We start from the raw sequence: 72,089 nt of genomic DNA, 5'->3' as shown, positions 1-72,089 counted from the left end.
GTTTTTTTGGTCACTTAAAAAGGGCACTAGAACTTTTCATTTCCGTTAGAATGAGCCCTCTTGCGACATTCTAGGACCACTTGGTCGATACGATGACCCCTGGGGAAAAGAAAAAAAAAACAAAAAACAAACAAATAAACACGCACTCGTGATTTGTCTTCTTGCAAAAAATACAAAATTCCACATTTTTGTAGATAGGAGCTTGAAACTTCTACAGTAGGGTTCCCTGATACGCTGAATCTGATGGTGTCGTTTTCGTTAAGATCCTACGACTTTTAGGGGGTGTTTCCCCCTATTTTCCTAAATAAGGCAAATTTTCTCAGGCTCGTAACTTTTGATGGGTAAGACTAAACTTGATGAAACTTATATATTTAAAATCAGCAATAAAATGAGATTCTTTTGATGTAGCTATTGATATCAAAATTCAATTTTTTAGAGTTTTGGTTACTATTGAGCCGGATCGCTCCTTACTACAGTTCGTTACCACGAACTGTTAGATAAGCACTATTGGACATACTTGGGTACGTAAGGAAAAATTTATTACGCAAAGGATGGTTTCACAATGCAGGGGGAGGGAGGATCGGGTTAGAAAAGACTAAAAACTGGTAAATTTATGAGATAAATTGGGAAAAATCGGGTAAGTCACAAAAGGGCTCCCTTAAACCATGTCTGAGCCTTCAGTTGGTCATATAGATTTTATTTAACATGTTTTCTATTGAAATAAGGGATTTGTTTACAATTTTTTGCAGAGTGTAATCATTTTAAAAGCGATTCTCTCGGTCAGTGAAGATTTTATTCCTACAGCAACTGGTCTTTTACAGTTGTTTTATCGATCTGTTTACATTATGCTACGAAAAACTGGATGAAGCAGTTAAAATTATGTTGTAAATAAATATTTGCTTAGGATAACTAGTTTCGAATAAAACTGATTTATAATGGTTTTTCTTAGGAGGCAAAAACTTAAGTTGCTTCACTAATCATACCTTTGGTTTTATAAATATTTTCAATAAAATCCCTGAAGACTCGAGCAACGCTAATCGACATTTTTCCTCCAAGAAAAAACAAGATTTAAGCTAATTTAGTGGCTAACTTTGATGAAAGAAGTATCATTGACATCAAAATGTCATTCTCACAACCGTCGGCTCTATCCTTAGAAAAAAACTGTGGAAATATTTGGCTTCCGTCAACTTATATAGGAACCTCATCTATTTTTCGACATAGAAACTGATGTTACTAGACAAAAATTCTAGTTTTCTTAGTTTTTTTCGGCTTACAAAAAAAGTTTTTTTGTGGCAAGATTTCTGGCATCAGCAGTAATGATAATATTTCGCTTGTCTTAGCAATTCTCTTTTTTCCATTGGGAAGTAGAAACCCCTCTCAAAGTTGGTTGAGTATAGACTCCTTGGGAATTCTAGTGCTGGGATTATGTTTTATATTGTAAATTGGTCCCTAAAATGGTAAATTGGTCACTTAAATGATAAATTTTCTTCTTATACAAATTGTCTTCTAGACAAGTTTTTTAGTGAACTTGGTTAGTACGATCGAGGTTGCAACAAGTTACAAACAAAACAATATCAAGGATCAAAAATACGTTCTGAGGAGATATTTAAGCACCTAATTTTAGAATAAGTGCGTTTCTAAAAATCTAATACTCATGGCATACATTCAAATATTGAGCACACTCTAAAAACTTACGCGATACGCGGTATACATTCAAATATTGAGCACACTCAAAAAATGTTCTTTAGTAATCGCGTTCAAAAATTTAACATTAATATACTTCCTTTCAGAGTTTACGAAGAGAAACCAGGCTTTCGAGCCCCTTTTCGTCCCCTCCAAGGTCTCGAAATGTGTACGCACTATATTTTCTTCGTATTTTATTGATAATTCGTCTATTTTTTTTATCTTCCATCCACCCCATCCCTCATATCCCTCTCTGTGAGTTCAATTCATGAATATGTGTTTATTTCCTTGTATAGATATCACAATTGGTTCTCCTTTATCTTTTATTGACCAGAAGCCAGAAACTTCAAGTTTTAATTTAATACAAAGAATATTTGAAATACTGGGTAAAACCTTGTGATTTTTATTTCTTGATCATCCTTTTTTTAAATTTTCATTTAATTCCTTCAACATCCATTCCAATTCTAGAAATTAATTTCTCATTTTGTCCTAGTTCAGTAGTGTCTGATGAAGTGTTAAGGAAAGATTTGAACAGATTTTTGTATCAAACAGTTCGTGGTAACGAACTGTAGTAAGGAGTGACCCGGCACGATAGTAACCGAAACTCTAGAAAATAGAATTTTGATACCAATAGTGATATCAAAAGACCTGTATTTTAATGCTGATTTTAAATATATAAGTTTTAGCAAGTTTAGTCTTACCCATCAAAAGTTACGAGCCTGAGAAAATTTGCCTTGTTTCAGAAAACAGGGAGAAATACCCCCTAAAAGTCATAGAATCTTAACAAAAATCACACTATCAGATTCAGCGTATCAGAGAACACCACTGTAGAAGTTTAAAGCTCCTATCCACACAAATGAGGAAATTTGTATTTTTTGCCAGAAGACAGATCACGGATGCGTGTTTTTTTTTTCCAGGGGTGATCGTATCGACCCTGAGGTTCTAGAAAGCCGCGGAAGGGCTCATTCTAACAGAAATTTAAAGTTCGAAAAATTGGAGGGCACCTAGGCCCCCTCCCACGCTAATTTTTTTCTGAAGTCACCGGATCAAAATTTCGAGATAGCCATTTTGTTCAGAATAGTCTAAAAACCTAATAACTATGTCTTTGGAGACGACTTAAGCCCCCAAAGTCCGCGCGGGTGGGGCTGCAAGTTACAAACTTTGACCATTATTTACGTATAGTAATGGTTATTGGGAAGTGTACAGACCTTTTCAGGGGGGACTTTTTTGCGTTGGGATGGGTTTTTCAGAGAGTCACGTGGGGGGATCTTTCCATGGAGGAATTTATCATGAGAGAAGAGAATTTCCATAAAGGGGAGCAAGATTTTCTAGTATTATTTAAAAAACAATGAGGAAATAAATAAAAAAGTTTTTTTCAACTGGAAGTAAGGAGGAGCATTAAAGCTTAAAACGAACAGAAAATATTACTTATATAAGAGGGTTCGTATCCTCAACTATACCTTGCTTTTTACGCTAAAATATTTTTAGTAATTTCAACAATTTATTCTACGGCCTTTGTGATTCCGGGATCATTCTTAAAAGAATTGCGACAAAATTCAAGCTTTAGTGTAAAGAGCGAGGTATTGACGAGGGGGCGAACCCTCTCATATACATAATAAAAACATAGAAATATAGAAGTTCGTCACGTAAGTTAATTCGTAAGTTACTTATATTTATTACTAATAAAAACGTTCGTAAAAAATAATTAAGAGGTTTTTGTCGCATTTTCAAGTAACCAAAAATTGGAGGGCGACTATACCTCCTTCCCCACCTCTTTTTCTTATCAAAATCGTCCGATCCAAATTATGAGAAAGCCATTTAGCCAAAAAAAAAAAAAAAAGTATGCAAATTTCGTTTTAATTATTCATGTGCGGTGAAGAAAAATCAAAACATGTATTGATTCAAAAACGTTCAGAAATTAAATAAAAAACAAGTTTTTTTAACGGAAAGTAAGGAGCGATATTAAAACTTAAAACGAATAGAAATTATTCAGTATATGGAAGGGGTTGTCCCTTCTTCAATGCCTCGCTCTTTACGCTAAAGATTTTTATTGTTTTAAAAAGTATCACTATGAAAAAGAGTCAAACTTTAGCGTAAAGAGCGAGGGGTTGAGGAGGGTACAACACCTTTCATATATGGAATAATTTCTGTTCGTTTTAAGTTTTCATGTCACTCCTTACTTGCAGTTAAAAACTTGTTTTATTTTTATTTAATTCAACTAGAAGACTGGTTTGATGTTAATATTTGATATTTATACCTGATTGTTGCGTTTGATTGTAGTACTTATTAGTTTCATTTATTTTAGTTTTTTCTTTCTTTTTTTCTTCTTTTTTTTTCTTGTTGTGATAGTTCGTAGATTATTAGCAGTTAAATAATCATCATCCATTCCAATTTAGCTTTGTGAAACGAATCTTCATAAATAGAAAAAAAAAAATTCCATGTGTCCTGGAAATTCTGTAGGAGCTAGACATGTGATTACAAACTTCAACAAATTTACATTTCTTTTTTGTGTGGTATTTGACAAAAATGTAAACAAAATAAGATCATAGGCATAACATTCTTGACAAATATACATTAAAAAAGCCTGTCAAGCGTTCAATATCTTCCAAAACTTGAAGATATTTTCCAGAATATGTTATGAAAGTCTGTTTCCTCACTTATTTTAAAATTGATAATGATTTTCCTTAGATTTTCCTTCCAAATTTGAAGTTTGGACAAGACTAAAATATAAACTAAATTTTTAGAAATTATCGTATCACAAAAGATAAACTTTTTTATAATGACTTTTGCGTAAATTGGATTGTGTGAAGAAAAGCTCCAGGCAAGGGACAATCACAGGTGCAGCAAGAAATTCGATGAAAAAGGAGGAGGTTTAATCCGTAGATCTCAGTCTTCATAATTTTTTTCCAGACCCTTTAAAAAGTCTTAGCCAAATGACATAGCTTACGAGGCTTGTAAGTACTTTCTGAACTGTTCACCATATCTTAAACAGTGTAAATAACAGAGCTAAAGTCCAGGCAAACCGTTGTCTTTTCTCGAGGGACGATCCGGTTTAGGATACGAAAAAAAGATGTGATAAAAAAAGTCTTCATACCTCAAATGGTGAAAGGCACCATTGAAATAGTCAGCAAACTCTAGCTACCTTTGTAAAAGTCCTTATGGCATGAATATACTTTGACAGGGCCCTTTATCCTCCCAAGTACCCCAGTAGACAGCAATTAGCTTTTTCAGAAATAACATTCACTTCTAGGTAGTGGATTGCTCAGAAAATGTCTTTTGGTTAATTTCCTTATAAACTTAGAAATGTGGAATAGATTTTACTCAGGAATGACGCTTGAGTCTTTTTAAGAAAAGCGGAGGAAGAGGTAGGGAAAAATTCTCTCATAGGAATTGGAGTGCAGATAATATCATATTTTAACACACTGTGAAGAAAACGCTCCATTTCTGGCATATATTTTACGAATAGTTTAATCTCAAGGGGGGTTGAGCTTGGCATCTTTGATTTATTTCAATGAAAAATAAAGAAAAAGGAGACTGCGGACCAACGGAAGTTAGTACAGGCATATAAAGCACCTTTTCCATCATCTCTTTACTACACCTTAATCTATTTGCCACCTGTTGATTAAGTAAATGAAGGAAAAGGACTTAATTTTGCCACCAATCAGGCAGATGTCCCCAACTTGTGGTTTTCCAGCTTTTTCCATCTGTGACTTCTTGACTGAGCAAAGGTTATGAAACAGCTGGCTCGTGCCAGGCGCGTGGCGCCTATCACCGATAAACATGTAGTTCCTTGAGCAGATACAAGTTGCCCGGAAAAGACGATTTGTTTGTGCACAATTCTCACCTGCTCCTCCTGATTACTTTGAATTGCCTTCTCTTTTTTTTACAAATGTAGCCCTTTAATCTTTTGCTATTAGAAAATAACTGCAGCTGGGAATCACTGGGTGGTGATTTGTTTGCACGCACTTGTTTTGAAGAAAAATATATTCGAAACTCCCTTTTCGTCCCATTGTGAACCGAGCATTTAAAAAAATAGTTGGTGGTAACGAACTGTAAGAAAGGACCAACACGGGCTAATAGTAACCGAGACTCTAAAAAAGACAGTGTTGATAACAATTAATATATTAAAACTTGGCATTTTACGCTAATTTCAAATACGTAGCTACTCATTTTTAGCTACGAGTCTGGTAAAATTTGCCTGATTTTCGAAAAAGGGAGAAAATATCTCTAAGAAGCATATTGTCTTGATGGAAATCGCATTATCACATTCATTATATCAAAGAACCCTACAGCAGAGGTTTCGAACTCCTACCTATTGGAATTGAACCAATGGTTCAAGAAAATCAGGAGAGGGCTCATTCGAACGTAAATTAGACGTTACAGTTCATTTTTAAGTAGTCAAATAGATTTTGGCACTGGAAAGGGGTGTTTTCTGCTATTTTGGGGCAAAAAACTAATCAGCACACAAATTAAAAATTCTGAGATAGCCAATCGATTTTAAATTATCAAAAACCTAGAAATTGAGCTTCTAAGAACAAATTGAAGCTTATTGAGCCCTGACATACAATAAGCAATCAATGAATTCACTAGATTTTAATAAGCGCTATTGAACGCAATCCAGTAATTGCAATTGTCTTTTGAACGCAAAAATTACAAAAATTGATTGTAATATGCTCATTGAACGTGGGCCTTGTGAATATAACATACATATTGATTTGCTTTGTATTCAACGGAGCTCACTACAATTAAAATTGGAATACTTGTTTGAGAGAGTAATTTCATGGCTTGATGCTAATTTTCTTACCCTAAATTATTCAAAATCCAATTTTTTGATATTTTCGCATGTTTCTCAGATTTATCCCAAGTTATCAGAAATTTATCAGCCAAATGGGATAATTCACAGATCTAAAGATCGATATGTTCGTTTTTTGGGCATTCTTGTTGATGAAAACTTGTCTTTCAAGCGTCACATTGATTTAATTAAAATGAAGATATGCAGGAGTCTCGGTATTTTAAGGAAACTCAAACATATTTTCCCTGGATCAATTTTGGAAATCCTTTTTCACTCCTTGATCCGATCTTACGTTTCCTACTGTCCAATAGTATGGATGCCAGCCTTTCTTTCACTGTTAAAACCACTTTCTAAGGTTTATAATAAAGCTAGAAACCTCATTAAGGAAACTAACCGTTCAAGATTTATCCCATTACTTGATCTCGAGTCACTGTATATTCTTTCGTGTGCATGTTTTACTTTTTCTCAGCTTCATGGTGACCTCCCCCGTCCCCTAAATGTTCAGCCATCTTTCACCTCTGATCAGAATAATTATAAGCTTCGCAATACCGAAAATCATATTCAAGTTCCTTTTACTCCTTGTGTAAGGTCAGATTTTAATCCTTTAATTGCGAGTTATGTTGTATGGAATAAGTTGCCCGAATCAGCTCGAAGGTGCCACTCGTTCGGTAGAAATTAGAAATTATTCGCTTCTTAGAAATTATTTTATCTATTTTTATATGTGTATATGCGTGTATGTATACATATATATTTCCTTATTATTTTATTGGAGTCTATTTTATCTACAGATCTATATAATTAATTTAGTCTATTCAATCTATTAGTCTATTTAGTTTTGTTTTCTATAGTTTTTTTATTTTATTTATATTTTCCTTTCTTCTCCTTTTTGCTCTTCTCTCTGTGAGTAAGTGATTATTTTTTTTCTCTGAGTAAGTGGCTCGTTCATTTTCCCTTTTTTACAGGCCAAAGAGCCTTTGGGGAAATAGTAAAATTTAATATTGTATGTGTGTTTCGTGATGAATAAATCTTATCTTATCTTAAAAGCAATTAATTGCAATAACTTATTGAATAAGCGTAATTATTGCGCTCTCTTGAACGCTTTTAGAGCATAAAAATTATTTTTTTACAAAAAAAATAGAACCGGACAATTGAAAATTGTGACTCATTTTTTTTTTGCCGGTTACGAAAACCCAGTTGTTTGTAAAAGAAATATGTTTGATGGGTTAAAGATGAATACAAAAAAAAAAAAAAATGTGATCCTCAAGACTCCCATTTCTAATTGTAATTTCTAATTAACTAAAAAATTGGAGGGCAACTAGGCTTCCTCTCCCGCTCTTTTTTTCTCAAAATCATTCGATCAAAATTATGAGAAAGCCATTTAACCAAAAAAAATAAATATGCAAATTTCGTTTTAATTATTCCTCTGCGGAGAGCCAAAATCAAAACATGCATTGATTCAAAAACGTTCAGAAATTGAATAAAAAAAACAAGTTTTTTCAACTGAAAGTAAGGAGCGACATTAAAACTTAAAATGAACAGAAATTACTTCGTATATGAAAGGGGCCTCTTCCTCATCAACACCCCGCTCTTTACACTAAAGTTTTTTACTGTTTTAAAAAGAAGAGTTGAGAGAAAGAATTTTGATCCGTTGACTTTAGGAAAACAGTTAGCGTGGGAGGGGGCCTAGGTGCCCTCCAATTTTTGAATTATGAGTCATAAGCGATGGGAGGGCAACTATCCCCCCACACCCTCTTTTCCCCACACGTATCGGATGGAAATTTTGAGATTGCCGTTTTGTTCAAAATATTTGAAAGTTAAATAACTATGTTTCCAGTTTTGACCCCCCCTCCAGCCCTTTGGGAAAGGCCTATATATTAAGCTAGTTACCCATTGTTAACATGTAAAGTTTTTATGGAAGGTGTCGTTGCATAAGTTTTGGAGGTGGCCCATTCGATCAGAAATAGAAATTTCTTTTGTCCATTTTAAGAGTCGAAAGTGATTAGAGGGGAGCCAGCCTCCCCCCACGTGCACTTTTTTGCCAAATGCATTAGATAAAAATTTTGAAATAGTTATTTTGTTCAAAATAGCCCAAAACTTAAACAGCTATAACTTAGGAGTGGAAAAATCCCCATAGATCCCGGGGCAAAGGTTGTAGCTTATGCAAGTTGTTGACCTATAAGGTATTCTTGGAGGGGTTGCCGTATTCACTTTGGAAGGGACTCGTTCGATTGGAAACTGAAACTTCTAACTCTGTTTATAAGAGTCAAAAGTGATCAAAGGCAACCAGCCCCCCTCCCCTCTCCATTTTCTAAAGGACTTCCGGTCAAAATTTTGAGATAACCATTTTTTTCAAAATAGTCAAGGCCAAATGAAAGATGTTTATTGTTGCTTTGATACTTTCTTTACTTTGATACTAGTTTTAATACTTTAATGTAGCTTTGATGTTTAAAAAAATATTAATTTTTGGCCGAACCTTTTGGTCGATTTTTTGGCAGAAGTCCTAGCCGTCTCAACCTTTCCCTTATTATAGTCCTAAAAAGTGAGATAGAACCCCGTTTTCGTACAGTTTAAGGGTCTTTCAATGTTTGTGTAGCACTTTCAATTCTTTTTAGGAGAAGTTTAACCCTTTAGTAGACAATAAAATTACATTGGATGCAACCTTTCTTGCATAGAAGAAATTGCCGAAGGTCAATATAAAGACATCTGTCTTAAATGGAAACAGTCATGGTTGAAAAACATTTAAATGATAACTGTCTTAAAAAGTAGTGTATGGTCGAGTAAGCAGCTTGGAAGCAAAATAAATTCTTCTTGCTTCGTAGCTCGAGCCTAACTTTGCGGTTTCATGTTTACGAACCTTAGGCGATCTGCAAAACCAAATAATATTGTGTCTTATAATGAGAAAATACTACTAGTTTTCATGTTACTTCAAAATTCTGTTGACTACCTTTTCCTCATTAACTAAATCTAGATAAATTCGCAGTTGAAAGCCTAGTTTTACATTTATGTATATAAAAAGTAAATGGATATAAGGTTAATCTTGTGCTCTATCATAATGAACTAACTTCCTAATTAAGCCAATTTCCAACCGGGTGCTTTTAGGTTCCGAGACCTTGGTAGGAATTACTTGTACTAGTGCATCTACTTCTTACGCTGTAATTATTACCGCTATCGTGAACTGCTACTTCCACTTGCGTGACTTTAAGGAGTAAGATGTAATCAGAACTACGATGAAGAAGAGGAAGGGCATATTTGAACGAAATCAAAATTTATATTGCCATTTTTAAGTGACCAGAAGGATTCAAGGGCAAACAGACCCCGTCCGATAACCCCTTTCCCCCAAAGACACCCAATCAAATTCTGCGATAGCAATTTGATTCACTAAACTTGATGAAACTTGTATAGTTAAAATCGGCATGAAAATGCGATTCTTTTGATGTAACTATTGGTATCAAACTTCTACTTTTTAGAGTTTCGGTTACTATTGAGCTGGGTCGCTCAAAACTACAGTTCGTTACCACGAACTGTTTGATATTGAGTGTTATCATGAATATGATGGAAGCTACCTCCACTCCCTTGTCAGCCACTCGAGACCTTATGCTTAAGTAGCTTTTGCATAACAATTCCTTAAAATTGAAAATAATCCGAGAAATTAATGTACCATTAAGGTTTTTGTGTGGGGGTGGGGGTTTTTACGGCAGCAGACCTCATGGAATTCATTGGACAAATGTTGCTAGAGAGGGCGAGGGCCTCTAGCCCATCAAAATGAGGTCACCATTGTCAAAAGGTCCAACAATGATGCTTTTGGGCATGACAAGACCCCTCATAGTCCCTAGGGTAAGGGATATAAATTACACAAGTTGCCCATTCTTCAAATATAGTAGCCTATATTACTCCAGAAAAAAGGGGGAATGAAGGGGAATATTTTCACTTTCAAGTGTGCAGTTAAGTAACTGGTACTACATTAAAAAAATCTTTTGATAGCTAGTATCTACTTAATAAAACACCTTCAAAATAACCCAGCCCCTAGTTGTTTTTGCAGCTTATATTCCAAAGCATACAATAAGACAGGGGAGAACATAAAGGGATTGCAACTTTACAACGCCAATCTCTTGTAAAAATTTGTTGAACCAAAAATCCTATTGTTAGTGGATTAATTTTCTTTCTTTTTTGGCTAATCCTATTAGACCCCTATTTTGATTAGTGTATTCAAACCTAGAAGGGGGAATTTGAAAGTCTTTAAGATGGCTCAGAGTTAAGAGAAAATTTATAATAAACCTGAGGATACAATTCAAGAAGGGTGCTATGCCAAAGCTGTTCTCTGTTCCTCCAGAATATGCATGATCTCTCCGAAATATTTGTTATAACAAAAATAGGATGTTTTCAGGTCCTCACGAGTGTCATACCCCTACCCCTAATGGTTTAATACGTCCCCTATCATTAGTGTAATTAGTGCCTCTCAGTTTTAGAGACGTTAAAAAAAATGAGGTTGCCTAAACCAAAAGAAATGGTAGACTCAGGAAATACTTCTATTTTTGCGGGTGTACTTAAGACACATGAATCAGAGGGCATTTGAAGTTGGAAAAATGATAGAAAAAATATAATCTATTATTACATAATAACCATCTAAAGACATTTTCAATGATCCGATTACTTCCATCGCTAAATCGAATAATTTGCAAAAGATCATTAGGAAAAAGAGCAAATATATAGAAGCCGAAATTGTGTTTAACTACATTTTTAAAATAGCTATTTGAAAACCAAATCTTTAGAAAACTGGGCTTGGTTACAAACCCTACTGTCAAAGGTAGCAAAAGAAAATTACAAGTCTATGGAACTTAGAGATATATAATTTGACGTAGAAAAAGATATGAATTAGTGACGTTTAACATTCATTAAAACAAATCCTGCCACTTCAGGCCAAGGTGGTGCCAAGTCAGGGTGTCTAAACAAAAGGTTGTTTTTCTTTAGCCCTTATTAATTTAAAAAAAAAGCTTTTCTGATTTGAATAAAGGGCGGATTTGGATTTAAAAATAATTATTACGCAGCCGATATATTAAGCAGCAGATATATCTATCAAACTAGTGCAAAACCCCACTGATGACATTTCTCTCCGCTTTTAGGATTATATAATTTAGTACTTTACTGAAAACAATAATATAGGATATCTTATAAAACTAGGCAGAAAAAACGCAATAGGACGTGTTTTAAGGTATAAAGATAAAGCATCTTAGGGATGCTTATATATGGTTTAAATTTGCTGAATTTGGTACGTCTTCTCTAAACTGAGCCTATTCCAATGAATGCATACCTTTTTTAATAAGGACATTTCCTGATTATTTTGTAGACATTTTTGAAACGAATTCATCTTGCTACTATTACTTAGGAGTATTTACTTACGATACTTCAGAGGCATAATTGGATTCCTACAGTTTATATAATGGTTTATTGGTTCCTCATTTCGGTTGATACTAAAGTGTGTTTTACAGTTCAAAATTGTGCATTAATATCAATTGACGTTACGTTTGGCGAAATCAATGAATCTATCCATGAATCCAGCAAACATTTTAAATCGAATTAGGTCAAAATGTAATCGACAGAGGATTCAGAGACTGTCAGTCACTTGGAACTATTCAAAAACTACTTAAACGGGCCTTCCAGTTTCAGAGGTTATGCTGTCATGTGGTGACATATTCCTCCCAGGATCTTAGCACAGTTCACACGAAAAGAAAGGATGTAGTATTTGTAACGAGGAATAGTACTGTGTAGTTGTACTCTAGCAAATAGGTGGGAAGGTCAGTTCATCTTTTGTGTGGTGATGGGGTGGGATTGAAGTCTCAAACCTCGATTTTTAAGGTCAGATTTTCCAGTCTTTCTTAAAAGGTCCTTCAAGTCACTACGGAGGGAAAATCCCTTCACTTACAAGAATATTTATATTTATCATATTTGGGTATTTTTCTTTAATATGGATGATAAGGAGAACTAACATACCTCTGTTTTAAATTTGTTTGTGGCAAATAACAAATCACTTGTGCAGAGTTAGATGGGCTAGAGGCCCCCCTCTCAAGCAACATTTGTCCACTGAGTTCCTTGAGGTCTGTTGCCGTAAAAATCTGAAAAATACTTTTTAAATTTCAGACTCCCACCCCCCGGACAAAAACCTTAATGGTACACCAATTTCTTGGATTACTTTCAATTTTAAGGAATTATTATGCAAAAGCTACTTAATCCTATTGTCTCGAGTGGCTGACAGAAGAGTGGAGGTAGCTCCCCTCATATTCAAGATAACACTCAACATCAAACAGTTGGTGGTAACGAACTGTAGTAAGGAGCGACCCTTAGAGATAGTAACCTGAACTCTAAAAAATGGAACTTTGATATCAATAGTTACATCAAAGAAATCAAATTTGTATGTTGATTTTAAATATATGAGTTTCATCAAGTTTAATCTTACCCTTCAGAAGTTATGAGCCTGAGAAAATTTGCCTTATTTTAGAAAACAGGAAATAACACCCCCTAAAAGTCATACAATCTTAACGAAAATCACATCATCAGATTCAGCGTATCAGAGAACCCTACTATAGAAGTTTTATGCTCTTATCTATAAAAATGTAGAATTTTGTATTTTTGCCAGAAGACAGATCATGGACCCGTGTTTATTTGTTTTTTGTTGTTTTTTTTCCCCAGGGGTGATTGTATCGACCCAGTTGTCCTAGAATGTCGCAAGAAGGATTCTTCCAACGAAATTAAAAGTTCTAGTGTCCTTTTTAAGTGACTAAGAAATTGGAGGGAACCTAGGCCTCCTCCCACGCTCAATTTTTCCGAAAGTCCCCAGATCAAAATTTTGGGATAGTCGTTTTGTTCAGCATAGTCGAAAAACCTAATAATTATGTCTTTTGGGATGACTTAATCCCCCACAGTCCCCGGGGGAGGGGCTGTAAGTTACAAACTTTGACCATTGTTTACATATAGTAATGATTATTTGGAAGTGTACAGACGTTTTCAGGGGTACTTTTTCGCTTTGAGGGGGGAGGGTCAGGGGAGGGGCTACATGGGAGGATCTCTTCATGGAGGAATTTATCATGGGGGAAGAAAATTTCCATGAAGGTGGCGCATGATTTTCTAGCATTATTTAAAAAGAAAATAATGAAAAAATAATTTTTTTTCAGCTGAAAGTAAGAAGCAGCATTAAAACATAAAACGAACAGAAATTATTACGTATAAAAGGGGGCCCGTCTCCTCCACAATACCTCGCTCTTAACGCTAAAGTATTTTGAATAATTTCAACTGTTTATTCTACGGCCTTTTGACTCAGGGGTCATTCTTAAAGAATTGGGACAAAGTTCAAGCTTTAGTGTAAAGAGCGAGGAACTGACGAGACACGAAACCCCTCATATATGTAATAAAAACATACAAAAATAGAAGTTCGTTACGTAAGTTAATTCTTAAGTTACGTATATTTATTACTAATAAAAACGTTCGTAAAAAAATAAAAAGCTCTAGTTGCCTTTTTAAATAACCAAGAATTGAAGGGCAACTAGGCCTCCTCCCCCACCCCCTTTTTTATAAAAATCGTCTGATCAAAAATATGAGAAAGCCATTTAGCCAAAAAATAATCTGCAAATTTTGTTTTAATTATTCATGTGCGGTGAGCCAAAATCAAAATATGCATTAATTCAAAAACGTTCAGAAATTAAATTAAAAAAACTAGTTTTTTTTAACTGCAAGTATGGAGCGACACATAAAACTTAAAATGAACAGAAATTATTCCGTATATGAAAGAGGTTGTCCCCTCTTCGACGCCTCGCTCTTTACGCTAAAGTTTCCTATCGTTTTAAAAAGTAGAGTTGTAACAAAGAGTCAGACTTTAGCGTAAAGAGCGAGGCGTTGAAGAGGGAACAACCCCTTTCACAAACAAAATAATTTCTGTTCGTTCAAAGTTTTAATATCGCTCCTTACTTGCAGTTAATAAAAACTTGTTTCTTAAATTTAATGGACTAAGAAGCGGACAAAACTTATAGAAAAGAATTCGTATTTCCAAACGATAGTAAACTAGGACGCATAAACTTACAGCGAACAGAAATTATCCTACACACGAAGTGTTATCCTCCTAAATCCTCCACTCTTTATGCTAAAATTTTACGCGTTTTTATGGCACTTGGTATTAACCAAGTGACATATAGCAATCGCCAATTCTGTCGGTCTGTCGGTCTGTCTGTCGGTCTGTCGGTCCCGGTTTTGCTACTTTAGGCACTTCCAGGTAAGCTAGGACGATGAAATTTGGCAGCCGTATCAGGGACGGAACCAGCTTAAATTAGAAATAGTCATTTTCCCAATTTGACCATCTGGGGGGAGTGGGGTGCCGGTTAATTCGGAAAAATAGAAAAATTGAAGTATTTTTAACTTAGGAACTGTTGATCAGATCTTAATGAAATTTGATGTTTGGAAGGATATCGTGTCTCAGAGCTGTTATTTTAAATCCCGACCGGATCTGGTTGATCTTGGAAAACACTTAGAGTGGAGGGATCGGGATGAAACTTGGTGGGAAATGAAGTCCTAGATACATGATTGACGTAGAAGGAACGGATCCGCTCTCTTTGGGGTGGTTGGGGGGGGTTGTAATTCTGAAAAATTAGAAAAAATGAGGTATTTTTAACTTACGAACGGGTGATCGGGTCTCAATGAAATTTGATATTTAGAAGGATATCGTGTCTCAGAGCTCTTATTTTAAATCCGACTGGATCTGGTGACATTGGGGGGGGGTGGAGTTGGGAGGGGGAAACCTAAAACTTGGAAAACACTTAGAGTGGAGGGATCGGGATGAAACTTGGTGGGAAAAATAAGCACAAGTCCTAGATACATGATTGACATAGCCGGAACGGATCCGCTCTCTTTGGGATAGTTGGGGGAGGGGTTAATTCTGAAAAATTAGAAAAAATGAGGTATTTTTAACTTACGAACAGGTGATCGGATCTCAATGAAATTTGATATTTAGAAGGATATCGTGTCTTAAAGCTCTTATTTTAAATCCTGACCGGATCTGGTGACATTGGGGGAAGTTTGGGGTGGGGAACCTAAAATCATGGAAAACACTTAGATTGGAGGGGTCGGGATGAAACTTGATGGGAAAAATAAGAGCAGAAGTCTTACATACGTGATTTACATAATTGGAACGGATCCACTCTATTGGGGGGGGGGGGAGCTAGTTCTTAAAAATAAGAAAAAATTACGTATTTTTAACTTACGAAGGAGTGATCGGATCTTCATGAAACTTCATATTTAGAAGGACCTCGTAACTCAGATCTCTTATTTTAAATCTCAACCGGATCAAGCGCAATTGGGGGGGGGCATTTGGGGGGACCGGAAATCTTAGAAAATACTTAAAGCGGTGAGATCAGGATAAAACTGGATGGGAAGAATAGAAACCTGTCTAAGATACGTGACTGACATAACTGGACCGGATCTGCTCTCTTTGGTGGAATTGGGGGGGGGGTAATTTTGAAAATTGAGGTATTTGTAACTTACAAAAGGGTGACCAGATCTTAATGAAATTTGATATTTAGAAGGATCTTGTGCTTTAAAGTTCTAATTTTAAATTCCTACCAGATCCTGTGACATTTGGGGGAGTTGGAGGGGGAAACCGGAATTCTTGGAAAACGTGAAAATTGGGGTGTTTTTATCTTACGAATAGATGATCGAATCTTAATGAAATTTTATTTTTAGAAGGAATTCATGTCTCAGAGCTTTTATTCAAATCCCAACCAGATCTTTTGACATTAGGGGCAGTTGGAGGGGGAAATCTTGGAAAAACACTTGGAGTGGAGGAATCGGGATGAAACTTGGTGGATAGAATAAACAAATGTCCTTGATACGTGATTGACAGAATCGTACTGGATTCGCTCTCTTTGGGGGAGTTGGGGGGCGGGGTTCAGTGATTTGGCGAGTTTGGTGCTTCTGGACGTGCTAGGACGATTAAAATTGGTAGGCGTGTCAGGGAGCTGCACAGTTTGACTCGATAAAGTCGTTTTCCCAGATTCGACCATATGGGGCTAAAGGGAGAGGAAAAATTAGAAAAAATTAGGTATTTATAACTTACGAGTGGGTTATCGGATCTTAATGAAATTTGATATTTAGAAGGACATTGTGACTCAGAGCTCTTATTTTAAATCCTGACCGGCATTAAGCCTCTTACTTTCCTTTTTAAATCAATCTATTGATTCATAGAATTTTGTTAGAGCTCATACCATATGATCTCTTGGCTCTTAGCTCTTCTCGCCTCGTCACAAGTGCCATATGAGCTCTTAGCTCTTGTTTTTAAAAGTATATTAATTATCTTTAATGTCTTTAGATTTTATAAGAAAAATCCCTAGTTCCCTCTCCTACATAGAATAAAGATGCCCGAGATGGCTAGGACACATTTGTAGATTAAGGATGACATATTGCCAAAGGTCGTCCTTTTTGGCCAACCATTTAAGGCCAAACAAAAAGCTGGTTCTACTTGAATTTGGTGGTAGGAGGTTGTAAGGAAGGATTTAAGGGAACTTTGAACTTCTTAGAATGATGTAAAGAGGTAGAGTTTAAATAGATTGGGATAGAGGGGAAGTATTTGTAGCTATGTCGTCCTCAAGCGGCGTTGTGCTGCGGTGGGTTGTTAGCAGTACTGTCAATATAACAAACTCTTATTAGACAAAATTTACGATTCAGTGTTGCATAGCTGTGTATTAGCTATTGGGGGGTGGGATGTTGGTTCTAATTATGGGTAGGGTGTATATTAAGGGTCGAATGATTTGTCCCCAACCACATATTGCACTCCCGACCAAAGGCAGAAAATCAGCATTTCAGTACCTGCACTACGCAGACCATTGGTTAATATGCGAAAAACGTAAGAAAAAAAAGTAACTAAAGCATCGAGAATTGCAAATTTTCAAAATCGGAAATTAGACCTAGTCGGTAAAATTAAAAATTTACTTTTATAGACTTTAGGTGCCTCTCCCCGTATAAAGACCAATGGGCAATTTATAATAGCAGTCCATTTTGTATAGAAGGAATATGTTTTAGGAACACACGTGGGCCCGCGCTGAAGATGTCTGCTAAAACTGCAATCTTATAAAATTTTCTTGTCAATAGTTTTTAAAACGATCGGTAGTGTCAGAATTATCTTTCGAATACATTTTGTCTTATAATTTTTGTTTTGCAGCGTCATTTGGGATAACTCAACATTTAACTGTGGCTTGGTATCTTTGGAGACTTGAAAAGTTAGCTAGAACTTTTAATTAATTGAAACCCTCTATATTTTTGTGACTTGATGTCACTCTCCTCCGAAGCAATTTCAGGGCCAATTGCAGTACAAAACATGCTTTTAATCCCGGTAAACATAAGCAAGCATGGGTTCCTGAAATTGCCCCTGACTCTTAAATGTTCAATATTACTCGTTAACTAAGTGTAATTAACGTTTTCATTCGCATTACATCTCTACTCTACCCATCACTGGTGGATCAAGGGGCGGGAGTGGAGGGTAGGGGGCTACCCCCCTCCTCAGGATTTTTTCCGGTGCCCTCTTTCCCTGTTTTGTTTCCTTTTTTCACTCTTTTCTTAGAATAAGTGTGTCAATTTGGTCCTCTATTAACACCTTTGTCGTATTCCCCCCCCCAAGACTTTGCTCATTGCTGGCCTTGTCATATTGGACCTCCCCAAGATTTTGCTCTAGATCCACCCCTGCTACCCACAGGTGCTCGCAAACAGGGAAAGGTGGGGATTACTAGGAATTTACCGTTCTTGGAAGATCTAAAATATACCAAATAAATTTTTTTTACATTCGAAAAAGTAATTTCTTTCTTACAAAGTTTTTTTCTCAGAGCTTTATAGCCTCCCTTCAGAAAAATTTTACAGGCTTGTCATCGTTTGCAGACATTTCAGAGAATACTCATATTGTTTACCACCATATCAAATTCTCAATCATTCCTATATCCCCCCAATTCTTGAAGGCCCTCACCTTTTTAGTCTTGTGAAATCTCACTCAATTGTTTTATTTCCAATTTATCAATAGCCTAAATCCCCCAAACGAAATTTCCTAAATTCTCATAATTTCGACAGTATTTAGGATGATTGAAAAAATAATATGATTAAAAGAGTAAAAAAAAATCACATGCTGATAACTTGAGACCACTTGCACCAATTGGGGAGGGAACTGAGGGAACTTTGCTCCTATATTTTTTTGGTCCGTGAAATAATGGAAAATACGTTTTTCAGGATATTTTCACTGAAAAATGCCTCGATTAAGAAATTGACAAAATTGTCCATCGATATTGAAAATGCGTTCCCCTTCTAAATTTTAGTGAATTGACGCCATTGCTTAGGACCAAATTTGAATTTAATAAACCCCACCAAAATATAAAAACATCAAGATGCATTCTGCGGAATAGAATGTTTTGCTCCGGAATTGCTGGCTCTTCTATTGAGGAGCCTACCCTTATGACCTTGTACACCCCTCCTCCATTATGTCAAATACCAAACATCGCTCCTCACCAGGTCCTCTAGGCGCAAGTCCTTTAAATAACTGCAAAGATTCTGCTTTAATTCTGTTGCTTTCATTCTATTTGCTAAATTACCCGAATCATATTCCAACAAATGTCTACATTTCATAATTGGAATGATTTTTAAAAAAACAAACAAAACAAAATCACAGAGTAATTTAGTACAAATATTGAATGAAAAAAAGAGGAAAAGAATCAAGACGTGCTGTGCGTGATTGGCTGTTTTATTCAGCCGGATGCGTTGGATCCCCTATGGCAGGAGCTCAGCTCGTAAGCGGCGAAATCTGTTTAGTTGACAACGAGAGCTCATCGAAAGAAGTGTGTTGTGTTGTATGCTAATTATATATCTGTTGGATTAAGGCCTTTGGCCCAGGCCGAGAAATGGCCTATTTCTTGAGGATATATGCTTTTATTGTTGTTTCGATGATGTTTACTAAGGTAACTAATTTTTTATTCGAATGAGGACTTGCTTAAAATTAGCCTTAATTCATGATTAAATATTGATTTGGTCACAGTCTTAGTCATGGTCTCTTCTACATTAAACTCTACAACTATAAATTTAAATTTTTCAGATTGTTAAAAAATTCCATTCATTCAAAATCAATAACAGAATTTGTGGCTCATTATAGCCTAGTGTTAAGTTCAAAACACTTGTGTGCTTAGACCACTTAACTTAAAGCCAAATATGAGTTCATCGTTAGATATTGTACTTATTTTTCGTTAAAATTAGATTTATAATGCCGAAGTTGTAAAGCCATTAAAAAAACCAATCAACCTTTTATATATGACTCAGGGCCATATCTGGTCCATCAGGAAAGGGAAGATAGGATGCAATTCAGATAGCAGATTCAAATGGTATATTTTCTTTTTTTTCCTATCTGATCTGTGTCCTATAAATAGCCTTAACCCTAAGCCTATTACCATTCAGGCTACCACGAAAGCTTGCAGATTATTTCTTTAAAATTGTAAAAGGAGGTCTTTCAGGACTCCGATTTTGTAGAAGTAGGTTACATATAGGCCTAAATACGTTAAACGATTAAGTTAGGACATTTTCCTGCAGAAGTGGCTCTGGTCCAGGAAGTTTGCACCTACTGTTTTGTGACCCTCTTTACCATGGTCAAACAATATTCTTTATATAAAGAGCACTAATTTTTGGTAGGTCTATGCTTGAGTCTACCTGTAAATAGTTGGATTGAGCACTCCTTCTCTCCCTGGGGTCGTCTGAAGCCTAGAAAAATACTGTGACACCCTCTTTAAGTAGGCTATTGGACCTGTTTGCACCTACGAATTCAGCGCCAATAAGTTCTGAAAACCAGACGAAGATTAGAATAGTCTACATATAAAATGTGTAAATTAACTAGACCCAGTTTCAAATATTGACTATTTCTTTTATTTGACTTTAGAGTTGCCAGTTTTAAAGCCCATTGAAATTATAAATTAATTTTTTTTTTCAGGTTGAATCATCAGGCGTATTTGAACTCCGTTTAAAATCATTCGCAAATGAACTAGGACGAGACACAGAAGGAAATTGTTGCAAGGGTACTAGAACTTCATCGGGTGTGTGTTCCTCTAGTTGTCAAACTAAGTTTCGTGTTTGTTTAAAGCACTATCAACAAGTTATTGATTATAATTCACCCTGTACCTTTGGTGATGTGATTACTCCCGTTGTGGGAAATAATAATATTATTTTTAGTGACAAAAGTGATTCTTCTGATGGATACACTAATCCTATTGCTTTCCCGTTTGGCTTCTCATGGCCGGTAAGTTTTTTAGAATAATTGTCCTTATAGACCTCTCACAATGATGGGGGCTGGTCAGCTGACTGTCAAATTCACAAGGGTTTTGTTCGATCTATCCTTGGCTTCACAAAGGCCTCAACAACAACAACAAAAAATCCATTTTAACAAACGATGCAAACGAGTCTCAAACTTGACAATTCCTACAGAACGGAAATCCTAAATTTTCCTGAAGTTCTGGAAATTCAACTTCTAATTCAAATTGTTAAATAAAGCTTTTTTTTATTGGTCCCCTGTGTTCATCATTATTGCCTCCCTTCCTCTATGAAAATGGTTTCGGGGTACGCACCTTGCACTATTGGCTCGAAAAAAATTGAGAAAGTTTCCCAAATTAAAAACACTCCTATCAGCTAGTTTCCCTAGTAAAATTTTTGCGTCTCCGCTCACTATTATAGGACTAACGTCTGTGATTTTTTTTACTATTGTATTTACCCTTGTCAGCAAAGCAGACTTTGCCTACCCATTTACTGCTCCTAGCCTGTAGTAGAGGAAATATAGATTCAAGGTTTTTTTTGTGTTGCGGAAGAATGCTCCATTCGAAAGCACTATATAGTAGCATAAGTTGAAATTAAATTCAGTAGCACACTCACTTGAGTTACAATTTTTAACAAAATAGAAAGAGTTATAAATCAGCTTTATTCTTTAGTAGACCAAGTTTTCATGGAAAATCTATCTTGTAAATAATCAAAATATTACTTAAACTTATAATGATGATATGAAATAATGAATATGTAATCATGTTGTTTAATATGTAATTTTACTTTTGGGTGGAGGGGTGTAGAGAAAAGATAGGGGGACCCCACGGTGTTCTATCTATATGTTTTTATTCTATTGTACTTTTTTGCTCCTCAAATTATCATTGCAATTGCCTATGATCATCTAGACTTAAGACATGTACAGTTTAATTTGATAAATTACATCTAATAATTAGGTGTTGATGTTTGTGTTATTTCTCTAGGGCACCTTTTCGTTGATTGTCGAGGCGTGGCACGAAACAAGCTCGAACTCCCCTGTGGCAACTCCGGAGCAAGGTAAATAGTCTTAACTTCGCCGTTAATTGAATTTAATCGTTATTTCTTTGTGAAGGCTTTTTGAAGTCACTTAACTGTTACCTTTTCGCCACGTTAAGTATGGTTGACAAAATTAGACTATCCATATAACTTGATATTCTCTTAATTTTGCATTTTTAACTTGATATACTGTGCTTTTTCATTCTTAACTCAGTCATTTTTCTGAACATGTTGATCTTAGTCGACTTATTTAATTATAATCAACTCTCTGAAGGTGTTTATAGGGTATTTACCTAAGAAGGGCAGCCATACATCCAACATTGGTCATCAAATCTACTATTATTCTCGCCACCCGCAAAGAGGCTCGGTAGCCCCTGCCAATTCGTCTGATCGGTTTCCGGTCTCCTATTTTCGGAGGATAATTAAAGATTTCGAGTGTTTTGGATCTAATTTTCTGTGTTGATTAAAGTCCTTCTGTAGGTTGGAAAACCAGCAGGCCCAGTGTGTGTTGTGTAACCCGTACCAGCACCTCAACTAATAAATCGACGGTCGGGGTATCTACCTGTCCTGTTTCAACCTACTATTCAGTTTTTTAATGAGCAGATTGTTAAATAGTAATATTTCTGGTAGTTTCTCACGCAATATGAAAGATACACTGGCATATGGATTAATAACTATGTCTTAAAGAGGCTACTCTCCATGAGAATCTACATTCCATTTCCGCATCTATGCAAAACTTGAGTTTTTTTACTCCTAGTTTTTGCTTTAAGAATTAATTTAAGGGGTAGAGATAGCATAATGGCAATAGAGTTTGAATCTCACCTGTAGTTAAGTCATTTTTGGTTAATTTTGCAAAACCAGTTATTACAGCTGAAGTTGAGGGTAATTAATACATTTCAGTTTATTCTTTGTAAGATGCGGGCGATACAAGAGCAGCTGCTACCAGGTTTGGCTTGACCATTTTTTCGCAAATAGTGTCTGGACTGTTTTTAAGTGTTTATAAACTGAATTTAATTTTCTGGCGTGATGGAGAAGATTCTCGCTATCCTGGAATTGACGTTTAGTACCACCAGAATTTTGCCTGGAGGCTCAATCTTTTTCTTGGAAACAAAACAAGGATTAAGACAAGGAATGTATGTCTATTGTTGCATAATCCATTTCTGTTTACGTAAAGCTATCATGAAATATGAATTTAATCATTTTATTTATATCCCCCAAAGTGAAGCGTTATCATAATTGCACTCGTGGCATAGGAGACCCCCCTCGTGACTGGCCTTAAGGTTTCCCCGGGAAGTATTCATAAATTCGACCCTACAAATTCGTTCAAAGGCGTTTAACTCCTCTCAGCCTTGCTAAGATGTTGTAACCTACCCCTCAGAGTAACATTTCTGTGTTGTTGTTTTTTCTACGCGGTTTGAGCGTCTTTTTAGAAACATGCGAAAAAGGGCCTTCACAGGATCGTAGTTTGTAGGACAAGAGGGGTAGTTGCCCCCCTCCGAATAAGGTGAAGAAAGAAACAATTTGGAAAAAAATATTTAAATTTTACTTTATTCCAGGGCTGCATCCAGTGAGGGCGTCTAGGGGTTTGACCCCCCTCCCATAAACGCTTGTCTAACTCGTAAAAAACGTAACAAAAATGGATAAGAACAAATCTTTGATACATTTTAAAGTTTTTTTACCCGCCAAAAAGATCTTTTGCACCCCCCCCCCCTCCGAAAAAAATACTGGATACGGTCCTGCTTTAGTCCTATAGTTCTTTTTCGTGGTAAGTCTGGTTTGTTTTTACTGTTTTAGTTTGTGTATTTTCTTTTTGTTTTTAACTATTGATTTTTTTGTACTGTTACTAACATATCAGTTACTAGAAGAACAGGATAGGAAGTATTCCTGCTTCTAATAGTCATCTGAAGATTCTCCCCTTGGATAATTTTACGAAAACACGCTTAAATGGCCAAAGCCGGGCATTTCCGCCAAATAAATTCTAGTATCCGACCCCAGAGAAAACCCTCCAATATTCTCAGGGATATTCCGCACCTGTTCAGTTAGATACGACATCTTTTTTCGTAGGGCAAGTACTGTCAAATCTTTATTTAATTTTCCGTTAAAATACGGTAGTTAATATAGAAGCAGCTACTAAAGAAAGGTAGTGGCTATCACGTCAAATCATCGAAGTCTCCCCATTAATCACACTTCAGGGCCTACCAGCTGACCTCAGGTGCCATATGTTAGACGGGCAAACGTGGGAGAACCACTGTTGTTAAGGTGTATAAAAAGTATGAGGATTTTTATCCCTTTAGTTGCCAGCTTAATTGGTTTATTATGAATTGTAATTAAGTTTTTGGTTCTTATTGTTTTGTGTTGTTATTTTAGATAAGGAATAAAAGCTGTTTTTGTCTTATGCCTATTATAAGTGGCTGACATCATCGTGTGGTCAGTTTTGTAATGGATATAGATCTGAAACATCAGTTTTTTAACTATACCCTCTGAGGGAAAACGTATTCTTCAACACGCTGCTTCTTTTACTCGTATTTTTGAATTCATACAAATTATGATTTTTTTTAAAAAGAAATATGCAAAATTTTAGTTTTTTAGGATTCTCCTATAATTTCCTGAATTTTTTTTTTTCATTTGGTTTTGCCTGTTTTCCCCCTCCCCTAAATATGGTTCCCAGCCTCCGAAACGTGTATATGGCTAGTGCATGTGTCTACTTTGTGTCTAGAAACTTTCCAGGGAATTAGTTACTAATAAAATTTTGTTTGTTGGAGAAATCTTCTCAGATCGACCTATTTTTTATATAGATAGGCTTTATTATCAAACTCTAATTATTATTCATTACAGGACGAAGGCTTATCTTCAGAATGGCCACCCAAAGGTTCCTCGACATCGAGGATTCATGGACAGAAGACAGAGAAAAAGTTGGCCACACCGCTCTTAGTTATGAATATCGTGTTCGATGTGACGAACACTATTTCGGAGAAAGCTGTGCTATAATATGTCGTCCCAGAGATGATACATTTGGTCATTATCGTTGTTCTGATCAAGGCGATAAGATATGTCTACCTGGTTGGACGGGGGAATACTGTACTGAAGGTGATTTGATTTTGATTACGTCTTTCTTTTATAAACTTTCGGCCCCTCTTGCCTTCTAAAGATTTATTTTGTTTAATTGGTTCAGTATACGAACAGAGCAGGATCTGGGGGGGGGGCAAGTGCCCCGTGTGAAACGGGCGAAAACCCGGGTGAAAATAAACTTATAAAGCAAAATTTAAGTCGGATCTATATTTAATGTGTTGGGTACAGCAATCTTACCATCTGAGAACTTTCTTATCAAAAAGAAAACAAGTTAAAAAGGAAGAAAATATGCCCTTTCAGCTTCCGTTTTGTGAATTCTGGCCATTGATCGGGTATTTGCATGGTTTTTCTTGACCACCTCAGAAGCTGGGTCGGCTTTGTTTTGTCTTCTCAATCAGAGAATATCCGCTCCCAGTAGATCAAGGGTCATGTGAAAATGGATGTAATAGAATGGGTAGGGAAGCAGAATGCATTCTTTCTGGAGTCTGTCCTGAAGCGAATTACAGCTATTACACTCGCTGGGTCATTGATAACTTATGAACTTGGTTTCTGTAAAGTTGCATACTACTCAATTAAAAACCTGTAATAATATACCATTAAAAAGAAAGAAGTAGAACCTGGTTCCCACTGGGAATGTCTTTAATCAGACATAGCATGGTTCAATTCTTTTTTAATAATACATTAAGCTGTCTCGCTCTTTTTCTCTTCGTTTTGGTTTTATTGGTCACAATCCGTAAACGTTTTTGCACATTTAAATAAAATACTTTAAAATAATTTTCACAGATGAAGTAATTTGTTTGAAAAACCTTGCGCTACAAATTAATCATTGCCTTGTTAAAGGAAACTTCATTCCCAAAGCTATGACAATGTAATCTATCTTTTGTTTAGATGTTGTCCTTTCCATTCTTTGTCCATTTAAAACAGCTAATTCTTCAAACATTATATTTGATCTCCTTTTTACGGACACGCGTTTTCCAATATTATTCAATACATAATTCTTAAAGTATCTCCTTACTAGGAAGGATGACAAAGCAAACCACCATAATCAGGAACTAGTATTTTGATTCGATCGATAGCTTCAATCTACCCACGTGTCAGCTGTCACCGTATTCAATGCAATTGCTTCCCCCCTCTTCTCTCCACTTCCCATACAAAGACCATCTGCTACCTAAGTCGGCAGCTGCAAACACCAGCTAAGACAACCTGAATAGGTTCAAAGTGCCTTGCGGCTATTGGTTTTGTTTCCATATGTGTTTCATAAAGGTGGATGGACACTGGGTCTCACAAGATTTTCGTGGGAAAGTCCACACCTCTTCCAGGCGATGGAGATGGACAGATATTCCAGGAAGTGGCTGCGGTTGAAAGCATGAGAAGATGTAGTATCTGTTATAATAATTTCTCCTTTTAAAAAAGGACAGTACAATTTTTATTCTGAAGTTGTAGTCTGTTACTCTCGAGTCAGTGTGTTATTACACAAACAGTGGGCTCAGTTTTTTAGATAGGTTCTCCTTCGCTCAGGGACTTACGGCTGTAATTGTCAAACTGTTAAGGGACAAAACAAAATTTGTCCCATTTCTGTGCTCCCTAACAGAAATGTTCTCGCCCCCGAAAAAAGTTTTGTCCCTTAGCCTTTTGATTGTTCCCTCAAAACTTTTATTTTTGACTTTTACATTTTGGCTTTTGGCTTTAAAAAGGACAGTACAATTTTTATTCTGAAGTTCATAATTGAACTGTGTCTGAATCGTTGTAGTCTGTTACTCTCGAGTCAGTGTGTTATTACACAAACAGCAGTAGCGTCCTGCGCCTCATAATCCGGAGGGAGGTATGCCACAGGTACATAAAAATATAAAATAAAGGGATCTTATATCGAAAAAGGGGGGCACCGGCCCCCTCCCTCTTGTCCAGGCCTAGAATTGCCACTGACAAGAAGTCCATATTTCCTAATGGCTCAAGGAGTTTTTTTTTTTGCTTTTTTAGTGGATTTCTGCTTTTAAAAAATACAACTTTTCCGTAATAGAATTTGTTTCAGATAATAGTTTTTTGGCAACGAATAGCTTAAGTTCGGTAAATCCCTTCATATGGCCACGGATTCTTTTAAATTTTTGGCTAAGCCGAATAATGTAATAAATATGGCAGGTATACATTTCAGAGGAGGGGCGCAAGTTTGAAACACAGCAAAAGTTTCAGGCCTTCTTCAGAAATTATCTTGTACGCTCTTAAAATTTTTAGCTTTGCGTACTTACTGTTGTTTTTTTTAATATTTTTGTTATGAGACTATTGTTTTATTTGATCATTTTTCCGGAAGGATTGAGGTGTATTCGCGGTATTGTGTTTCAGATGGCCGATCCCCTTGCATTGAAAAGGCTTGAGACTCGTGGGCCGTAGTTTTCAGGACTTGCAATTTGGGGATCTTACTGGCTTTCCTCTAGTATTTTTCATGAAAATGAACTCTTGGTGCCTTAAATATTGTGCCAATCATTGGGGATATTAAAAAAAAGCTCCGAACAGGGTGAGAAGGAAGGAGGATTGTTCGCCACATCTCGTCTTCCCGAGGCAGCAAAATGTTGTGATGAGTTTCTTGTAGAAGTACTGGGTCTAACTTTAAAAGAAACTTGGATAATTATATTCACTGACTCTCATCACACTTGTCTTAAAAAAGAACTATAGTTCTCGCAGATTGCAAATGAATCTGCAATTTTGACGGTCTGTGAATAATTGCCGTGAGAAAAACAAATCTTTGCCAAAAATCTGGACATTCATCTTGATAATCTGTATTCGTTCTCACGAAGAATATCATTATTTCCTGATAGAAGTCTCCAAAAAGCTTATATCAAGTCCCCAAACCGGACGTTGTGTGCCGACCAAGAGGAAATGTTGCGGTTATTTCCGGGACTCGAAGTGGGTCTCTTGTTAAATCCTCGCTGTCCCACCTGTTGTCATTTTTTTCAGCATCTGGAATAATTTAAGTACATATCCCTAAATTCGTACTCTGTAATCCTAATTCAGAAATCCAGATGGCGTGTCATTAATATGTAATTTGGATGGGTGTAAGACCTCATCTATGTAGTAAATAATCATTTCTTAGTCTTGAGATAAACCGTCTGTCCTTGTAAGAACTTCGTGCTCAGGCATAAGGTGGTAACATTCCCTCCTCCATCCGGCGGATTTCTGCCGTTTGAAATTTGATCAACCGAAATGACCCCTTTGCCTTTTTGCGGACTGTAGAGTTAAACAACGTGAGAAACTGCTTTGGGCTTAATTGCTTCAAAATACCAAATTGCCGTCGTTCTTGCTTGATTTGTAACAAGTTTTAGTCAAGGCATAAAAAACTGAGACAGCGACAGGACTTTTCCGTTTGAAATGATGCATTTATTTATTCGATTGGACAATTTCTTTTTATGACAAATCTAAATATCAATATTATTCCAATTGATAGTGACATGTGTAACAAGAATAGAACAAAACGTTGAAAGAGACCTCTTTCTAAAATTTATGTCTTTTTTTTAGCAATTTGTCTTCCTGGCTGTCATTCAGAGCACGGCTCCTGTAACGATCCGAATGAATGCCTGTGAGTATATTTGCATTATTTCTGGTGAGAAAATTAAATTGCTCAAACGTTATCTGTAAAGTAAACATATGAAAAGATTAATACTTGATAATTAGTCGATTTTCCCACGGTTTTTAAGAAAGTCTGTGATTCTTCTAAGTTATCAATTCGGTCGTAAAAGGGTATGCGGAGGGCTGATTTTGGGAACCTGGATCACGCCGGGTTGATTATTCTTATACATGCACCCTAGTCGCAGTTTGGCAATGAGTCGTGTCATGTCCTGCTGTTTCAGCCCTTACTTCCGAAATAGAAATGGACATATTGATAAATGTCATGGTACTTTTGTCTTATGGCCACCACACTCAAGATCCTGTATCGCGAACATGAAACGATAACCGGTTTTCATAGTCTTTATACCAGACCGTGTATTAGCTTCGGCTCGGTGGGAAACTACATTGTAGCTATATTTATATTAAATATTTAGTTGGTATTTTGGTTAGGTTAGTTTAGGTTACTTATTTAATTTAATGAGGTCTGGGCGTCCCCCTTCCATAATTCTTTGTTGTAGTTTCCATAAATTTGTTGATAAAGTATTATATTTTCATCATATTTTGTTTTAATTTATTGGCATTAACCGAAATTCACTTCTCGACAGAACTTGAGTGTGGTGGCTATAAGACACAACTACCAATCTCATTTTATTAAAAAACCTAATTGACAGTCCATTTTTTAAATATGATTAGGTATTTTTAGGGAAATCTAAAAATAGAACGAGTCTATTAAATAGTAGCCTAATCAGCAGACTTTTAATAGCATCCTTTGATCTCCTTCCTCCCTAAAATTTAGGATGTTGCCTTTTTTGTAAGCTGAATTTTAGTTACAAATTTATTTTGTTGCGTCTATTGGATATAACTTTTTTTTTATTATGAGAAGAAAATGTTATTACGGTATTCATCACCTGGCCTTATCTCATTCCTTGTCCTGCTACATCCATGACCTTAGTGACTCGCATTTGCAGTGCATACAGCCCGTATAGATTATTGTAGTGCATACAGTGCATTACAAGCATAATTTTTTTCGAAGAAAAAATCGACGCAATCAGTGCCGTCGACTGGGACAGGGGGCTCGTGCCCTTTTGATTTTGAAAAATACTTTTCATGTCATTTCCATTGAAAATCCTCTTTTTTGGTAATTTCAGTAAAAAAAAAATAAAAGTGAAAGATCCCAGATTTTGAAAAAAACACGTTTTGCCCCCCTCCCTCCTAATTTTTGTGAATTGACGCCACCGTTTGTAATTTAAAAATATGCTATATTACTCCACTTTTTCTGAGACATCAAAAGGACTGAATGTCGGTAGTTTTTGTTGAATAATTTGATTAGCACATTTGTGTCGTCCTTTGGCAACATTGCATCAGCTACAATGCTGTCATCAAAGGATTCGCCAAAGATGACGCTACAAAAAAAGACTGAATTTCCACATGAGTGCGTTAATTTGTCGGAAGTTATAACTTTCAAAACCAAGTGGGTTGGATTTCTTCTGTCTCACTATGTTTTATCAAGATTCGGCCAAAGTGTCTGACAATTCATCTAAATTATTTCGCATCCTCGTCGTAATTGAAACCCCCAATACTTCGATTTTGTGAAACGGAAGTCAAGACTTCACACACAATCCTGTCCGTCGAAACACCCTATGTAAACTTTCTCAGGAGATTAAAAATAGGGTTTGAATCAATTAGCATAGAGTAGGAAGCTTAAACAAACTTACAACCTAAATGACTTGAAAATGTAACAATCATTGGATATTTTATTGATAAAAAAGCAAAGGGCCCAGGGGAGAGTATTCTACTCCTGAGGATTTGAAAAATGAAAACTGATTATGAAGTTTTTATTGTGGTCTATTGTCTTCGTTGCTCGGTTCATTAGAATCTTTCCTCTTGTAACTGGACAATAAGCCCCCTCCCCCGCCTCTGAAGACCGTCCAATAACTGTTAGAAAAATATTTGAGACAAATCAGTGAATCGTCTGAAGTTCTGATAGTCCAATCTTCAGCCTAAAGGTTCTACCTATAATTACTGTTTTTATTATTTTAACAAACTCCTATCAGTCTTTTATTTTCCAAACCATACATTTCCGTTATATAGATTTTCCCCATTGTTTCTTGTCCAGCTAAACCTGTTTTCCGCGAAAGAAAGTGTTTTCTTTTTAATTTGAGAAACAAACTCGTTATAAACTTGTATATTTTTTATGTATTTTAAAGTTATTAAATTTATTAAATTAATAAATTTGTTATAGGTGTAAACTCGGATGGCAGGGAAAGTTGTGTGACCAATGCATAAGATATCCAGGTTGTTTGCATGGAACCTGCCAGCAGCCCTGGCAGTGTCAGTGTAATGAAGGGTGGGGAGGATTGTTCTGCAATCAAGATTTGAACTACTGCACGAATCACAAACCGTGCAAAAATGGAGGAGAATGTGCCAATACTGGACAGGGGTCATATACTTGCAAATGTGCTGAGGGATATACTGGGACAGATTGCGAGATTATCAAGGATGATTGCGAGCACCAGCCTTGCCTCAATGGAGGACTTTGCAAGGTAAGCTTTGTATTTCTATGATGTAGCCTATACTTGAATTTCAATTTGTCTTATTATTACTTTTTGGCGCTAATATTACATTTTAAAGATTTTATATTTTACTACAAAAATGTTTACATTGCCTTAGGCACATACGCGTGATTTTGGTTTGGGAGGGGGGAGTGTAGCTTGAAAAGGCTACGAAACATGAGCAGTCATAGTTGAAATATATAAGAGAAATTGTAAAATAAATATTGAGGGCGCATGACCGAAGGCCTACTTTCCTTTGTATGTGCATGGCAAAGCCGTGTCCAGGGAGGGTAGGGGGTTTGTCCCCCTTCAGAAATCTTTACTTACAAAATCCTAACAAAAATGAATTAAACAAATTAAAAAATAAACAAATGTTTTTGTACCCCCCTCCCCCGAAAAAAAACCTGGATATGGCCCTGGCGCCTGGTCTTACGTATTACTTAACAATTTTAATCTGAATGCTATCTGTGTGAGTCCCACTGTAATCATAATCACTGTCTTGGTCCTTTTCATTGTATTTGAGAGTAATTTTGAGCTTACATCTGTCTCTCTGTGTATCTCAATCTAGTTTTGAATCATTGCTGAACCTTGATAAGCTTAAATGCTTGTTGTTTATGGCTAATATGAATTCAACTAACAGCACACAGAACTAAGCTCCTTTAATTTTATTGAACAGATGACAAAAATTTCAAAATCAACTATGCTTTTGTATATTAGTTAAATATTTTCAAATCAGACTTATCTGTTTCTTCAAACTTTCAAATAGTTATTTATAAAGAAACCTAATTAGACCTATTAAAGATATTCCTGGTTTTGTACCGATATAATCAACAAGTTTCCTTATAGTTTAGCCGGTTCTGGCATGTATACTAATCAACATGAAAAATCCGATATTATCAGCTCTTGGAGTTTTTCCTCATTAACTGATCTTTATCTTTTTCAGGGTTCTGGGACGTCAGTGACATGTGAATGTCCTCCAGGTTTTCACGGAAGACGATGTGAAACGTTTGCACAAACCTGTGAAGATAGACCTTGCCTTCACGGAGGTACTTGCTTGGATACTCCTGATGGCTATCTGTGCCTCTGTCCACCTGGTTTTGAAGGAGTCAACTGTGGCCACCAGATTGATGATTGTGCTGACAACCCGTGCAGAAACGGAGGCTCATGTGTTGATAAAGTAAATGGATTTAAGTGTATTTGTCCATCAGGCTATACAGGTGACCTATGTGAAACTGATGTTAACGACTGCAAAGATAATCCATGCTTAAATGGTGGAATTTGCATAGATATGGTAAATGCTTATAGATGTCAGTGCGTGCCAGGTTTTATGGGCTCTCTTTGCCAGACTAATGTAGATGACTGCTTGACAAAACCCTGCGCCAACGGAGGATTATGCAAAGATCTCGTAAATGATTATATGTGTACATGTAAAGCAGGATTCACAGGAAAAGATTGCAGTATAGAAATTAACGAATGTTTAAGTGCTCCTTGCCGTAATGGTGGAACCTGTATTGACCGTGTGAATGAGTTTATCTGCCGCTGCCCGCTTGGGTTCTCAGGTGATGTTTGTGAGAGAACACCTGCTGGAATCCTAGGCGAAACAGACTACCTCGTCAAGAATGTTACACAGCAAAGTGAAACAAATGACTCTCTTAGCGGCAGCCATATAGCTGTAATTGCAACTATGTCTGTTCTTGTGCCATTATTGGCATTGATATCATGTGCTGCTATTATAGCCACCCGACGCAGGAGACGCCGTGATCAAATTAAATCTGATGAGGAAGCACGGCGTCAGAATGAACAAAATGTTGTCCACAGTATAAGTAAAAAGATGGACAAGTGTTTAGAAGAGCATCGAATAGTAAATACGCTGGATTTTCCAAAATCCAAGTGTGTAAATGCTGGAGAAGATTTCAGCAAAGATCAGTTGTATACTTTGCATAGGACTAGATCGCAAAAGATAATAAATACTGATCACAATAAACTTTCAGTGCACGAAAATAAATTAGATAAAGACTATATATCTAAGGATAAATCCAGATCTCAACAATTGGATACAAGATTATCCTTATCCGTAGATACATCTGTGTATATTAGGTAAGTTTTCTTGTTTTGTTTTTATTTAAAGCTAATTTTTGTATTTTCTGAAGCTCAAATTTTAAATGAGAAAAGGTACGGCAGTGAGAAGTTTTTCTTGTAAAGTAAAATCAAAATAATTTAATGTTGTGTACATCTGGAACGGATGGAGGGGAATCCCCCTTAAATCTGCATAAAAACCTCCCCGGGAGGTCCCTCCAAGATAAAAAAAGTCTTGAATTCCCAGGCTTTGTGACCTTTGTTCATATTTAAAGAACTCCCACACCCTTTCCTCTATTCCTGCATACAATGTTTACACATAAATTTTATTTTATTACGGTTATTACCTAATCGCCCCATCCGCCCTTATTATTTTCTTTTTCCCTTTTTTTTTTTTTTTTTTTTTTTTGTCTTGCCAGCTTATGCTACATAAGACTGTCACTAGTTACTTGTAGTAAACTTACCTGCTCATGCAGGATGATTTTCGATTTCGATCTACCCCCCTCCCCCTTACAGCCTAAGATTGTATGCAAGCAATCCTCCAAGGAAAGTTTTAAGGGGAACACCTGAGAATGTACAAAACCCAGATATAGTGTATTAAAAATGTTTTCTTTGAACCTTAAAAAAGGTTTGATATAAAAACGAAGCAGAAGGCTTATGCTTTGTTACTGCATACTTGGCAGTTAGTTCTGCTAATTTGTCTAATATAATTAGCCAGACATTCTTGTAGCTTCATGTAATATTAAGTCAGACCCAAAAAAGAAGCTCTATGCATATTGTTTCATTCAGTTAATAAGTGGGATTCGGTAACCGTGTTGTTAGTTAGTAATTTGTGGTCAGTGTTTTCTTTTTTAAAATAGTCCCTAGGGAAATTTGAAGGATATTTAGCGGTTTACTGTTCACGAGAATTATTTCCGGCTGACGGAAACTTGGGTCTTTAATTTTTCAAAGAAATTAAAACTTTAGCTAATTTTGGAGTAGGTTCAAGAACAGTGATGCATATACCCATTGTTGTGCCGTAGAGTCATACTCTTTTTGTGAAATTAAATCCGAAGTAGGGGTTTAGATGAACAAATCAGAGGAAGATATAGTCATCATGTGTCAACAAGTGATACTCATTAAGAGACTTTGATACAAATGGGTTTATGTTTTTTGTTGTAGATAATGCTCGGTTTTCAGGGGATGAGGGATTTCAGTTTGGGGGACAGGGAGGGGTCCCAGCCCCCCACGCCTCAGTTTAAAAAGGCAAAACTTTAAAAAAAAGTATTCAGTCTCCCCTCCTGTGAAAATTCCTGGTTTTCCAGAGAATTCCGGAAAAATTCGAAAATCTGAAGTTTGCATGCTTTTAAGTTAAATGTAAAAAACCTATTGATAAGCTTCTCTCAAAGGGAGGATCAGAAGTCAGGAAGATCAAAGCCTGGATGAACATACGTTACCTGGTTGCTTCTCCTTTTAGATCAGCTTGGTAAACGGTTTTTCGAACTTATCTCTATTAATACCATGTTACGATAAAAAGGAAATAAATAAAAAAGTCATGCTTAACTGAAAAACCGAATTTTAAAGCGTTTAAAGAGAGAAAAATAATTTTTTTCATATTTTATACTGACGAATTCCGCATCTAATACGTCTTGCTTTTACCACGTCTACCTCTCCTGCAAACAAAGAGTACGCATAGCATTACTTGTGTACGATGAACGCAATACCTGCAAACACACTCGGTTTCCGAAGATTTGATCCTCTGAACAGGCGAAGCTGATTAAAAATGTTTCACAAATGCAACCAAATTACAAGCGGTAGACGCGTAGAACTAAGTCTTATTTTAGTGTTTCGAATATTTAAATTTTTTATAGAAATTGATCCGGCCTTGCTCATGAATATATTCTTTGACGCAGTCATGTATTTTGCACATCTTGTACTCCTAATAAAAAAGAGAAAGGTAATTGCAAAAGAATAATTCATTGCTTAGATATGATGTTCTTTAAAATGTTCATATAATAGTTTTAAATGCCCTTATGTGTGAAAAGTAATTGAATTATATATGTGTATGTTATCAACGAACCGATACCTATGTTTATTACATCGATTTTCATCAAAGTCTGGCTTGTGTTTAGCGTAATTTTCTCAAAGCGCACACACGCTGCCTATGGCTTTGTTCATAACGCCTACAAGGGGCTAACACCCTGAGACCTCGTGTATACCGGGACATAGGAATAGGGCCGGAGGTGATTTAACTTGGTGGAGGGGTGGATGCACGCAGGGCTGGAAGGGCAGCGGAGAGGGTTGTCGACACATTCTGAGGTCTAAAGATATGCACCCATAAGAGGCAGTACGTAACTCCTTTGCTCAGAATGCCGATTGCATTGAAAATATAATTTTTGGTTTTTACCTCCGAGGGTGATAATTGAAAGTATACAGGTTGCCACTTCCTCTGTTTGTACGTATTGCTCTGTTCTTTTTTCTCAGCAACGAGCCTGAGGTTTAATAGCTCTTTTATGATGCTGGTATAGTGGGTTAAGAGCGGAAAAATATAGTATTTATAATAGTTGTGGGAATCGCAGAAGCTTTTTGTGCCAGTGATTTTTATGACTCTAATACAAATTATCGTGATTGTATAGAATTAAATTATATAGCTTTAATGATGTAATAAATTTATGAGTTATTTAACAGTTGTTGTATATGTAGTTTCGTAGTGGGTTTAATTGGTAGCTCTCGGAAGTATTTTCTTAATATTAATCAAAATAAATAATATTTGTGGCTTTTTAAAAAAGAAAATAAATCCAAAATATGTCTTGTGTAGAATTCATCCTGCCCTAAGCTTAAACAAAGAAATTCTGTTTAAACAAATGCAGGCTATTCCAAAAACTTTAAAATATATTAAGCACGGCATTTAAATTAGTTTAAATACTCTGAGCTCAATATTTTATTTTGACTCATTTTTTTTGTATCAGCTATATTGGTTGGCTATTCTCTTTAGAGCCTTGTCCTTTCCGTCTTTGCTAGTAAGAGATATGACTATCAATAGCTTCTGAAATCCAACGCCTTAAAATGGTCTCTCATTCCTTGTTGGTGAATACGTGTAGCTACGTTTTTTAACAGTACCTTTTTTTTTTAGTGATAATGTCTTGAAGAGGCCAACAACGCCGGTGAAGAACCAGACAAACCCAGTCTACGTCCTACGGGATGACGTTCTGGCTTCAGTTGTATAGCGTTTGAAGTAGATGTGTACGTTGATTACGTCGACGTTTTCTTTGTTAATGCGCCATTTTCGGCGTCCTGTGATTGTGATTCTGTGAGATGTATTTGCTTGTGTTTTTTTTTTACTATTTGACATTTATTATAACTGGGATCAATTGGGGAGAGGGGGGATTTTTTAAAGCTTTACCTCATGTATTTGATTGTAGGTCAAATCGATCTCTAGATATTTATTATTTTCAATAAACTGCCATCATATAGATGGTCCTAATAGACCAAGTACTAACTTTCCACCTGGGTAAGGGCTTATAATTGATATTTTCTATTGAAGGTTCCTGATCTAGGTCATACTGGTTGAAGTCATTATTTGAAGACCGGATTGACCTCTTGATTTTTCTTGCATTCATTAATTGGAAGTCAGTTTTTTTATTGCATTTTTTGTATCATGATCTTGAACTATGTACTTATTTATATCGTACTTGAAGTTGTTGTTTTTGTATATCGTGTATATAATTGAATTTAAATGACGCGTCTTGTAATACGATTACGTGATTATCTTGATTAAATGGAATAATTTCAGTTATTTTTGTGTTATTTTATTGAAAAGGCATAGCTTTATGTTTTACGAAGTTCCCGTCCCCCCCACCTCTATTTTTAAACTGCACTTTCCTGCCATTTCTTTATAGACCTACTGGTAGTAGAGCTTTTTGGACGACTGACATAAAATAAGAAGAAAGAAAAACGTACTGCATGCCTTTGCGTTGATCGAAGAAGATGAATACAGACCCATTCCCGGTGTGAAATTTCAAGCTGCCAGACAAAATAGAGATAGTTTTACCAAATTTTGGAAATCAGCTATTATTTACGATTAGGAAAAGTCCTCCCCCTCCCCTACTCCAATCAAATCTTTCTGCACCCGTAAAAATTAGATACCGATTTTTCGTCCAAAAATGCAACTTCTACTCAAAAAAGCAATATACACTCAATATTGGAGTTTTTACCAATGGAGAAACCATATCGTCAGGCTCGAACCCATTACCTCAAGATTTCTGACCTGATGTTCTTCCAACTGAGCTAGCCGCGCTTATTAATGGTCTTATACATTTGACGCATATAAATCAGAAGATTTTCTCTAGAGTAACAGTTCCTTATCAATTACATAAAAATGAAAATTTCTACTAAAAATAAGTGACACGATGTGGCACCTCGGTTTTGAGATTTTTTTTTTAAGACAACAACACAAAAACGGTCAAATGTGATGATATTTTTAGGCCTCTTATACAGGCACGTGCACAGGTTTTTTTATATGGGAGGGGTCAATATCCAATTTGATAGTTTGAATAAGAAATGCCCAGAAACTAGAGGTATTTTAATATTTCAGCTCGGGCCTCAAGGCCCCCTCCCTGCTCTTGCACACTTGTGCTTTTTTTTCTCCTCATATGTTTCGTCTGCTGTGCGCTCTTCTGAAATAACGCTAAAAAAAAGATATAATATACTCGTGCTTTGAGCTTTCTGTAACAGTGTTAATCTAGTAAAACTGTGATTCATTGAAACCCATTGATTTTTTTTTTTTTTCAATCCATCATTTCAACTAATTTATAACCAGTAAAAATTTCATAATCGTAAAATTTTATGAATTTGTATCAGAATATTGTTGAACTCGTATACAGAAATAAGTAGGTTTTTCTCCAAAATAATTATAGCTTTGCTATATCATTTGAAAACGTCATAGATAATAAATTGTCTGAATATTGGTCTAATTATGAAACATCTGTAAGATTTTGTCTTTTCAGCCCAAAAGAAACCAATCCTGTAGCTTCGTCAATCCCACACACAGAGAAGAGGATCTTTTTAAGCAAAAAACCTTACAATCTCGAGACTGGAAGTTCTATCAATGTTGGAAGAGTGACATTCGTCCATACACTAAATGCAAATGGCTGCTAAAACTCATTTAATTGACTACTAGCTCACGGAATTTCCTGCGTAAATGAGAATTACTTTTTAAAATGACAAGAAGTGTTTCAATCATCGAGGTCCCCTTTTAAAGACTATCGGTATTTCACATCATAATTACCCCCCTTGCCCCAGCAAAAAAACAATCTTCCATGTCATTGGTAGGCTGCATTTTTCAACCGGCACTTTTTCTTTTTTTTTGTATTGAATTAATCTAAGTTGGTGTCTGAGCTATTCGCATTTCAGGTATCAATTCGGTCCTGTAAATCGCATCACAGTCGCATTGGGATAATAGTCCAGTGTTGCCATTTTACAGTAGATCTAGGTCTATCCAGTCAATGGCTCTGCAATCCATTTTTTCGCTTATATTTGAAAAAAAAATTGTTTTTTAACTTTTTCATGTTTATTCTTAACGTAAATTTGGTTACTGGTTCCCCAATAAATGAGAAGGGATGTCCTCGTTTGTAAGAGCTATCCCTTTATTTTCAACGCAAAATTGACATTTTCGCTTTATTGGTCTGAATGACACTTCGTCTAAGTGCTGTCAGTATAAACCTATAATAACAAATAGACAAAATAAAATGAGGCTCTAATCACCACGTCACGCCTTACCCGAAGGTAGAAAGTGCCGAATAAAAAGTATAAAGACGAGGCGGATCAGTGCTATCATGTTAAAAGGTGACTTTTTTTCAAATTTTAGATTTGTAACTGTAACTCTCTGTTTAAGGACTTACGAGTATAGCGATTCCGATGTTTACTTTTTTTTTTAGCAGAAGCTATTTCGAGCTGTTCCACGCTACTTCTCCAATTATTGAAAAATTCAATAATTGAATTTATATTCGCAAAAATCATTTTGCGAATATAAAATTGTATTAGGTTAAATCCGGATGATAGTAATAATTTGGAAATAAGTATCAAATACGAAATTTTTATCACTAGAAATTTTCCTCAAAACTAATTCCCTATTGTTCTTACTATGGGCCGTGGTTCGTTCTTTACTAGGTTTTAACTATTGCTGCAACCATTGTAAATATAGAGCCACTCATAGGTCAAATTGAATTAAGTTCATTTTTACGTTTTTCTATTTATCTTTCTGAGAAGAAGGAGTAGAAACTGTCCCATGAAAAATTTTCACTCCAGATATCTTCCTGACAATGGGCCTTTGTATTTCCTGAGTTTCATCTCAGTTTGGCAAGTAATTATTTTATTTATCAGTTTGGCATTGTATATATAATAATATTTCAAGATTTTAAATATTGCAACCTAAATATTAATCTAATTAAACTAGCAAAAAGAATAAGAAGAACTATTGGAATATCGTAATGCCCTAAGCATAGTAATAAAACCAAGCATTAAAAGGTAAAATAAATTAAGTTAATTTACAATGGTGGCTGAAATATACCATAAATAAAGTCTACTTCCGCTAAAAGAATAAACATAAAAATCTGTTTAATTGCCTACTAAAATAACTTCCTTCTTCTTAAAGAAGGAAACAGATACAATGGACTTTTTTATGCATGAAATGATTTTCAGCTAGTTTACCTTCTTTTTGTCTTAATGGAACGTGGTTAAACATATCTTAAAATGTGGGCCACCGATTTACCATTCCAAAAAAAATTTGAACACTCGTATTATACATTCATTTAAGAAATGGAAGGACAAAATAACTTAAAGAAACGCATATACGGGGGAGGGGTAACTTATTAGTCTGTGATTGCTGTGAGATCATGCGTCTTCTTCTGTCAACACTCTTCTCCTCGACTTGCTCCGCCCTAGGCCGTATGCTTGTAGGGAGGGGTGCTGGACCCCTCGAAATTTTTGTCCGACTCCTAAAAACGTAACAGAAATGAATATAAGCAAATTTTTGATGTGTTTTTAAAGTTTATTTTTTCAGCCCCCCCCCCCTAAAAAAGAATCCTGCATACAACCCTGGTTGTATTGTTCCATATCGATGGAATTTTCAAACGCTTCGATACTGAACGATGAAGCTGTCGCTTCTCTTAGGGAATCCCACAAGCTAACGACTCGATTGGTGAAAAACAAATTTGGGATTCTTGTTTTGATTAAATAAAATAACAAGTTTTTTTCAAATGAAAGTAAGGAGCAACATTAAAACTTAAAACGAACAGAAATTACTCCGTATATGGAAGGGACTTTTCTTCCTCAATGCCTCGCTCTTTACGCTAAAGTTTGACTCTTTCTCTTAACTCTATTTTTAAAACAGTAAGAAACTTTAGCGTAAAGAGCGGGGCGTTGAGGAGGAAAAGCCCTTTCATATACGGAGTAATTTCTGTTCGTTTTAAGTTTTAATGTTGCTCCTTCCTTTCATTTAAAAAACACTAGTTTTTTTTATTTAATTTCTGGACGTTTTTGAATTAATGCAGGTTCTGAATTTGGCTGTTCGGATATGAATGATTAAAAGAAAATTTACACATTAATTTTACTTTTTAAACTAATAATAATCTTATAATAACTTAAGCCTGATTTTTGTTCTGCTTGTTTAAGAATAACTCCTGAATCACAAAGGCTGTTTAATTAGAATAATAACCTCCTTTAAAAGTTAAAAAAGAAACTTAGAGTAAGAGCGAGCTATTGAGGAGAGACAATCATTTCACATACGTTAAATTTTTTGTTCGTTTTAAGTTTTAATGTTGCTCCTTACTTTCAGTTGAATTTTTTTTTATTTAATTGCTGATCGTTTTCAATTAATGCCGGGACATCCACCTCCACCTACATGTAAAATTCCTTTTCCCCACGACAAATTTCTCCCACGTAACTTAAATTAGCGATACTTGTGGGACTACTTGTGGGACTATTTTTATGAAAATGAAAGTCACAAGTTTAGCAATTCTCAAATGACTAAATGAATGTTTAAAAAAGCTCTTTAAAAGGTGTACGTAATAATTTATGTTCGTTTTAAGTTTTAATGTTATTTCTTAAATCAGTTTGAAAAAAAGTTTTTTTTTTTTTTTTTTTTTAACAACAACCACAAGCCGAAGACATACAATATCTTTGGTTTGTTATCACATAAAAATCATAGGTATGAAGCTGCTTAAGGTAAAATTAAATACTAAGATTGGCTGGAAAATAACACAAACAAATTATTGCTTATATCGGCCATTATTTAACAAAATTCAAACTTGCATAAAGAGCAATGTATTGAGGAAGGGGGTGAACTTCCTCATATAAATATTATGAGAGGGTTCACCCCTTCTACAGTACCTCGCTCTTTACGTTAAAATCCGAATCTTGCTCTAATTCTTTAAGAATGAGCCCTGAATCACAAAGACCGTTTAATTAGAATAAATAGCTCTTTCGAAATTACTAAAACTATTGGAGTCCAGAGAGAGGTATTGACGAGGGGGTGAACCCCCTCCTATGTGTAATAATTTTTGTTAGTTTTAAATTTAATTTTACTCCTTACTTTCAGTTGGAAAAGCTTGTTTTTATTTAATTTCTGATTGTTTCTTAAATAATGCTACGAAATCCAGCGCCCCCTTTATGAAAATTCTCTTCCCCCATGAAAATTCCTCCATGGAAAGATTCTCCCACGTAAACCTCTCCCTAGATCCTCCCCCAAACAGAAAGCCCCTGAAAACGTATGTATATTTTCCAATAACCAATACTAGGCTATATGTAAGCAATGGACAAAGTTCATAACTTGCAGCCCTTCCTCCAGGGACTGTGGGGGATTAAATCGTCCTCAAAGACATTATATATTTTCACAATGCTGAAAAAAGGCTATCTCAAAATTTTGATCCAGTGAAATTGGGAAAAATGAGCTTGGGAGGGGGCCTAGTTGCCCTCCAGTTTTTTGGTCACTTAAAAGCGCACTATAACCTTTAATTTCTATTCGAATGAGCCCTCTCGCCACTTTCTAGGACTACTGGGTCGATACAATCACGCCTGAGAAAAAGACAAATAAACAAAAATGCTTCCGTGATGTTTCTTGTGTCAAAAAGTACAAAATTCCACATTTGTGGAGATAGGAGCTTGAAACTTCTACAGTAGAGAATCTGATGGTGTCATTTTGATTAAAATTCTATGCCTTTTAGAGGGTGTTCCCCCTTTTTTTGAAAATAAGGCACATTTTCTCGGGCTCGTAACTTTTGATGGGTAGGACCTAACTTAATGAAACTTATATATTCAAAATCAGCATAAAAATCCAATTCTTTTGATGTATCTATTGGTATCAAAATTCGGTTACAGTTTCGGTTACTATTGAGCCGGGTCACTCCTTACTTGCAGTTCGTTACGACGAATTGTTTAACACAATAGACAAATGCAATAGACGCTGAAACCTCAAATATTGATTATGTTGGCTTCTGAAAAAAACATTTGCAAGCCTTCATTCAACCGGCTTTAGGATTAGCCCAATCTTATTCTGAGCCAGATATTTTAGATTTTTTTTTTCATGAGTAATGTCGGATGTAGAGACGTCAAACAGATTCACAATGGTCAACAGTGATCTAGAAAAGGGTCAAGTTCGGGTTGATTTCAGGTTCATTTATTTTTCAATCATATTTACGTAATATAGTAAATATACGAATATCTGACAGAGAGACAAGCTCGTTTTGCATAGATAAAACAACTATAGTAATAAATTAAAAAAATCATAGACAATCAATTAAAGAAAGAGAATAAAAGACATAATATTAATTATTCACCCGTCACAGCAGACACCCCACCCGACGATAAAAAAAATCCGTTTTGTTTTCAACCAGCAATGGGACAACAAGATTGCTTAACGTTCATTCGCAAGCTTTGTTACGATTCTGACGTTGCTTCAAAATAAAATGTTCTAGTATGTCACCAAAATTACCTAAATCTATTGCAGCAGTGATACTGCTCTGATCGGAGCAGTGATCTGATCTTAGTCTTGTATCGGAGCAGTGATACTGACACGGTTATTACTATTAAATAAAAAAAACTAATTTTTTTAGCTGAAAGTAAGGAGCGACATTAAAACTTAAAACGAACAGAAATTACTCCGTATATAAAATGGGTTGTCCCCTCCGCAATCCCTCGCTCTTTGCGCTAAAGCTTTTAATTGTTTTAAAAAGTAGAATTGTGGCAAAGAGTCAAACTTAAGCGTAAAGAGCGAGGGATAGAGAGCGATTTTTGTAGATAGGAGCTTGAAACTTCTACAGTAGGGTTCTCTGATACGCTGAAACTGATGGTGTGATTTTCGTTAAGATTCTATGACTTTTAGGGGGTGTTTCCTCCTATTTTCTTAAATAAGGCAAATTTTCTCAGGCTCGTAACTTTTGATGGGTAAGACCAAACTTGATGAAACTTATATATTTAAAATCAGCATTAAAATGCAATTCTTTTGATGTAACTATTGATATCAAAATTCAATTTTTTAGAGTTTTGGTTACTATTGAGCCGGGTCGCTCCTTACTACAGTTCGTTACCACGAACTGTTTGATTACAAGTAATTTGTAGCTTTTCTAAGGGGCAAGGCAAACTAGCTTGGCTAGTAGCAGCCTTGGAACAGTTACTAATATATTAAAAAACATCTATTTTTTTTATTGTGATTGATCCTCGTACATGATTTGCACACAATAATTGCAGTCGGGTCGTGTATTCACCTCTCACGACAGGCCTGGCAAGAACAAATGAATAATTAAAGGCCTGTACGATTATAGTATAAGGTTTATATAGTTACTAGATCATGAGCTTCGATATATATTTTTCTAACGCGGTGGAGTGGGGGAGAAAAATCTAAGGGAGAATCATGAAAATATCTACAGTGCTTTTCGGCGAGAATTGTGTCTTACTGTTGATGAATGATACAAAGTATTGCTATTTAGGTGTAATGTTGATCTCCTGAGGGGTGAAAGTAAATTCAGGGTATCCCCTCCCTTGCGTTCACCCGAGTATTAGATCCACGGGCATTTACGTACGTAACCAAAAATTTGTAAAGACATAATAAGAACTATTCCTTTCTAAACAAGTACAGTGGATTTTGATAGTTATTAAATAAAAAAAAAACTAATTTTTTTAGCTGAAAGTAAGGAGCGACATTAAAACTTAAAACGAACAGAAATTACTCCGTATATGAAATGAGTTGTCCCCTCCACAATCCCTCGCTCTTTACGCTAAAGCTTTTAATTGTTTTAAAAAGTAGAATTGTGGCAAAGAGTCAAACTTTAGCGTAAAGAGCGAGGGATTGTGGAGGGGACAACTCATTTCATATACGGAGTAATTTCTGTTCGTTTTAAGTTTTAATGTCGCTCCTTACTTTCAGCTAAAAAAATTAGTTTTTTTTTTATTTAATTTCTGAACGTTTTTGAATTAATGCATGTTTGGTTTTGGCTCTCCGCACATAAATTATTAAAATGAAATTTGTATATTAATTCTTTTTTTTGGCTAAATGGCTTTCTCTTAGTTTTGATCAGACGATTTTGAGAAATAAGGGGTGGAGAAGGAGGCCTAGTTGCCCTCCAATTTTTCGGTTACTTAAAAAGGCAACTAGAACTTTTAATTTTTAATGAACGTTTTTATTAGTAAAAAATATACGTAACTTAAGAATTAACTTACGTAACAAACTTTCATAACCTTATATTTTTATTATGTATACGAGGGGGTTTGTACCCTCGTTAATACCTCGCTCTTTACACTAAATCGTAAGTTTTGCCCAATTCTTTAAGAATGACCCCTGAATCAGAAAGGCCGTAGAATAAATAGCTGCAATTACTAAAAATACTTTAGCATAAACAGCAAGGTATTTATCTCCTCCTAAATACCTCGCTCTTTATGCTAAAGTATTTTTAGAACCCCTCATATGCGTAATAATCTCTGTTCGTTTTAAGTTTCAATGCTACTTCTTCCTTTCATTTGAAAAAAACGTTTTCATGTTTATTTTTCATTGTTTTCTTATAGTAATGCTAGAGAATCCTGCGCCCTTGTCATTGAATTTTTCTTCCCCCATGACAGATTCCTCCAAGAAAAGATCCTCCAACATAGCCCACCCCCCTCAGCCCCACCCCCAAACAAAATAAAATCCCCCTAAAAACGTCTGTACACTTCCCAATAACCATTACTATATGTAAACACTGGTCAAAGTTTGTAACTTGCAGCCCCTCCCCCAGGGACTGTGGGGGAGTAAGTCATCCCCAAAGACATAGTTATTATGGTTTTCGACTATGCTGAACAAAATGGCTATCTCAAAATTTTGGTTCGTTGACTTTGGGAAAAAAATGAGCGTGGGAGGGGGCCTAGATGCCCTCCAATTTTTTTGGTCACTTAAAAAGGGCACTAGAACTTTTCATTTCCGTTAGAATGAGCTCTCTTGCGACATTCTAGGACCACTTGGTCGATACGATGACCCCTGGGGAAAAAAAAAAAAAAAAAAACAAAAAAAAAAAACAAACAAATAAACACGCACCCGTGATTTGTCTTCTGGCAAAAAATACAAAATTCCACATTTTTGTAGGTAGGAGCTTGAAACTTCTACAGTAGGGTTCTCTGATACGCTGAATCTGATGGTGTCATTTTCGTTAAGATCCTACCACTTTTAGGGGGTGTTTCCCCCTATTTTCCTAAATAAGGCAAATTTTCTCAGGCTCGTAACTTTTGATGGGTAAGACTAAACTTGATGAAACTTATATATTTAAAATCAGCATTAAAATGCGATTCTTTTGATGTAGCTATTGATATCAAAGTTCATTTTTTTAGAATTTTGGTTACTATTGAGCCGGGTCGCTCCTTACTACAGTTCGTTACCACGAACTGTTTGACAATTTTATATTTCTTGAAAGTTTCCGAATGGCTTTGATGGCAGAGTCAAGCATCTTAGGGTTGAAAGTCATATCTAAAGCTGGTTTTAGCAAATTAGCCATGCCCAAACTAGAGGGGATAAGAACCCAGATTATTTTCTCAAGATGAATGAGGTTATGTACCTGAAAACACCTTTCAAACTTGGTAACACTCGCTTTTCTGGATACTGGATATCCCTGCCCTGAGGAATTGTTTTCTGATTTTAATTTCTATTTTAAACCTGGTGGGTCATATCTAAAGCTGCATTTATCATTTTTGCCATGCCTAAATTAGAGTGGATAAGGACCCCCCCCCCCCAGATTGTTTCTACATGATATGTGAGGTTTTGTACCTGAAAACACCTTTCAAACTTGGTAACACTCCCTTTTCTGGCTACTGGATATCCCTCCCCTGGGTTTTTTTTGTCTGAAATACCTTTAAATAATGTAATTCGAGAAACAAAATAGTATGTGACAATATAAAAACATGCCCGCATAAAAGATTCTTCCAGGGCAGGTAAAACTCAATTTGAGAAGAGAAAGTTCAAGGCGCGGGTACAATTAGTAGTAGTAACAGTAGCAGTATAACGATTTATTGTAAATAAAAGAACAAAAACCAATGACTAGCATACCAGAAGCTAAGCTTGGGAGAACATACGTTCCGAAAACAATGGCAAAAAACATAGGAACGTAATAATAAATAATTTGAATGAATGTAATGAAATGAATTTCTTTTAATTATCATGGAACTGAAGATTAGGGTGAAACTAGGTATGTATCAAATTAAAGATAAATAACAGAACACATAGAAAGCCTTACTTTTTATGACCTGGAATAACGAAATTTTTTTTTTTTTTGTTTTGATAAGAAGTAAAACTAGATATATTGAAAATGAACTTGAGCAATGAATATGACCTAGGCTTTAACCAGAAATCTGCTCAACAACTGAAAGCAAGGGAAGAGCCCTGGTCCCGTGGTCTTCCCTCAAATGAATTCATCGATCCTTGGAACCTCAAAAAGAGTTCCAGATTGGATGCCGCGACAAGTTTTGTTAAACAGAAATCTGACTGAAAAACTTAAGCTTTCTAGCTTCATACTTAATTTTTAACACTTTGTTCAAAGCTTAGTGAAAAAAAAAAGAAAAAAAAACTGCTTTGTGATAAACATATAATTTTCCTCTTCTACTCTTATAATCGTTTATTAAACTAAAAAAAGAAGAATCAACTACTATTTTCGCTCACAAAAATAAAACAAGAAATATTAGCTTAAAGATAATTAAATTTGAGCCGAAAATGAAAGAGAAGCGACAAATCCCCAAGATTAATGTGCTATTTGACGCAAATGGCTTCAACAAACTAGATTCTAGTAAAAAATGGAATATTAGAACTCTCAAGGAAAGACAAAAATAAAGGGTAGAAAAAAAGGATTTTATATTACAAACTTACACAGTCATTAAACACCCCAAGGCTCGAGAGTGACAGGTTGTCTGTAGCCTTTTTGTCGTACCATTTTGCTATACAAATTGATCTTCTTTTACTTTTGCCAGCATTCTAACCTCTAGAAAAATACAAAAAAAAATTAAGAAAGACCGTAATTCTTTTGATGTTCCAGAATAAGCTGAGACATGGCGGAACTCATTTTTTTCCTAGTCTAATGGTCCCGTTTCTTGGCCAGACAAGACACGAGCGTTCTTTTCGAATTATCTGCGTGTTATGTCTCATTCCTACTTAATTTCCCTTTTTACTATGAACGTATTTACGAAGCTTTCCAATTTTATTGTCGGTTGTTCCAACTTCTAATTCCTGTCATTTCACAATAGTTTGTTTGGACATTATGAATGAAGCATGTTCCTGTTTTGAAAGAAAAAGAAAGACGCACTTTAAAAGAAAAAAGCATATGACTTCATTTCAGAAAAGCAGATCGTAGTGAACAAATCTATAGTTTTTACCGAAAAGAAGAGCAAGCTTTTTAGTTAAAATCAATTTATTTTTGCAGCTTAGAAAACAATCGGATATCCCTGAAGAATTAACACTATAGCTTGGGGACGCAGAATCAACTTCTGCCCTTCTCCCTTGACCTTTGCTTAAATCTGCCGCTAAGTTAGACACTATTTCATAGAAGAGAACTTGGATTAATAAGATAGATTGGGAATAAATTACAAAACATGGACCGAAAATCCCCACCAGGCTCCAGTTTATTCAATATCTCTGTCACTCTTACCTGAGGTATGCCCACGCATTAATTTAAAGTTTATTTTTATTATGGTAGTTTTGCTGTTCCACCCTCCAACAACTCTCTGTTCTAAGCTTTCCAATAATTTTGCTTCGGCTGCGGGGGGGGGGGCGCTTATCAATTTTTTTTGGGGGCAGGCATGCATGTGGTATTAGATTTGAAAGAAGTATTCGTAATAGATGCTTTGGCACATATTAAAGGTTATCATCAATTTTTTACCACGTTGCAAACTATTGCCTTTAAAACTTCATTCTAAACTTCATTAAACTATTACTTTTAAAACTTCATTAAGTTATTGCCCTTAAAACTATTGCCTTTAAAACTTCATTCTAAACTTCATTAAGCTATTGCCCTTAAAACTATTGCCTTTAAAACTTCATTCAGGTAAATGCGCGTAAAATTTTGGTTAACAACATTTTAAATATCAAGAGAGGGGCATCACAATTTTAGAAATACCTAGGCTGGATTTGGCCCAAAATCAGTCGAGAACCACTGCATCATTGTTATTGTCTCGTTCGGAAAAGTTCTTGGTTCATAATTGGTCGTGTTCATTTCTAAATGTAGTATCTCAAAGATTATCTAAACAAATTAATTGTCTATCTTTAGAAAAGTTTTCGTAAATTGGCCAATTTTGCTTTTTAAAAGCCCCAAATTAAGATGTTTTAGGACTTTAATAGGGTAAATTTGCTTCTAGCCATGTTGTTTAATGAATACAGGTGAGGCGCCTTCAGCGGATGAAAGAGTGATAAATTAGACACCAATGAATTCTTTTTAGCTCCATATGAGCGTTTTTTCATCCTAATTGCTATTACATAAAGAGACCCCGCTTTTTAGATTGCGACTTCTTTTTCCCATTTCTGGACTGTCTTTCTTCTTCTTCTTCTTTCTGAATCACTTTATATTTTTGAACAAGGGCAGTTTTGTGCTTCAATTCTCCTAGCATGACACCGTCCCAATAGCATATCATAAAGGAAACTTAAGCCTTAAATCCCCCTGTATTTTCAAATGCACTCGGGACCTCGACCAAGAATATCCTCTATTCTGCTACTACTAGCACGTCATCCAAGTTAGGCTGCATGAAGGTGTTAAGAGGGCCAAGGTCTTGACTGTAATGTGTGGTATAGGATGTCTTTGGGAACACTCTTCCTCGATTCTCAAGGTTGCCACTAAAGGTCTGTCTTAGGGATTGCAATCTCCAACTACAAGGGAGAACATTGCAATCCCTAAGGCAAGAAGAAAGTGGACACTGAAGTACGTATCAGGTATGAGTTCCCCCTCCCCTGAAAGGGAAATCATAGTTTTAATTACTTGTGTTCGAAGCTTCATTCTAATTTGGCCGACGGTATAAATAGGGCTAAAAATAGCAGGCGGGAGAATGGTCATCGTCAAAATTATGCTTAGAATAAGGCTTATAACGTTATAAGAGCCAACGGTATAAATAGGGCTTATACCGTTGTCCAACGGTATAATATGGCCAACGGTATAAATAGGGCTGAAAATAGCAAGGGGGGGGGAGAGTGTTTATTATCAAAATTATGTTTGCATAGAATAAGGCTTATATGCAAACAAACAATTTTCCCTTTTAAGCATTCAAATAGTTTTAATATGCATACAAGTCTAAAATATACATATAACAAACATTACAGTCTATGCGTAACCAGTAAAGATAGTTCTAAAGCTCCAACAGCCCCACCCCAAGCCGTGTGGATGCGCTTATGCTTATCAAGATGATTCTAAATATATAATTTTTATTACGCTAGATGTGGGTACCAAAAGTTAAAATAATAGAAGACTTGCATAGCTTGCAAGGAGAAAAGACTTTGAAATTCAGATAAGTTTTGATGAAAAACTAAATAAAAAAATTTAAACTATAACCGAATAGAAATTTTCCCACACGAGATGGGGCTACCCTCTTCTCAATACATTACTCTTCACGCTGAAGTTATTTGCACCTTTAAAGAAGCTTCATATTCTAATTAAACGGCCCCTGTGCTTTAGGAGTCCTTCTTAAGAAATTGGGACAGTAGCCAAACTTTTTTTTTCCTGATTTAATTCCTGATCGTTTTTCAGTATTGCCGGTAAATCTGGCTTACTCTACATGAAACATTCCCTACTCTATCGAGAAGCTCCTCCTTGAAAAGTTCCTCCCACGTAAAATACACCACAGCCCCATAAAAAGCCTTCCAAACAACTCTATCCTCAATGAAAATCCCCTCCCTCCGCTAAATTTCTTCGGAAGATTTAGCCTAAAAAACTCTCCTTAGCATACTTTCATTTGAAAAACACTAAGTTCTAATCATTTTTTCGATTACTCCAGAAGGCCCCCTTTCTGTGGAAATTATTTCCTGGAAATCCAAACACGCTGAAAATTTTCCCTGGACAGTTCCCCAGGAAAATCTCCACATACAAAATTGAGTAGGCAAAGACAAAGTAAGACATATAAACAGAAAATCGTATAGGAATTCTGTCGAGTCCCCCAGTGTAAAATTTCCTCTGGAAAGATCACCCCCGGAAATTTTCCTTTACATGGAATACTATCTCTAAGGAAACCCACCCAAGCAGAAATTCGCCCAAAAATGTATGCATACCTCCTAAACAAATACTATACGTACACAGTATGGCAAGTCTTATAACTTAAACATACCCCCAGAGACTTGGGAGGGGGGGCATTTATTCTAAAGGCATAGTTTTGGGTATTTTCAACTATTCTGAACAAAATCGCTGTCTCATAATTTTGCTCAGACGATTTTGGGGGAAAAGAGCACGTGGGAAGGGGGCTAGTTGCCCTCCCATATTTTTGGTCGCTTATAAAAGGGAACTAGACTTTTTATTTTCCGTTCAAATGATCTTTTTTCAAATATTCTAGGACATCGATGCGATCACCCGTGGGAAAAAAACAACAAACGAACAGAAAAACAAATAAACACGCATCCCTGATCTTTCTTCTGGCAAAAAACAACAAAATTTCACATTTTCACAGATGGGAGCTTGACCCTTCTACAATAGGGTTCTCGAACGTACTGAATCTAGTGGTGTGATTTTCATCAAGATTCCTTGACTTTTAGGGGGTGTTTTCTCCCTTTTTGAACATCAGGCAATGGGTAACATTTAACGAATCCTACATATTTGGAATCAGCATAATAACCCAATTCTTTTGATATGTCTATTGATATCAAAATTCCGTTTTTGGAATTTTGGTTACTATTGAGCCGCGTCGCTCCTCTCTTACAGTTCGTTATCACGAACTGTTTGATTTGAATAAGGGGAAAAGAGGTGTCAATTTAGAGAAGAGGCATTTCCTCCTTATATTTGAAAATTAATTTTTCGGTTTTTTCATTGAAAAGTGGAAAAATAACAAGAATAATTTCTGTGCTTTACAAAAAGTAAAAAAAGCCCCTAACACCCTATATTTTGTTAATTGGCACCACTGGAGGGCTGCAAAAATAGAACATGTTATTTCTCAGCATTTATATTAGGCAGTGTATCCAGTGATTGAATTTGATAGGAAAAATACAAAAAGAAGAGCGGACAAACAGCAGAACTATGTAAGAAAATCCTGGAACTACAAGGGTCAGGTTTGGATCTCCTGTATATATGCGTATATTGTATTTTGTTACCAAAAAAGTATGCTCTTATTTCTATTTATGCTTAGGGGGGGAGTCTGAGACCCTAAAAGTTATTTATTTGTTGTACCTCTTCACAGGGAAACAGATTATGAAAAAGATCCTCCAATTGGCACGTACACAGGGGGGGGGGCCTCCCCCCCCCCCGAAATTTTGTGAAATGTTTAGTTTCCCCATGGTTTCTTGGGATTTCTGGCAAAAGTAGGACATTTATTAATAATCTAGATACAGGTGTGGAGCCCTTTATTTGGATTTTACAGCATGCAATTATCCGGTCAAGTCACTGCCCAATTATTAACACATTTCTGTCTAACTTTTTACCCTCTTTGAAGTAATTAGCGATTGTACTGTTATTATTTTTCGTAAAGAGAGTTTGCTTTCCACAGCAAAATAGAATTATCCTTGATATTAGGGTGTTTATCCCCCCCCCCTTTTCAGGATAAAGTACAACTTTCAATGGATCAATTTTGGAAACTATCATTTTTCATTAAAATCGACGTTTTCGCAATAGAAGAAATACCCCCCACAGCACCCATATTGCACTGTTGACTCTAAAATTTCCATTTCAGTGGGATATAATAGATTAATCACTGGTTCTGAATCGCTATGAACATAACCTGAGCCTAAAACGTACTTTTGAGGCTTCAGTCTTTTCCCCCCATCCGCTACAATACTACAGATTAAAGTTAATCTGTATTTTCTGATGTACGTGCTTTTTGCATTTATTTAGCTACTAAATAAAAAAAGTGCTTCTTTATATCTGCTGTTTCACAGGTTTTGCCCCCCCCCCCAAAAAAAAAAAAAAAATTCTTGCGTACGTGCCTGTCCTCCAATGATTGAAATGGCCGCCGATCCCTAGAAAATTTTTGGGAAAGGTTGCGGAAATGTACAGAAAAATAGTGTATATTGAAAAAAAAATCTTCATCAGAATATCTAAAAAATCTTCCATCTTCCTGAATAAAATGATGTGACCCCTCTTCCCAATAAAATTTGACAGTTTAAAACTGTTAGTCTTATGAACAATCATCCAGGCACCGGGTTGGGGGCAATGTTATTGCTGCCCCCCGAGAATAGAAAGTGCATAGAATATGTGCCGAAAAAAGATTCCTTTACTGATAAAGAAACAAAAACCTTTTTTTTCATTGGTCTCCAAGAAATGTTATTCCCCCCTTCTCCCATGGAAACTTCAAATAATACCCTTTGTCTCGTCCTTTTCGTAAAGCCACCTTCTATTGACGAGGTTGTTTATAAACTGACATTGTACTAATTCTTTAATCTTTAAAGCACTTTGGTCTTGCAATTAAATATTACGCTGTCTAAATTGAGTTGTTTCCGCAATGATAAGAAATTGGATGTAATTTTCCCACGGAACAGAAGCTTTAGATTAGTTTGTGCTCATAATGTCTCTCCTATTTGTGGGACATGTTGTAACAGGTTTTAAACGTCTGAGAATTCTTGCACTGTGGGTCTTCTACCACCCTACCCTCTGTGTGCTACTTGATTTCTAAGAGGTGGTATCTAACTGCCAGAAATCATATACACCAGGTGGCGCGTGCCAAACGCGGCGGGACTGTACCAAGCGTTGAAAGGACTCTGCCACGCATGGCAGAACTGTGCCACGTATGGTGCTTCAGTGTGTACACCAGGTGGTGGAAAGCGGGTGACTCTTTTGACTTCTGTCTCCAAGATTGCGAGTTATCAAAGGCAGACATACGCGCAAGTCTGATCATAGAAGAGGTGGGATCAGTAGATCTTACTAGGTGCTTTAAATATGCCGAAAAATAAGTTTGTGGCCTACGTTTTAAAATAAACTTACTACCTACTTCCCTTTCTTTACCCAGATATGATGTAGTGCACAGGTAATCATAGCTGAAGGTACGTTTTTATACCCCAATTTCTCAAAGTTCCGAAAAGAGTCCTTTAGACGTACGTTCAGGGAGGTACCATATCCTCCCCCTCCTATACATTAGGATTTACGTAAGGACGAGGGCTTTGGATTAGGCTCTCCTTAAGGTCCGAGACTCGCTTAGCGTTTTATTTTCTGAACGTTTCTCAGAGGTGTACTGGATAGTTTTGCAACACGCACATTGGTCGGAGAAAAAACGCTCGGTAAAACTAATTTCGAAGGCGACAATACAGCCATCTATTGGCAACTGAAAAAAAATTCTGGAGACTTTTTGGGAAGTACCCAGCTAGTCAAGGAAGTTTGAAGTGTCGGGCGGCTGCGCCTAATTTAGCCTTTGCGTTCGGCCTTATGCAAATCAAAGCCTTTATGTGCCCTAAACTAAATATTATGTTAACAAAATTTGAATTCATTTACGTTAAGAAAACTTCTATTTATTGGTTTTCAGAATAGCTTCTAGTTTAACTGCTCCCCCCCCCCAAAAAAAGGGCCTGTACGTGTAATATATTTATTTTTTAAATGTGAAGGTAGGCTGGGAGGAATTTGTCTTTTTTCCATTATTTTCTTTGCTTTTTTCTTCAATTGATGGCGAAATAACGTTATTGCAAGAATGTGTTTTCTATTCATGTTATACAAAACAATATGCATGAAATTAACTTTTGTTGCGTGGTCTCACATTTATCTATGATCTACTATGATCTACCAATCTATTATATAAAAAAAAAAATTTTTTTTAGCTGAAAGTAAGGAGCGACATTAAAACTTAAAACGAACAGAAATTACTCCGTGTATGAAAGCGACATTAAAACTTAAAACGAACAGAAATTACTCCGTGTATGAAGGGGGCTGTTCCCTCCTCAACGCCCCGCTCTTTGCGCTACGTGGGAGGATCTTCCCTTGGAGGAATTTATCATGGGAGTAGAGAAATTCCATGAAGGGGGCGCAGGATTTTCTAGCATTATTTTTATAAAAAACAATGGAAAAATAAATATGAAAAAGTTTTTTTCAACTGAAAGTAAGGACCATCATTAAAACTTAAAACAAACAGAGATTATTACGCATATGAGGGGATCACCTTCTCCTAATACATCGCTCTTTACGCTTAAGTATTTTTAGTAATTTCAACTATTTATTCTACAGCCTTTGTGATTCTTTGTGACTGTGGGGGAGTAAGTCAGCCCCAAAGACATAGTTATTATGTTTTTTGACTATACTGAACAAAATGGCTATCTCAAAATTTTGATCCGTTGACTTCGGGAAAAAAAGAGCGTGGGAGGGGGCCAAGGTACCCTCCAATTTTTTGGTCACTTAAAAAGGCGCATCGCGAACTTTTAATTTCAGCTAGAACGAGCCCTCTTGCAACATTCAAGGACCACTTGGTCGATACGATCAAGGGGAAAAAAACACAAACAAACAAATAAACACGCATCCGGGGTTGGTCTTCTGGCAAAAAATACTAAGTTCCACATTTTTGTAGATAGGAGATTGAAACTTCTGCAATAGGGTTCTCTGATACGCTGAACTCGATGGTGTGATTTCGATCCTATGTCTTTTAGGGGGTATTTCTCCCTATTTTCCGAAACAAGGCAAATTTTCTGAGGCTCTTAACTTTTGATGAATAAGAATAAATTTGATGAAACTTGTATGTTTAAAACAGCATCAAAATCCGATTCTTTTGATGTATCTATTAGTATCGAAACTCCGTTTTTTAGAGTTTCGTTTATTATAGAACCGGGTCGCTCCTTACTACACTTCGTTACCACGGACTGTTTGATTATGATCGACTGATGTTGCAACGGTGGAATGTCCTCCCCCCCCCACGTGTATACGTGTTAGAGTAGCAGCGAAAATAAAACTCGGAAAAAAACGCTCGATAAAACATACGCTCGGTAACAAAAACACCAAGTGTATTTTTCACGGTTTCCTCTCTAATTTTCTGTGTTGTCATACAAACGGCATCGTTTTAATTTTTCGTTCTTTTTTTTCACTCCTTAAAGGTTTTTACCTCTCCTGGAACAAATTTCTGAGTATATGCCTGGATCTAGATTTTATACGCCTCCATTGTTTAGAAAGCTGGTGCTGAGAGCAAGTGGATTTATTCCTTTTAGATTGAGCATGACTCCAATATAGATGTGGATTGGCTTGCGATACTCGATATCGAAGCAAATCTGTCAATAAACTGTTTCAGGTCTCGACATCGAAATAGGAAGTCGAATATCCAAAAAAATGTTTGTTCGACGGTATTATTGGCTTAGGCAAAAAATTATATAGACAAAGAGTACCCTCTATAAATTTTGAGATAAAATTCAGTATGGAAATATGCATCCTCCTCGATATTTTGTCCCCACCCCCATATTTTGAAAGTACCATTTTTTATGTTTTCATTAAAAATAGCTTTTTTTGAATTTTTGGAAAAACAATACAATTCTTCCCCAGAATTTGAAAAACATATTTTTGGCCCCCCTTCTCCTAATCCTATTTATTAATGCCGCTACCAGGTACCAGATACTCAAGGTCGAAGCACCTCCTAATCCCATGAACACATAATCTTGGTGTTTTTCAATAATTTTTTGTGAGTTGGACATAGTCCATGTTTTTTTTTCAATGATAAATATATGCCAAACCAAAATAGGGACCCCTGAAAAAAATATTCTTGTATATGTGCATGTCTATTCTTAGCAGGTGGACAATACCGGAAGTCAAAGAGATTTCCGAAAGTATCACTGAGAATTTTACGTACTTGACCATTTTGTCTTGCCGAATAAAAACGGAAGTGACTTAAGCAAAGTAACCATTCTGAGTATTCATGAAAACACGGTAAGATGAATAGTTTTTAAACTTCAATTCTGAAGTAATGAATAGGTTTCTTTCAATAGAGAACAGAAAAAATGCCTAAAAATATTAAAAGTAGACTGAACAGCTTTTGGAGAGACTCGAGTTTGAATTTGATTAAGTCCCATTAACTAAAACGACTTCCACTAATTCTAAATCGGTTTTTGAAGTGAATTTTGGAGATCTTCAACCATTTAAAATGCATTTAAGATGGAGCTCTGCTGGCCCCCCTCCCAAAGTGGTGCTTACACTATTAGATACTTAACTTGGTACTTATGTATTATTCAGAACATACTCAATAAGTGAAGTTAGATTCTTTCGTGAAACAAATTACGATGCGAAAATCCGGTTTCATAGCCACAAAGACAGAACTCAATTTAATTTGCTACGCATAGTGATAGAAGATAGTGTCTGAACATGGATTTTGAAATGAAGACTTGAGATTTGCCTTCTAAACGATTCTTAACGACATATATGCGTTCTGGGTACATAATTCTAAGTTGTAATTTATAATTTTCCTATATTTTCATCATAGTTTGTTTTATTTCATTAGCTGTATCAAAAGTTTGGGCTATATATTTGCACATTAGGGGTAGAGGAGGCAGGGGGCGGGGTGCATTATATCAAATATCTAACTTAACCTAACCTAACCACCTCTATATATAAAATATTTAATTGAAATGTACCTGCATCGTAGTTTCTTTCACGAAAGAACCTAACTTCACTTATTTAGTGTGTTCTGAATAATACACAAGTACCCTTAGCTTGTTCGCTAGAAATGGTTTTAAATTTAATGCTATTTGCAGACGATAAAGGAGTAACCTGAATCAGCTCAAATATGCAACTCATTAAGCTCGGTTTAGGCTACCTTTGACAAAAAAAAAGTGTTAAAATCCTTTTTACTTCGATTGTATGTAGGAGTGATTGGAGTCTAATTTATTTTATTTAATCTATTTAATTTTTCTTCTTCTCATTTTGTTTTTGCTGAGCAATGTTATGATCATCATAATCTTTTCCTCCCTCTCTCTGGCTTAAGTGTCTGATTTTATGACTCGCATGTTCCCCTCCTTTACCCCTTCCCCTCCTAGGATCATTTGTGGGGATTTATATTATATATTTATTATGTTTAATTAATTATGGATAATAGTTATAAATAATTCATAATGCGTAAGACCTCTGCCTGTACCTGGATTTATGTTTTTATCTGTAGATTTATCCAAATTTTCTTATTCTCAACCCAGAAAATATAGAACGGCCCTAAGAATTTTTATGTATTTTGAAGAATCTAGTATTTATGTTTAATTCTAGCGTTACTGAGAACGAAAGGGAGTGAAGGTTCAAAAAAAACTTTTTTTCCTGGAAAACAGCCATAATTTTATGTATTTTGAAGGATTTAGTATTTGTGTTTAATTTCAGTATTACTGAGAGCGAATCTGTGTGAAGGTCCTGAAAAAAAAACTTTTGCTCGGAAAATAACCAGAATTTTATGTGTTTTGAAGGATTTAGTGTTTTTTTTTTTTTTTTTAGTGTTGCTGAGAGGGACGTGGGGTGATGGTCCTGAAAAAAAACTTTTCCCCGGGAAATAGCCAGAATTTTATGTATTTTGAAGGATTTAGTATTTGTGTTTAATTTTAGTGTTGTTGAGAGCAAAGTGGGGTGAAGGTCCTGAAAAAAACTTTCTCCCGGTAAATAGCCAGAATTTTATGCGTTTTGATGGATTTAGTATTTGTGTTTAATTCTAGTGTTCCTGAGAGCGAAGTTGGGTGAAGGTCCTGAAAAAAAAAACTTCTCTCCGGAAAATAGCCAGCATTTTCTACGTTTTGAAGGATTTAGTATTTATGTTTAATTTTAGTGTTGTTGAGAGCAGAGTGGGGCGAAGGTCCTGAAAAAAAAAACTTTTCCCTGTAAATAGCCAGACATTTATTTGTTTTGAAGGATTTAGTATTTGTGTTTAATTTTAGTGTTGCTGAGAGCGAAGTGAGGTGAAGGTCCTGAAAAAAACTTTTTCCCCGGAAAATAGCCATAATTTTATGTATTTTGAAGGATTTGGTGTTTGTGTTTAATTTTAGTGTTGCTGAGAGCAAAGTGGGGTGAAGGTCTTGAAAAAAAAAACTACCGAATTGAAGTTATCAAAAGAGGAGGAGGGCAACACCCCGTATATCCTCTTGCGAGGGTCTACTTTATTGGAAAAAGTCGTAGTTTACTTAAGAAGGGAAACATTTCATGTTTTCGAGGATTTTAGGGATTAAAGAAGTGGGTACTCCTGTATTATTCAGAACACACTCGAGAAATTTGCCGAATATACGATCTGTGAAAACCAGTTTCAAAGCAACAAAGATGAATAACGGGTGACAGAATGCACTGGACTTATATAATTTGGGTAATATATTTGCACATTAGGGGGGGGTTTAAGGTGTGGTTAAAGGCTACTTTACCGCAACATACCCCTCATGTGCAAATACATAGTTTAAATTATATCATTGTATAAGCTAAAGTATAATATTTTCATCATATTTTGGTATATTTCATTAGGACTAACCTTAACTTCCATCTCGAGTGTGTTCTGAATAATACAAGAGTACCAAGGCGTGTCTTAAAGACTACAAAATTAGTAAAAGTACTTTATTTAGATATATAAATAGTTCAAATTATTATCTTTTGCATCCCAGATGAGTATTTTCCTTTCCATAGGGGGGGGGGTCAAAATGCTTATACAGTTTCTGAAAAACGAAATGTTAAGTGGCGTCGTTAGAATTGTTATTCAAAGTCTGTGTCTTTCTCCTTTAAACACTAATCTATATGGAAAAACAGTTACCCAACGCTGGAAACTTTTTGTTTTAGTGCTTGAGACCCTAATGGGCGGTAGGCACTTTTCAATTGACCCTACGCTGTCTCGCACACAGTGTCTCGTGGATGATCTTCCACTTAAGAAAAGATAATATAGTACTTTATGAGTACTTGAAACTTGAAAGGTAAATTTTGAGACTCATTAAGTGTATTTTGCTTTTGGCCTGGAGTTTGCCTGGCGGGAGACATGAAGAATGCAACATTGGAAAAAGAAATTCGGATGTAATTTTTATTGTTAGTTTTGTTTTACGCTTTGCAAGTACAATAAGGTCTAAGGTTCAGGTCAGCACCTTTCTCTGATCTGTGCATTTATCGGCTGAAAACCAAACTTTAATAATTTTATTGATATTTTTCATGTGAAAAAAGTAATCAGTACAATTACTGTATTAAAAAAAGGCTTCTTAGCACCCCAATGGCTGGAATTTATTAAAACCTATTTAATTTTTGGTGAAAGCTCTCTATTAGAGAGCTTTACTAATAGATCTAGTACTAAAAACACATGGCAGCACACAATTGCACAAGCTCCTCCTTCACCCCAATATCAAAACATTTACTCTTTATCCCCTACCATAAAGTTTAATTTTCCATTAAATACTTTTTTACGACCTCATCCCATCCCAGTAGTAATAGTCATAGTATTAGTAGGAATGGTAGTATTAGTATTAGCAGTAGCAGTATGCACATATTGCCCTTCCGGTCAGTCAAACACCCGCTTTATGCTCTGAAAGTTTCATTTTAATACTTTCAGCCGTTCTTAAGATATTGCTGACACGCCCTTTTGACAACCTGCATGCACATTCTGTGTTTTGATTCAGTTCAACCTCACCCTCAACATTCTCTGAAATTTTCACCTTAATACGCTTGGCCTTAAGATTAATTGCAGTAAAAGTAGTAGTTGTAGTAAAAGCAGAAATACCAGTAGTAGTAGTAGTAGCAGTAGAAATAATAGTAGTAGAAGGAAAATATTGCGAATTGGTTATTTCAACATCCCCCACAATATTCCCCTGTATTTTCAACTTAATGTTCTAAGCCGTTCCTAAGATATTGCTGATGAATCCTTTTGACAACCTGAATGCACATAGTCTGTTTTGAATCTTTGATTTAGTTCAACTTACTCCCCGATATTTCGTTAAAACTTCTTCTTAATACTCTTAGCGTCGGTAGTAGCACTAGTTATAACATTAGTAGTAGTAGTAGCAGTAGCCTTTTCGTCAGTTGAACATCCCCCTTATCACGCTTTGAAAGTTTCAGTTTAATACTCTAAGCCATTTCTAGCATATTGCTGATGCACCCCTCTTGACAACCGGCATTCCCATAGTGTGCTTTAATCTAGTTCAACTCCTCCCTTAACATTCCCTGAAATTTTCATCTAATACCCTTAGCCTTAGTATTGGTCACAGTAAAAGTAGTAGTAGTAGTAGCAGTAATAGCAACATGCACATGTTGTCTTTTGGTCAATTGATCATACCCTCATAATTCCTTGAAAGATCCAACTTAATATCCTAAGTTGTTCATGAGATACGCCCATTTGACAACCTGTATGCACATAGTGTGTTTCGACTTAGTTCAACACACCCTCAACATTCCCTGAAATCTTCACGTTAAAATCCTTAGCTTTTTCGGGCACTAAGGGTCAAACATGCCTCACTTTCCCAATAGCAGATGCTATATGTAAACAATGGGTAAATTGTGTAACTCAGAGCTCTTGCCCCAAAGGATGGGGGGCTATCTTCCCAAGAGGTATAGTTATTGGAACTTTCATCTATGCTGAACAAAAAAGACTAACAATCAATTTTTATTAGGTATTTTTGGAGAATAAGGGGCGTGGGGGACAGCTTGCCCTCCATCCAATCACTTTTAACTCTTAAAAGGGTATGTGTTGCCTATGATACTACCTCGGTAATTGAAGCTATTCACGCAATCGATAGTCTCGTTACGTAAAATAATCACTAAACTCTCATTCATTCCTAGTTTAACTGGCTTAGTCTTTCTAACGTTAATGTTCTGACCCGTTCTTGCAGCTTGAACTCTAAAATTTTACTTATCGATTCAATACCGAAGCAACGATTAACCTTACTTCCTACCTCAACCTCAGCAATATTATTGCCGTACATAAAACTAGTCATTTTAATGTACTTATTTGTTAGACTACTCAGGGATATGATCTTTACTTCATCTGAATTCAGACAAAGTAATTCTGGATCCAGATGAAACATCAGGGGATTCATCTGAATCCCCTTCTCTCTTAATTTTTCTTCTATTTTGGCGTTGGGGGGGGTCAAGTATGTGAAAAAAGAAAAGAAAAAGTGGACTTCCTCTTTTTAGAACAAATCATACTTACTGTTTTTAGTGTTTTATTGGTTCTGTACTCTCCCTCCAATCGTCGAACCATTCCAAAATTACTACTGCTATTGCTAACAGCTCACTGCAGCACCAGCAACTGAGGCCAACACAACCACTCACGCTTCAACTCCATCCTAACCGATTTAAAGTCCCCTCTTTACACCCTCCCAAGAAGTTCCAATTTTCCTTTCCCTACGACATCTTTCCACACCATTTGGGGATGATCTGCTTTTTGTTTGGCCCTTGACGGTTGGCCGACAAGGAAAATCTGTGAAAATCGGCCATCCTTCAATTGCAGAACGTGTCCTAGCCATCTCTAGCTCTCCCAAACCACCTGCTGCGTAATGCAAAACAGTTGTTCATCATCTTTGGATATTGTTTCTTATTTTCATAGATTTTTCTTAAGAACAAGGGAAGCTTGAAAAATAAGTTAAGCTGTTTGACAACAAAATCCTACAATCAAAAATGGGTAGTTCGCTGATTAGGCTTCTGAACAGCTCACCATATTCGATGCCAGCTCAGTTACTTGAAACTAAAATTTTAGATAAAATACTTCAGGCATTTATCATCATGAGTAGGGTGCTATTTATTGTTGACCCCCTCTAATTGAAGCTTTAAATTAGAACTAATTTATAAAAGGAGGCCGCCTGAATAATGAGCTAATTAATCCTTCTTCAAATTCTTTGCCGGCTTGAGGGGCTATTACCCATGGGTAATAATTACGCTTATAAGAAAAAATGGATGAACTATTCCGTGTATTTTGTTTTGAAGGTTGGTTATCATGTTGGAAGTTCCCGTATTTTGACATTTTAAAGTTTATGTTTTTTTTGCATACGAATTCTGTACGTCCTTAGACAGTTTCCCCCACAGAGAGCATCAATTATTGCCGTGGCAGATGCAAAACAATTGCAGGGGAACAAACTGTGAAGCCTTTGAGGGCCTTTTAAACAAATGTTTATTAAAGATCTCGTAGATTTCTCTCTCCATATGCCCTATACCTTTTTTGGAGACATTGTTCCTTGATTACCCTATCAAGGGAAACTATAATATTACCCTTCCCTTCCATATTGGAATTGTAACTAGGGTTTAACCAAGAAGTGAAACCCATATGGGCGAGAGCATTAGCAGTATAAATTTATTTATCCCGAACGAACTTGGATTAAAGCAAGAACAATAATAACACCAACAAGTTTTCGAATTCGGTCAATCAAAAGATAATTTTTGTCAGTGATCATACTTAAACTCTTTGAAGAACTGTATTTCATCCCGTTGCTTAAGACATGTGGTAAAACAGACGGACAGTTCCTATTAAACCTAACGGTTTACAGACTCCCTACCCCCTTCAAAAAAGAATAACATTATTTATAAACGATGAAATATTTCAGGGGGGCATACTAGAAAAAGTGAGAAATTGTATGAAAAATACTAGTTATTGGGAGCCAATACTGAGATTTCTTACGACCCAGCCATGCAAGCCAGCATAATTTTTTCCAAGGGGAAAGGCCATGCTTGCAAACGTTTTCCTAAGGGTGAGAAGGTTTAAAAACCTTTCGGTTAGAAAAGTGTGGAACTTTGTCCATCGTAAAAAATTTCCTGTTTTCGCATATTTTTGTGTTCTAAGGGAAGGGAAATGCTCGGTAAGGAAGTGAAAATAATTCCGAATGACATCTAATAGCAGAGGCTGAAAATGTTATACGTGACGAATTTATTCTTTTTGTTTTTGTGTCACTATTTTAAACCTTTAATGTAAAGAATTGTTTTTTCTTTAGTCTTCTTGTAAAATCTTTCGGGCTATTTAAACTACAAAGGTATCATCTGTGTGTAATTAACCCAAATTTGCTAAGATTTATTCATTTGAACTTTCTTGACAGAAGCTACAAATGACCGACAATGAAGGCCGCCTAATTAAAAATTCGACTATCTTAAGTGGGATTTTAATAAATATGGTGAGGTCTATTCTGTACCTAGCAATCTTCGCTGTAAGTGAAGATTGGCTCTAGTGACCAATTTTATAACGTAATATAGTTTAATAAATAGTTTTTGAAATAACCTGCTATATTACTGCAACTTGAACACCAAAATTTAAATTTGTTTTTGCTAAACAAATTTGTTCCTACTGTCTTTTGCTGTTGGAAATAAACATAATCCATTTTTTTATCTTGAATATATAAAATGTAAGAAATGAGTTCTCAGTGTAAACTCGTTCGCATTTATTTATCATGATATTTTTAGGCCAAATTAATGGTGTCTACATGAAGGCTAGACTATTTCTGTAGCATTGCATGACGTAGCCTTAGGAAAGGACTGGGAGCACAAACACACTACTCCTGAAATTTGGAAAGTAGTTATAAACGGTTTGTTTTTCCGAAAACAATATGTAACCGTAGAGATAAAACTTAATTATTTGCTACGTACGGAATTCTTTTGAATCTAACTCATATTTTGGGTGGAAGAATTCCCTTTGTTAGTCATGTACGGAGGACTTTGTTTCAGAAGGTAATATTTTTTTGAAGGGGAGGAGGGGCATGGTTTGAAAAGAGCATAAAAATATTCTAAATTCTATAGATAGTATTAGAAATTATAGGAGAGTAAACTAGAAATTACACCGTAAAAGTCTCATCTAGAGGAGGAGGTTTCCAACCAATGTGATTTGATGTCTCCTCTAGTGGCGTCAACTGAGAGGATGGGCACTTGACCCCTCTAAAAACTTTTAACCTCCCCCTAGATTTTGAATAATACCTTTTTTTTATTGTTTTTGAATTTTTTATATTCTCAATGAAAAATAAATACTAGCAAAACTAGATTTGATTCCCTAACTACATTTGAAAAATACACCCTCTCCCTGAATTTTCGTGAATTGACGCTACTGGTCCCTTGTGTAAAAGTGTAACAAGTCAATGATTTTTTAAAATGTTTTATTGTCCTTATAAATGATTATCCTACATATGAGGGGGTTTCTGATCCTCAGCCCATACACTAGAGTTTCAAAATACGTGAAAGCGGAGAGATACGCAACAAGGCCGTACCCAGAGGGAGTTAGGAGGTTTGGCCCCCTCCAAAAGCATTTCCGGATGATAGAAGTGATAGAAATGAATATAAACATCTCTAATGCGCTTTTAAGTTTTTTTGCAGCCCCCAAAAATCCTTTTGCACCCCTCCCCCCATAACAAAAATCCAGGATACGGTCCTGGTAAGCAATGGGGAATTATTTGATCCTTATGAAATTTAAGATTTGGGGAAAAGTGAAAAAAAATTGGTGCATTAGTCTTAGACTTAACATATTTTGTATATGTTAACATATTTTTTTTTAGGTGTCGCAAAAGTAGTTGTAACAGTAATCCTGATCAGAACGGTCTCAGTGGAAGTACCAGTATTGGGAAGAATAGGGTTGCGAGTAAGATGGAAAGTAAGGACAGTGGAAGTGATCGTCATATTATTTTCGTATTTTATTTTTTGACTCTGAAAATTTCGCCCCAAATTCGTAATTAACATGCTCAAAACTCGTTAAATATATAGTTTGGTGGAAATCCATTACCACTTGTGATACATATAAGTCAGTCAATTACGCAAGGGGGGAGGTTCTACAAAATAGTAAATATTTTTCCTTATTGCTTCTGCCCTAGCCAGAAGAAAATTCGTTTGTACGTGCCTGATGTGGGTTCTGTCTCCTTCTCTCACTATAAAAGTCTAAGCCTACTCCATCATTGGAGCTTCATTGAAAATGAATTACATTACAAATATTTTCTTTTGTACTTATTACAACATTGAAAATAAACATAAAAATTAGCTTTCAGCATTTAATATTATTATATGTCAAATATTAAGTTTAATTTTATTAGTTCTTTCAAGACTTTTCAAAACAAATGTAGTTTCACTGCAAACAAGTTTGGAGTATGGATACTGTCCCCTTTCATAGCTGTAGAAGTCTAAAGCCTACTCCGTCGGTGGTGATTCACTGAAAACGAATAATATTACATACATTTCCTTTTGTACTTATAACAACATTGAAAATAAACATAAAAATTAAAGTAGAATTGAATTTTGAAGTGAAGAGCTTTCAGCAATTAATATTATTACATGTCAAATATTCAGTTTAATTTATTGTATATTGAACTTTTAACAACGGTTTTTATTTCCGAGCAGGGGCGTCATTGGGGACAAAAGGAGGGAGGGTCAGTTGTACCCTCCAAATAATGGGGAGAAAAAATTATTATATATTCTTTGCCTTTTAACTATTTAGATATGGATCCCTCTTGCCCCCCTATAATTATGCTAGAATTCACCCCTATTTCCGAATATTTTTTTGAAAAGATTTATTGACTAATCGCCATCAAAAAGAATCTTCTTGTGTATATACTGTTGCTTTTTTTAGTTTCAGCTAATGCTAGTATGATACGGGTCACTCTTCATTATCGTCACCACAGAGTTTTTTTTTTGTGTGTGTGTGTGTACAAAGCCTCTGTTTTCAATGGGCTAACTTCCAATTCAAGAAAATGTCCCTGGGTCTACACGAAATGTACAGGTTCTGGAGAGACACTTTTAGGACTTCTGAGCTATTTTGATAAAAATGACAATTTTGGAATTTTTATCTGATGCCATGCAGGCTGCGCTTGCCGTTGGCATACATTGGACATTGAAACGGCCTTAGATTTTCTTCCGGTCTACTTTGGCCATTAAAAATACACTTTAGTGTATAATTCCCCGTTGGTTAAGCCTCTCCTCTGCCTTCTCCAGGTACATACACAGTAATGTTTTTCGAGGGCCAATAGTAAAAAACAAATAATGGAAAATTTAAGAAATTCGGGATAAATTGGGACTTTCAAGGAGGTTGGGGCACAGAAATTCCCCTTCAATGCACGCCCAAAGAGTACTAAGCTTGGGAAAATGTTTGGCTTACATAAGGAACACATAACTATTTGATAACTCGGTGCCATTGTGTTGACTATGAGTATATCACTAGTGTTGCCAGATGTTTCGTTTAAAGTTGTGCCACCTTAAGAGTGAAAATGCACCGAAAGCCCAATTTTTATAGCGAAAATGCGCCAAAATGAACGCTTTTGCGCTAAAAAAATGCTCCAATTTGAAAAAAATATTGCGCAAACACTTCAAAAAACCTCCAAAATGGAGCAAGTGCGTCCCGTCTGGCCACTCTGTATGTCACTGTAGCTGAGAAAACTACGCTCGGAAGCTACCAAATTTTCTACGGAAAATACCAAAATTTAGACACTAGGACCGATGCTTTTAATAAATTAATCAGTTGATAATGTTTAATTTCTAATCCCAGCTATACATTCATTTATTATAATTCTTGCGATTACGCTTGAAATTAAACGTCACATCAGGTCCTAATGAAAAGTACTTGGTCATGAAACTTAAAATTCACGAAAGGAATTCCATGGAAATTAACAATAGTTCCTAAGTCAAGCAGATATATAATGAAAGACATTCATTGACAATTGTCAACTGAAGTCACATTATCTAACACGATCTTATATATAATTTATGTTACAATGGAGCTAAATTGTTAAATTCTGCAGAGAATAAAGTTGACGAACTGAACAATATCAACCTCTATTTCTGTCATAGTAATTGTAGATAGTGTTATTATTACCATACCTTTATTGAAAGGGTTTCGATTATGCATATAGCTATTATGGTCTATAGAAAAGTTCAGGGTCATAGATTCTATGTCGTTTGTCACACAGAATAAATATGACAGAGGCATTGTGGGGTACTGCTACTGACATGTAAACAGCCAACATGGTTAATGCTACTACTAGACTTGATGTATTAGTATTGTTATCTTAAGTTAAGATTTTAGGAGGGATCCTGAAAATGAAATAAAGGTAGGTAATAATGGAAAAATTCAAATTAAAACAGTAAAAAAAATATGGAAAAATATGTGCACTAATACATTCTTTTTTCTTTGACATTGGCTTCCGGACGTAAAGCCAAAATATTTGTGATTTTATTAGTATATGGATTTATTAGTAGGCCCTACATAGATAAAAAAAATTAATGAAAAACTCAAATTTTTGTTTACTAGCTATTTTGCATTTAATACTTTCTTTGACAGTGGTTATTTTTTCAATTTTTGGAATATTTTTTTTCATAAGTTTTTCACTATATATTTACTACAGGATTTATAATTATAACGCTTCAAATACTTTATTTACATATTTGTAAAGAGTATTTTATCATCAGTTTAAGAAACAAGAGCTAAGAGCTCATATGGCACTTCTGACGAGGCATGAAGAGCCAAGAGCTCATATGGTATGAGCTCTATCAAAATTCTAAGAAGCAATAGATTGATTTAAAAGGAAAATCAGAGGCTTAATGCCGGTCAGGATTTAAAATAAGAGCTCTGAGTCACGATGTCCTTCTAAATATCAAAATTCATTAAGATCCGATCACCCACTCGTAAGTTATAAATACCTAATTTTTCTTAATTTTTCCTCTCCCTTTAGCCCCCCTCCCCCAGATGGTCAAATCTGGGAAAACGACTTTATCAAAGTCAATTTGTGCAGCTCCCTGACACGCCTACCAATTTTCATCGTCCTAGCACGTCCAGAAGCACCAGACTCGCCAAATCACTGAGCCCCTCCCCCCAACTCCCCCAAAGAGAGTGAATCCAGTACGGTTACGTCAATCACGTATCAAGGACTTTGCTTATTCTATCCACCAAGCTTCATCCCGATTTCTCCACTCCAAGTGTTTTCCAAGATTTCCCCCTGCAACTCCCCCCAATGTCAAAAGATCTGGTCGGGATTTGAAATAAGAGCTCTGAGAATTCCTTCTAAATATCAAAATTTTATTAAGATCCGATCCAAGAATTCTGGTTTTCCCCTCCAGCTCCCCCCAATGTCACAGGATCTGGTCGGAATTTAAAATTAGAGATTTAAAGCACAAGATCCTTCTAAATATCAAATTTCATTCAGATCTGGTCACCCTTTCGTAAGTTACAAACACCTCATTTTTCCAAATTACCCTCCCCCCCAACTCCACCAAAGAGAGAAAATCCGGTCCAGTTATGTCAGTCACGTATCTTAGACAGGTTTTTATTCTTCCCATCCAGTTTCATCCTGATCTCTCCGCTTTAAGTATTTTCTAAGATTCCCCCCCCCCCCAATGACGCTGGATCTGGCTGAGATTTAAAATGAGGTTCTGCGTTACGAGGTCATTCTAAATAAGAAGTTTCACGAAGATCCCGATCACCCTTCGTAAGTTAAAAATACGTCATTTTTTCTAATTTTTCAGAATTAACCCTCCCCCCCCCCCAATAGAGCGGATCCATTCCAATTATATCAATCACGTATTTAAGACTTCTGCTTATTTTTCCCACCAAGTTTCATCCCGATCCCTCCAATCTAAGCGTTTTCCATGATTTTAGGTCCCCCCAATGTCACCAAATCCAGTCGGGATTTAAAGTAAGAGCTTTGAGACACGATATCCTTCTAAATATCAAATTTAATTGAGATCCGATCACCCGTTCGTAAGTTAAAAATACTGTGTTTTTTCTATTTTTTAAGAATTACCCCCCCAACTACCCCAAAGAGAGCGGATCCGTTCCGATTATGTCAATCATGTATCTAGGACTTGTGCTTATTTTTCCCACCAAGTTTCATCCCGATCCCTCCACTCTAAGTGTTTTCCAAGATTTTAGGTTTCCCCCTCCCAACTCCCGCCCAATGTCACCAGATCCGGTCGGGATTTAAAATAAGAGCTTTGAGACACGATATCCTTCCAAACATCAAATTTCATTAAGATCTGATCAACCGTTCGTAAGTTAAATACTTCATTTTTTCTATTTTTTCTGAATTAACGGTTAATACCAAGTGCCATGAAAATCCAGGTTCTTAAGAATCGATTGATCAGGCTGCTCATGTAGATTTAACTACCTTGAGTAAATCTATATAATGTTTGCGGGCAATTTATCTCTTGAACGTCCATGAAACCTTGAAACCGAAATGTCTTAGAATAGTTGACACAGAAAATAAAAGAGATGGTGTACATATTCTTAAAGGCTCTTTCTAAGAACTTCTTGTCAAAGTGACTCTGCTCAAAAATATGTTCTTAAAATCACGGGTGCTACTACAGTTTCGAAATATAGTAGGGTATATAGCAGGGTATGTAGAAATATAGTTTTGAAATATATATATATATATATATATATATATATATATATATATATATATATATATATATAAGTAGTGAATGTAAACTAAGGGGAAAATAATCCCATCAATTTATTTTAATTTGTATTCTCAAAAATAAACCTTAAAGCTGGCTGTACTTTTTTGGAATCAAGGTTACATTCTTTGTCTTAACGTCTGCACAATTGAGTTTTCTCTACTCAGAATTGGTAAGTTGAAGAATTCCTCATAACGAGCCCCAGGAAGTTCACCCAGAAAGGGGAGGAGTCCTCTCAGGAGCTTGTTTCACTAGGTTTTAAGTGGAAATGCTTCTTGTTTTCCCTTTTTGATAATTTTCTAATTTATTCTTATTCCTTTCCTGGTGGCTCGTGTGCCAAGCATTCCCACCTTATTCCATAGAAGTAAAAGCCTGTAAAAGTAAAATTGCGAAAAGATAGTAAAGTAATACAAAAGCAATAAAAAGTACTGTCCAGTGTTGATATTGTGAGATTTTTCACAATAGTTTTGAATGAAGTCATTTTAACAGGTCTTTTCAAGAAACTATATTGACTTACGCTAGAAAAAAAAAACTTTAAGATTCGTAAGGTTTTTTTTATCTTTTTTTTGTAAAGAAGTTTCGCCTTCCTTAAAGTAGCGTCTTCCTGTGTCACTTTCTTGACTTAAATTTGATAACTATAATTGGTTATTGCTTTCAGTATACCTGTCTTGGTTCTTTTGTATATATTTATTATCAAATATATTAACCATCCACCATCTAAAAGCGTAATGCTAAAGTAAAACTCCCAACACTTCAATTTTAGTTATTATTACTTAATTTTTTTAATGTACCTGAAGTTAGTGACAAGATCTTATCCAACTGAAAACAGCTTTAACGCATTCTTGAGCAATTATAGAGTGATAACTTACTTGGTTACATAAATAGCTTAGATTACAAACTACTTTATCATGCTTTTTTGGACCTTTTCATACTAATTCTATAATAGGATAGATTTTGTAAAATGTTTCTTTACAAACTTAAAAACATAAAATTGCAAACGAAGGGCATTTTGCTATCTTGGAATGTAGTCGAGTTATTTAAATGAAACTTTATGGAATGTTTCCAAAGCCTAAACTATGCTCCAGGTAAAGGTCACTTTATGTATTTACCTCTACCCCTTTCCCCTCTGAAGGGCACTAGCCTTTGATACAGTTATGCAAACTCTATGTTATAAAAGGGGAACTGTCAAAACAGCACGCCCAAGAAATGTATTTTAGGCCTCATAACTCTGCTAAATCATTATTTATAGGTTTTTTTTTTACAGGATTTAGAAATCATATTCTGTATTTGAAAATAAATAATTCAAAAATTGCTTAAAATCCAGCCCAAATCACTAGAATCGTGTTGTCAAAACTTAGAGTCAAAGAAACCCAGATTCAAAGTAAAATCAAGGAAAAGCGAAGTTTCTCCCAAAATCAGTCGTTTACACCCCCCTTCCCAATGAAAACTTTCCTATAGGGGTGAATAAGTTGAGGTGTTTGAAAGGCCCTGGGCCCTCTGTGAAATCCTCTAACATTACGAATTCATAATTCTTACATGATTCTGGTTCAAACAGGGTGCAGCAAAACTAGTCTTCAGCTTAAAAAGTGGTGGAGGAGCCTTTTGATACTGATGGGCCACGTACTGAATTTGATTTTCAAATCATTTATATTGAGAATTCTTGTACGATCCAATCTAAACATGGCGTCATATGCCTACTGTTCTGCTAAAAAGCTAGTGACAAGGTATGAGGATGTTGGGAGGGGCCATAGGCCAGCTTTTTACCTCTGATCATAGAGATCGACTCACAGTCATTCTAAAATAGAACACTTTATTCTTGCCGTTTTCACCATTATACCAAATAAAATGGCACCATAACTAAAATCCTCAGCAACAGGACCGCTACTCTCAGTCTCAAATCTCCATTCTAACGAAATTTCAGTTTTTTGGTAAATAAACATAGTTTTCCCACTTTTCTGTGCTGTTTCTCTGATGATTTGGTTTCAGATAGAATGGATTTTTAATACATTAAATATAAAAAAATGTTTTTTTTTCAACTGAAAGTAAAGAGCAACATTAAAACTTAAAACAAACAGATTTTTTTGTATATGTTGGGAGGGGGCTGCC

At 35.8% G+C, this 72,089-nt stretch overlaps 1 protein-coding gene and 1 long non-coding RNA gene across 3 annotated transcripts; one reads left to right on the top strand and one right to left on the bottom strand.

Annotated features, from left to right (window-relative positions):
• Positions 1–19,295: 19,295 nt before the first annotated feature.
• LOC136039333 (neurogenic locus protein delta-like) lies at positions 19,296–36,880 on the top strand. The gene is made up of 8 exons (XM_065722959.1): positions 19,296–19,443; positions 20,460–20,765; positions 21,760–21,832; positions 24,647–24,898; positions 28,388–28,448; positions 30,720–31,020; positions 31,973–33,126; positions 36,218–36,880. Exons 1-8 carry the CDS (start codon positions 19,387–19,389, stop codon positions 36,309–36,311), a joined length of 2,298 nt encoding a protein of 765 aa, XP_065579031.1. The 5' UTR covers positions 19,296–19,386; the 3' UTR covers positions 36,312–36,880.
• Positions 36,881–39,567: 2,687 nt separating this feature from the next.
• LOC136039041 (uncharacterized) lies at positions 39,568–53,108 on the bottom strand. 2 transcript variants are annotated; one of them, XR_010620358.1, is made up of 3 exons: positions 53,066–53,108; positions 47,459–47,570; positions 39,568–40,079 (listed from the first exon to the last, which is right to left on the bottom strand). It is a non-coding gene; the product is annotated as an uncharacterized LOC136039041 (long non-coding RNA). The 2 variants fall into 2 exon arrangements; XR_010620357.1 differs by having other exon boundaries at positions 53,000–53,106.
• Positions 53,109–72,089: the final 18,981 nt, after the last annotated feature.

The sequence above is a fragment of the Artemia franciscana genome, chromosome 19, assembly GCF_032884065.1.
Source record: "Artemia franciscana chromosome 19, ASM3288406v1, whole genome shotgun sequence".
In the NCBI taxonomy this organism is placed as follows: domain Eukaryota; kingdom Metazoa; phylum Arthropoda; class Branchiopoda; order Anostraca; family Artemiidae; genus Artemia; species Artemia franciscana.
This window is presented reverse-complemented; position numbering and strand designations above follow the sequence as displayed.

Bases quoted from the DNA above. Each gene is read 5' to 3' on its own strand.
- LOC136039333 (XM_065722959.1), top strand. From the start codon at position 19,387: ATGGCCTATTTCTTGAGGATATATGCTTTTATTGTTGTTTCGATGATG. The intron at 19,444-20,459 runs GTAACTAATTTT...TTTTTTTTTCAG, and splicing joins TTTCGATGATGTTTACTAAG to GTTGAATCATCAGGCGTATT. The intron at 31,021-31,972 runs GTAAGCTTTGTA...TATCTTTTTCAG, and splicing joins TCAATGGAGGACTTTGCAAG to GGTTCTGGGACGTCAGTGAC.